Genomic DNA, 72,089 nt, shown 5'->3' with positions numbered 1-72,089 from the left:
AGATAAAAACTGCCTGCTCGCTAACAACAGGATATAGGTTGCCCATTGTCAGGCAAAAGCATGCAACAGGAATGGATGCAGAAAATTCTGCTCAAAAGTTGCCACATCTGGCAGCTCTGTATCCACTGATGTGCATAAGCACAGCAGATCAACTTCCATGCCTGGGTCACACTGGTTGGGATTACTGTCCGAAGTGGTGCATGGAGTGGCAATGGTTTTGTTGCCTTTTGTTTATAATTAACAAGTGTGGGCCACTGTTTTCCTGATCTGACATTTGTTTGAAATTGCTATTTGTCAGCATAGCATGATTTTTTGCTAGGTTATTTTACTTATTGCTCTGAAATACTGGTTGGGAGTTAAACACCACTTTTCTGGTTAACATTTCCTTCTTGGTGGCCCTCTCCCAGATCCTCACTATTCCCAGGGCTTTACATGGGATGTTCTCACCACTTGTAGCAAGAGCATGGCTCTAACCTACCTGGAAAATAGGCAAGAATTTTTTACTTGTGTTCCTTAAACATTAACCAGAGAGTAAATGAGTAACCAGAGACACTCACATGCTGGAGAAACTTCTGGAATCATCTGTACTTATGAAAATTACAGCATCCTTAGGAAATTCCTTCTGGGAATGTGAGATGAAACCCATACTTGTGAAACAGACTGGGGAGAAGAACAATAGGAAAGTAAATGAAAAGTGTGCAGAGTGCAGAGTGCAGAACTTAAGCTACCAGTAAAGGATGATGTGTAAAGGCAGCGTGCCTTTGTTTAAAAGGTTGACACAGGCATACTGTTAAGGACAGGCTAACTCACATGACAAACATCAGTTTGCATGTATATTGCTTGCATATGGATACCTTACATTCAGTATATGCTGCCTCTTTCTTTGGTATGTTTGCTGGCTTCAGAAGTTTTGTACTGATTCAGGGTGTAAAGAGAAGTCTAAAACATCATACATCCCAATGAAGCTGGGGAAAGGCTGCCTGCAAAAAGCAGCTCTTGAACCCCAAAGAGAAAAGCATAAAATGAGTCTAAATTTAACCAAGAATAATAAAATACTGTAATGACTGATAGAGACATTAATATTGCAGGCTTAGTTATGTAGGTTGGGATTTAATATGTACTTATTTTCTTCAACTTTAACAGCTTTAATTATTTTTACAAACAAACAAACAAACAAACAAACAAACAAACTCCATACATCCTTAAACACTACTAATAAAAAAATAAAGTCATCATTGATATTTGAAAACAGAAATTGAAAAGAACATATTGCATTCACACCAACTACATACCAAGCAGAATGTTAATAACATTAACCTTTACTCTATCAGATATTTTCGAGAAATACCACTATATTTTTTGCAACGGCTCATATCTGTCATTTAACTGACATGTGAACTTTTCTAAGTTTGCCAAATCACTGAGGCCTGAATACCATTCAGCAATGTTAATTTTGTTTTCCTATTCCAGCTTTTACACAATTATTCTCATGGCAATCATTCTAGCCTTGAGTATAAATAATACTTCAAGTGGTTTGTTGATATCCAAAAAATGATGTGTATCTACATTAAGAGATTCTGGAATCTAATGGGAAAACCATGCATATTATTAAGCTGAAATGCCTATTTCTTTCCTCCCAGATGGGAAGTAGTACAGGGTAGTGCCATGGCATATGCATTAATTTTATTCCTTCCGCAAATTTTAGCACATATTATTTTTGCAGATTTTGAATCTTTGCCTCCTACCCAGCATACAGGAGAGTTAAAAAGGAATTTGCTGCAGAGAAGATCTCAGTCTTACCAAGGAGCCTGGATAACTCTTAGGTGAGCTGAGGAAGAAGAGCATGGGAACCGTTCAGCTTTGGAGAAGCGTAAGAGAAACAACGAGAATTTTGTAGGAGGAAATCCTGAGGAGGATTAACAGAGGCAGAAAGAGAGACAGAGAGTATACTATTTTCCTGGCTCCCAAATTTCAGTCATATAGACTGGGTGTGATGGATCTGAAGATTCTAGAAATAAATAAAGAGCACATTTAAAATGAGGAGGTCTACCACCAAAGAATAATGAAAAACATAAATCCAATGTCTGTTCATCAGTGTTGCTACCCAATTAAAACTTAGTCTGTAACAGATTTCTTCCTAAGTCTATGGATTTCTTGCACATTATTTTCCACAATTTTCTTTCATATTACTTGCTTTTCCAAATTCCAGGCCTTTTCTTATTTTTTGGTTTTTTTTCAGTCCAATGGGGCTTTTCATTTCCTCAGGACCTGAGAAAGTGGAGGGAGCACACTGTATTGCAAACTGAATGTTTGTGTGGGAGCATTTTATGCAGTACTTTATAGATACTCAAAAGAATAAATTTTAAATTATGATTACTGATGCTTGCAGATGTACAAGCATAGCCTGTCATCATCTCTAAAGGCTGATGGTCTAAGGAGAGGTAGGACAGTACAAAATGGGGGTTGACTTATTTGATCAGTGTTTTTCCCTTTACCACTTTACTGTCTGGGTTCCTGTAAGTTGGTCTTTGTGTGTGTTTGGACTACACAACCTGTGCCTATCACTGACAAGGAGTTTGAAGCTGATATCAGTCAATGGTTGCAGAATCTAGAGTAGGTGTTGAGTCTTGAGGGAAGCCTGGGTAAATAGGCTCACAGGAGTGGTGTGTATTCAAAATGGGACTGTCACCCTGGTTCAACTAAAGGGTTTCTACTGTATTTAGATGAAGGTGAAGTTACTCCTCCAATTCCATAGAGGAAAATGCCTATCTAGAGGTGAGCATGGGGATAGAGAGAAGGGCTGTGTTGTGCTCTGCAGCCTACTACCCAAAGCAGCTCCTGGGGGAAGCCCAGCCTGTCACACATGCACAGTGGAAGCTGGCTGCCTGTGCCTCTGCCCAACTGCACTGAGGGCCGTGGTCCTCCCCACTGTATAAAGGCTTTCTGAATTGATGAACACATCTGTCTCTAGAACAAAAAATGATATTGTGGTATGTGTGACAGACACACACTGCTTGATTTGAGCATCACAGTGCCCAGCCAGGTCAGTGCCAGCTACATAAAATGTTCTAAAAACACAGATCTGGTGACCAAGCACAACAGCGCTTACCTAGCTGCCAATCTACATAAAAATTGATATTTTTAATTTCTGCTTAATCCATCTTAGTTTTAATGTAAAGCATCTACTGTTATGAAATATTTTGGTCCTCTCTCTCCTCTGAGCAACTAAGGCCAAAGCATCCCTAGTTTAGACATCTCATTTAAGTGCTATCACTAGATGGGAAGAAGTCAGCCCTTTTTTTCTGTAGTCATTTTTTGTCTTTTTTTTTTTTTTTTTTTCTTCCTCTTCTGATCAGGATATATTCAGTTTTCATTAGGATAACTTATGTTGTGTTTGAATTCCTCTTTGTGTGGTTCCCAGCATTTCAGACAGTGCAGCACTGCAGTATCACACCCCTCTCTGGAACGCTATTCCCTCAAGACTCCCATGGCAGAGAGAGATGGGTAATGTTTCCTGAGCTTCTTCCTCTATTTTTATTCTTCCTCTATTCCTCATTTTCTATAGAGGATCAAAATGGATTATTTTCATCTTGACATGCAAATGCCTAGGCTGTGCCCTTGGCTGAGATCTCAGCATTGACTACATAAGTGAAAGATATGGGAGCAGTAATGTTTTAATATCGCATATGGAAGCTGCAGTCTTATTTCTTAAGGAAAAAAAAAAATAAAAAGTTACTGTAGTCCTTTGTGCCTTGAAAAATAAAAAAAAGCCCTAATAAAAACATTTCCTCATGCACTACTGAATATTATATTCACATGCAGTCATTGGTCTGCACAGAAGCAAATGAACATTGTGTACAGTTTGATATTTTATTGTTGTACTCTGATCTGTCAATTTGCCATGCCAAAAGTATCAATGGGAGTAAAAGACACATGAATAATTTTACCAAGTCAGATTATGCCTCCAAATGTGAACATTTAATAAGTGATGGAATTATAAAAGAAATAGGAAGGATTTCTAAGGCTGCTTGAGAAATGCTTACAGAGATAAAAAGGTCAAATTCTTCACCAATTTTCACTCTGCACAACAGCAGTTAAGTAAATGAAATAACATGACCTGCAAATCGGTGCAGGATACAACTCTCAGAATACATTGATACACCATAAAAGTCATCATGCAGTTTCATGTTAACATGAAAGAAATGGTATCTGACCTTGAAAGCATGCACACTCGCTCACTGTTTCTAATAATTGTAATATTCTTTTTCTGAAACAACAGCAGCAGCAAAACACTATCAAGAAACTGCCTCCTGGCTAACATTCTTGGCAAACCCTCATGGCTATTTACTCAAATGAGCAGCCCAACAAGTAAGTTGTTAGCCTAAATGAAAATTATAGCAGATAAAAATTGTCATCCTGGGAATGGAACTAATAAGGAAAAGAATTGCATGAAGCTGACGGCACAGTTTTGGACATTGGGAAGAATAAAGGAAAGCACATCTACTGAAATTAACTCATGAGACTGGAGGTAAACAGGAAAAATCCACATCCATCGTCACACATAGATGATGAGTGTGACTCTCAGCAGTGATGGCTAAACCGTGCTTTAACACAATAAAACTCAAGGCTGTGTTTAAGGTAGGCATGAATTAAGCGTGGACTGACAATGTAGCAGCCTGGTGCTACTGTCAACTCTCCTTGCTTTTCACTTGCCTGCAGGAAAAGTGACTAGATGGGGTTAGGCAACCTGGATGCATTCCTCAAAGCATTCCAGAGGAGTAAACAAGGTATTTGTAAGAGGTTGGGGAAGCACTCTGGCACAAGGTCCTGAGCCCACTGAGTGGGGTGAGGAGTTGGAGGCGAAAGGTGATAAGCCACACTGGACTTGTTCTGCAGTGTCCCTGGCTGTTGTTCAGGTCTTGGACAGAGTCCACTGACAGGCTTTCTGCCAGGAGATTTGTTACTACAAGGGTTTTGCTTAGGCAGGATTTTATTATAAAAATTGTCTCAATCCTCCTTTTATAAAACTCTATCCCACCTTTCTCTTCTACCCCAGGAGGAGGAATGTTTTGTATATATATATCTGGGTGAAACACACAAACAAATTCATTTCTCATGGATAATATATTCAGAGTGATTTGCTTTTTCGAGTAAGAAGCTCCAAATCATGAATTTATTATGCAAAGTAATAATTTCAAATTATATTGGCAAATTCCATTCCAGAAAAAAAAAAAGAAAAAAAAGAGTATTAATATAACTAAAAGGATTAAAAAAATACTAGCTCTTAACTTGGGGCTACTACAGATATTTTAGGAGGTTATTTATCTCTGTTCCACCTAAACCACCAGAGGCAGTAGCTTTCATTTTAAATGTCTAGTGAGATACTGCAATTAATGGGCCCACCTAACAGCATATGTCGTGCTTGTATTGAGTAGTAAGACATGGAGAGAAAATGAAAGAAATGCTTAGTACCATAAAAATTTGCATCTCTTTCTAGTTCATTTTTTTTAGTGCAAAGAAATTAAATATATCAGGGTCAGGACATGAAAGGATTTGACTCCAGTTTTTGGGTCAAGCTAGGCTATGCCTTTAGTGGGATAACTGGACAGCATATTTTGACTTTGTGGGTCTTAAAGAATCTGAAATGCCTCATTAACAATCCCTAGGAGATATATAACACTTCCCAAGGATGACTGGAGCAGCCCAGCTGCTCCATGTGAAACCAGGGGCAGGTGGTTATCCCTCCTTCAAGGCACCCACATGTTCCCTGCTTGGCTTGGTCCTTTGTGGTCATCTGCAGAAAGGGGCACTGACAGCTGCCAGAGTAAGGATCTTTAACGCAGTGCTTGTCAGCACATCAGATTTGTCTGTTCTTCTGGATCTGTATGCTATATCAGGGCTACTCACAGGATTAATTTGCAATCATGGTCTTCCTCACAAAAACCACACAGCTCTCTGCTGCTACAGGAGCATTTTCCTCGCTGCCCACATGTTCCATTAGAAAGCATTCTGTAGTAGATCATGTTATCCAGGCTAGTTGAGATTTGTGGGTAATTATGACAAAAATAAAGATAATGTGCTTGTAAACTTTGTAAGTAATAATTGCTGTACTTATGGTGTAATTCACAGACGTGGCAGCATTAGAAAGTAACAAAGCTTGTTGAGTTAAAACTTAGTGGTATTTTTAACATTTCATAAAAACATTATGACTTGAGTGCAAGGATGCTCTATGTTTCTGTCTCTGTCACATGTGCTGACTTTGCTCTTGAGAGAGTATATAGCACTTCCCATAATGGAGATGCTTGGGAATCACTTTCTGCTGTCAACCCAGGAGGAACTTATTCAGATTGTGGTGTGAGAGCCTCTGTGTAGCTAGGCTTCCAGGCCTTACCTGAAACATTTAAAACTTTGCCTGATTGCTGTAAAGCCTGGAGGAATGTGCCTTTGTGAGGTGGGGAGAAGAGTGATGATTGTTTAGCATTTGCAAGGACTTTGAAGACTTAGGAGGTGTGGGAGTTTACAGTCCACTGCAAGCAGAGACCAAACTGTCTAACCTTTATTACCTGACATCTTTTTTCATAGTGTGCCTTATTGATAGTGATTACTGTAAAAGGGGTTCCACCTTGTTGAGTAACTAAGATGTTTAGTGCGTAAACACTGAATTTGTGAAGATTCTCCTTCACTAAACAAAAATCTCTATTTTGCTTTTCAAGCAGAGCAAGAGAGATCATGATTCACAGATTTTTTACACAGATCCCAGAATCAACATGGCTTAGGACTGAAAAAGAGGAGCAATTTGCAGCCTCCAACCTTGTCCAACTGTGTTATCAATAATGCTTACAAAGGTTAACCTGCTCCTCAGGTATCACAACACAGTTCCTCCAAATGGAACGATACTGTAATATGGTCTTGGTCTTCCTCATTAGGTGAGGACACAGACTAATTAACTCTTTTAAACATGTGCTAAATACAACTAAAAGCAAAGTTAAAGTCAGAAAAGGGAATTGGAGTTCAGAAAATCTCAACAAAGCTGAATCACTACACAACTAAATCCAATTCTCTTGGTATTTGTAGAGTTACTCATGTGAGGAAGCTGTTTTGGGAACTACTTTGGGTCATCCAAATCACACTTGATGTGTCAAGTGGCAGTGTTTTGATATGGTTTGGGAAGTTGCTGTCACTTTTTCATGTTCTCAGAGAAATTGCTATCATGACTGATGGCCTCAGCAGCAAAGAATGAGGTGTTCTGTATCTCTCCATCCACTAATCCAAAGAAACTTGGCCATAAGGTTTAGCAATAAGTCTTGAAGTACTACAAATAGTTACAACTGATCTCTATGTGCCAAAAAAATGAACATCATGCTAAAGTGCAATACTATTAGGCAAAGCTAGCAACAGAGGTTCTAGTATGAGCTGAAAATGGTCAGGTTAAAAACCATGTTGGTGGCTCCCAAATTTTATCATAACAATAATATAAAAATGGAAAGTGAGGTCTATATTGCCTTGCTAGGGTGCAAATCTGATTTTGAAACTTCAGTTGGCCCTACTACCCTGAAAACTGCAGAATGGTTGGATTTTACACTATTTTAACCTTCAAAATGTTTGGCAGTCTAGACTCCTTTTTCTGCTGGTGAGGGGATCAGATCAGCGCACCAGTGTGTAAGAGAGGCAGGCTCTGGGTCACTGACTTCTGAAGACACCATGGGAATCCTGGACTGAAGTGTGTCCAAAGCTGATACCATGCAGGTGGGTCCAGCATGTAATGCACAATGCTGAATGAGCAGTTTATGTTTCTTACCCTGCACCTCAAAACAGCAGACAGAAGTATCTATTCACTCAGTAGCCAAACAGCCTCATGTGTGTAGGTCTTATAGGCTTTTATAGGCTTTATTTTTTTTTTTTTTTTTTTTTTCCTTCTCATCAAACTGAGAAGGGAAACACCGTTTTCTGTTAAAATACTTTGGGAAGAGGAAAGAAAAAGTAAGTGCCTGCCCTCTTCTTGTAGTGCAATGGACCTATTGTCAGAGCTGTCACAGAGGAAGAGGGACACGTGGGTCCCATTTCCCCTTCTGCCTTGGGCTGCTCAGACCCTTGTTTCCTGCCCTTTAGAGAAAAGGCTCTAGTCAACGGGAGGATTCAGCATTCACTGACGAACCAGTGAGCAAAGATGAAAGGGAGCTCATGGCTTCAAGGGTCAGGGAATCCTTTCAGTTGCACTCTCTGCTCCCAGGATAATTTCTGTTTATTTAAAAACTACCTTGTGTAAGTGTACATGGTCTTGGGATGACACAGCGACATGGTTTCACCATTTTCTGCTGACCCACAGGACATGGACTGTGCCTTGCAAAAAATGTATGGAACACATATGTTTTTGTTGAATAGAAATTGAAGAGATTGGGACTATTCAATTGACAGAAATTATCAAGAAGGAATATAAAATAACATTATTTGAGATAAGGAATTGTACTGAGAAGGTAAAACAGGTTCTTTGTTTATCCAGTCAAGAAAATAGTGAAGCAGAAAGGAGAAAAAAATGTAATCAAATGAAGCTTTTCCTTTTCTGTCTCCCTTTTTTTTTTTTTTTTTCCCCCAAATAAAAGCTGCAATTAACCTGTTGAACTAATTACTACCAGGTATAACATAGGCCAAGAGATTAGTAGGATCCAGAAAGGATTACACATGTATATGCATAATGAAAATATCCATAAACTACAATAGGTAGAATATTATGTCAAACCCTTTTATAGAATAGCTTACCTCTTAATACCAAGTGAATCCTGTGTATCTCTGTCTAGTCAAGGACCTTGTGAAGCACTTCTCATTTTATCTAGGGTCTGTACTTATCTTCCTTACTGAAAAAACCAGACATTAAAGAAGTCAGCTAAAATATAATACACTCCTCTGCATTATTTCTGTTCCAGGGAAGCAGCTGTTTTATTACTTAGATGAAACAGTGATTTTACAAAGTTAGGTGATTCTTATACTTCTCATATTAGCATTTTTACCCACAATACTAATGCACAATGGGGCACAATGATGCTTGGAAAATCACAGAGCATTTCAGGGTTGGACTCTTCTTCCTCATCTTCCAGGACTTAGTTATTTAGAAATTAATAAATACAGGCAGATCTCAAAATAACTGTCAAGGTTTTATAATTGGTTTTAGTGTCTGGGAGGCCATAGAAGTTAAGGGAAGACTAACTCTCACATTATATTAAGTCAATAGTTATTTACTGTCTGTAGTAAATGTCAAATCAGAATTTCATTTGAATTTATATAGTCTTTTCCTCTCTGATCTCTTTTTTGCTGGTCTCTTGGGCCATCTAAATTTTCCCATTCCTGAGGAAGGCTGCCCTTCTAGCCTCTTAATGTGACCCTAGGGGTGAGAAGACCAACTGGTTTTCTGTTTGCTGCTGAATATATTGTTTTACTGTTTTGAAAACATAGAAAGGTCTCGCCTTGCTACCAGACCCATTATCTTACATTGTCACACTCGAAGAAAAATTCCCACTGTAGCTATATCCAACACAAGGAGCTGAGCATCAAACACTGGATTCCTGAGTGTTCTTGTGTCCTCAGGTACTACTGAAGTTTTTGCAGTCCAAAGGTGTTCACTGCCTTAAGTGTCCAAGACTGAAGAAAGCTCTTTCTGCCAATAAAAAATTTATCAGCTAAATTCAGTTGTGAATGACATTTAATAATTCCAGAGTCCCTTTACTCTTGTAATATAATTTGTCACATTACTTTATTACTCTTTGCAAAAGTAACAAAAGATATTGCAACAAGGACTCATTTGGGCAAATTAAACCTGCAGAGCGATTTCAAACACAGGCATTTGTTCTCTGGGATTAGACATCAGCAGCCTGTGGAATTATTTCTGACATTTCATCCATCATACACTCAGAATAACTAAACAAGCTGGTGATGATCTCTTCCTGCTCAAAGAACAACTTTCACAGAACCTTCCTAACCTATTAGTGTCAGGAAATTGTGCTTGGAAAGTTCAGAGAAAAAAGAAAATTCTTCTACAAACGAAAGGCAGAGATCTTATCATGTGTCAATAACATGCATTGGGAGGTCTGTTCCTAAACAGATCTTTAGCTGGTGTAAATTGGAATGACATAACTGGTGTATGTATACTGATTTAGTTCAGTCCTGGAATTTTCACACAGGGGTGTCTAGATCTACAGCTGTGAGAATCTGGACCTGGTCTTCTAAAAGTAAATCATGAAATTTGTATTAAGTGGAATGTAAGGTGGACTACTTCTTTTACTCCACTTTGTTTGATGAATTCTGAAGCACATAAGTTTTAAGCATAGCCTCTTCCACTCTGCAATTTTCAGTCTTTTCTTGAATTTCTGAGCACATATTTTGGTGGCCTAATATTTTATTTCAATCAGCTGCTTCCAGGCCAAACACGGTCAAACTAGATTAACTGCATTATGTAAATACCATAGCATCAGTGAAAAAAACCTATGGACTACCTCATTATTAGAGGATAATAACCTTTTAAACTATATTAATTTTTTTCCCCTAATACACCTCAAACAGGTTTCCCAGTCTGGACAGAAATTCAAGGGTTTTTTTCAATTCCAGGAGGTTTCCTTCCTCACCCTGACACCTTCCCTCCCCTGCTTTAAAAATGAATATAATGTGCTTTGATGGAACACGGTCTCACACTGAAATCTACCATCACACACCCAAACTAATAGAAAAGGTAAAATCACCAAAAGGGAGATTTTTAGAAACGGAATGCATAATCAGATAAATGAGATCAAAGTTTTGAAATGCATTGCAGAGGAATAATATAAGATATTGCTGGTGTGTTTCTTCCTTTATTATTGTTTTCCTCCAGTAGAAGTTCTATCAACTAGGGAGAGTTAAATTTTTGAAGCTGGGTCTAGTTTCTCTGATATCAGATTCCCTATTCCCAAGAGCCCACTCCACACTGCCAGCACAAACATACATCAGCAGCTGCACAGCACTTTAAAGAGTTAGCAAGGACCTGTCAACCAATTACTCAATTTCAGATCTCTGTCCATTATTTTCACTGGGCAAATTTGAAGTTGGGGAAATCAAAGTCAGAGAAAGCAAATAAGCATTTTGGAAGTCTGAGCATCTCATCGAAGGAGTGAAACTCACCTACTACTTAACCCTGTAGGTAAGAAGTGCTGTTGTGAAGAGTGATCCATTTCCCAAAAAATAAAGATTTAAAAAGGACCTGGATCTTCACTGATGAATACAGTGAGTGCTGGTGCACTGAGCTGGAGTCAGCCTTACTTCTGTCAGGAGAAAGTGCAGTTCTGGCTGATTCTGCATTTGGAAAACTGTGTGTACAAGCTGATTTCACCTCTGGTGGAATCCCCTTAGAGTTAGTAGGGCTGTCCTGTGGATTGATTTGGTAGAAGGAAGTGAATGAAGAAAACTAAGTTTGAAATTCTTGAATTACTTCCAAAACTTACTTCTTTCTGTCGTAGTTGTTACTGAGCCTAGATTTGTGCTGTTTTCTAGTGTGTGAAGTACAAGATATTGTAGACAGACTGACTTTTTGTACAAACAGGTGCACACTTACCCTGTGGCCTTAACTTGACAAATAAAAACACTAAGAAGTTTCTCACAAAATAAGCAATAATGTAACCATGAGTCACCTTTGGTTTTAGAGTGTCAATATGGCTGAGGTTTGTTAACAATACTTTTGGTGCCCCTTGTTTGACACCAGCGAAGCAGAAAGCCACAACAAAAAGGCAGCAAAATCTCAAGCAGATCTCTGCAAGTGTATGAAAAAGATAGGCTTTGGTGCTTATCTACAAGTTTCTTTTGGTTTGTATGGTACTAGTTAATGCCAATGGAAGTGCTACACTCAGTAATCTGAGAAAAAAGGAAAAAAATCCAAAACCCATACAGATACAACTTAGCACAATGAGGAAGTCAGAAAGTTTCAGGACAACATCCTGATGATCCACAGTTTTCTACTATTTTAGATACTTAGGCCCCATCCTTCCTTGCATTTTCATATGTGAATATATAAAAAAAAAAAAGTTTGAAATGAATGAGAGAGAGCTTCTCATATGTACAGTTAGATATGTCTATACTGTGGATGTAGGACTTCATAAGTTTTGACAGAATATTTTTGACAGTTGACTGTAGCTGTAACCTAAAACAAAGCGGTGGGACTTTGGATAAAGAACCTTCACCCTTTTCTTCCTTTCCTTCTAACAAAGCAGTGAGATTTAGCCTAGGTGAGCATCCAGGGTGAATCTCCCTACTTGTATCCCTCTGGCAGAGGTGGCCAATGCTACTGTGAGATAGATCACTCAAACTCTGCCACTGATTTACACCCTGGCTCTTCATCTATCCTCCTTCATTAATGTATATATTAGTGTACACAATTGTTTTCCTCTCTCCAGTAGTAACATTTCAGCAAACTGTGCCTCCGTAGGAACAAGTACTTACCCACCAGAGAAATTTGTTAGTTTTCCTGTGGGTCTAAGACTTGTGAGCAGGTCCATGAGCAGTTCTGGGGCTCAAGCTTATAATAATCTTTATATGTGCATTTTCCATCTTTGTCCTGGACATGTTTAATTTCTCAGAGAGCATATTTTTTTGAGCTGAGACAGAAAGTAAGAGAAAAACAAAACTGGGTGGGATGGCTTGGAAATACCAATGCCAGGCTTTGCATAAAGTGTTTTTTCAGACATTCACCCAAAACATCAGAGGATCAGCCCTAATCCCTGAGTCACTAATAAAACTCCATCAATGCAGGAGACACCACTGAATGTTTTTGGAGAGATGGGGTTGGATGTCAGCTTGAGGGAGACATGTATAGATCTGAACTGCTGCAGAACAGAGACAGGCATCATCTCAGGGCTAAGAATTTCCCAAGATGCTTTAAAAGTAGGTTACTTTATTTATTTTTTTTATCCCTCTAGACTTTTTTTGAAAATCTGGTTCTGCTTCTGAAACATTCACAAGCAAAGAATTATGGAATATATCTGTAACTGAGTACTTTCTAGCAGACAGATTTTTTAATGAATGACTTACTTAAAATTTCTTTTCTGTCTGGAAAAAGTGAAATTATTTTTTCAGTCTTGATATTGGAGCCATAGAGTCTAATGTGTGGCCCCCATGTAGTGGCAACAACTTCTCTGATTTATGCAAGCAGGCACAAATAATCTGGAATAAAGAAATCTCGAATAACGGAGGAAAGTTGGTCACTTTGATATCCAAAGTGGTTCTGAAGATAATGAGAGAATGTGGCAACAAAGTAGTAGTCCACTTCCCATACTGATCACACAGTTAGGATGTGAACCCATATGCCAGACCTAATATCACTTTCTCCTACGGGGATGGAAGCTCAAAAAGGGTCTGTGCTTCATGGTGACCCTTGAAGCCCGATCTCTCAAATGAAGCAAAATGCTGCATAGAAGTTAGGCCATCCCTCACCTCACATTTCTCAAATTGCTCTCTAGCTCTAAACTGTTTACAACTGCAAACTTTGAAAAAGTTGTTAAAAAAACCAAGGTGGGAAGACCTACAACACACTGTAATTGTTCTTCCTAGCATGAGAATTCTCTTTCAAACAAAGAGGAGTTGGTTTGGTACCCAAGCTGAAATGAAGATACCAACTCAGTTGTACTGTTTTTTATTTCCTGACCTTTAATATCCACATAGGTAAATATTTCTAGATAAGAGGAACTACATTTTAGACAATCAAATTTAGGTGAGTTGAATCCCAAACATCTTTTACAGCTAGATATTTCAATGAAAAGTATAAAACTGAAGTCCCTGTCAAATAAATATCAGTTTTATCACATTTTATAAAATGTAGAAGTGTACACAACTGACTTGGTGTCTCCAGTACTAAAACTTCAGCAGTACCTGGTAGTACCCATGCATTTCCCAAAATACATGAAGAAGTTTCAAAAGGTTGTGATATTTCATGTATGACAGTAGCTGAGAGAGACAGCACAAGGCCTAGGCTGCAGATAGCAGCTTCATCCTGTGTTTGTGAATAGCCTGAAAAATTTACTGGCAAAGGACTAGGCTAGGTGAACTAAGGACTCTAAGGAGAGATACCAAGCTGGGCTTGGTATACTAAAATTTGTCTCAAGAGAGATACTATACTCAGATTCTTTCTAGGTTCTTTTGTGTTTCTGGCTTGTGGTCAAAGATTAATAAATGTATGTTCAAATTAACTTTTGCCACATCTACGTGCATTTTGGAGTGAAAAAAATATTGACTATTTTTACACATGAAGTTATACAACGCTGAAGGGTCAATTATGGCAAAACTAGGCAAAATTGCGGTCCTATCAGTGACAAGTGCAAATTTGATTTGATGCAAACTGGGGAAGATTTCCAAACAAAATTTGTAAATTTCCTCGCTGGACATTATGTCTTTTGTCTCAAGCTTCTAAAGTCATAAATGCTTGAAATCAATACCAAAAGGCATATGGAAGGGTAAGTACTCTAGATCTGTTGCTAAAACTATGCTTTTCTTACAGGAAAAGCTAGCTCAGACTTGAAAGTCTATTTTGTGATGCAATCACAAAGACCAATTGATCACTCCAACAACCAGCACTGAGGTTGTCTTTAACCTGCACTGAGGTTCACCTGGTGATTGGCAGTCACTCCACACATCCGTTGACATCAACAAGGCTGAAAAGTACTGTCAGTGAAAAGCTGGGTCAGTGGTCACAACTTCTGCTTTGATTAATTAACTCTATAATTTGTCTCTGTGAAGGGGAGAAAAAAGGGACTAAATCAGCAACATCTTTTGAAAGATCTGTATCTTAATCAAGCATAAATATCTTTCTAGACTAAACCATTACAACCTCTTCCTATACTAGCAAATATTGTCTTAACTAAAATTTGGTATCAGTAAAGGGCTATTAAAGTATTGACCTAAAATAAGTTGTGCTAGGGCTTGTTTGTGTGTTGTGCATTCTGGAAAGTACTGTGCCTTCTTCATCAGAACAGCCTACAACAAAAGCTATGCATCACAAATTACGACTAGTAACTGGCTGAATATTTAGAGAGTTGCAAGCAACTCACAAATATCCAACTGTTTTTTTTTAAATTTAGCTTTTGAAAAAACTGAACAGACAAAAGTTCAACAACAAAACAAAAAGTTCAAAAAGACAACAAAAAATTTTAAGATGATAACTTAAGCTATATGAAGCATCTAATTATTTTTAAATAAATCCTAAGAATTGAGTCGTATTACTTTATTCTTATCTGTGTATCATTTTACCCAATAAGAACATAATGTTCCTTTTTTATTAAGGAATATAAGACTATGCAATTCACGCTGGTTTTCATGGTTACTAGCTCTGTCTGATACCACAGTGACTATTCACTTCCTACTGGTGATCACCTCCTCATCCCATGGATGCAAAGAAAAACACAGAGAAAGATCACAAGACTCTGTAATAATGTGTACGGTTTACATATATTCACATTCTAACATTGAAGCAGAAATATTGTATTCTGCTTCCTTACTTTGCCATTTGCTTGGTGAAAACCTTAAAAATTAATTGGAGATTAGTATTATTTCTTGAGCTAGTCTCTGCTTTTTTTTAATCTTTCTTGCCAAGATAATTTGTGCAGACCCCCCAGTGCCAAATATCAGGTACACAAAATACATAGAGATACGTGCAGACAATATGTTGGCAAAGTATTTAAAGTGATATTCTTCAAAAACTATGAGTACTTTCCTCATCATGCACAATTTTGATTGTACTAACACAATTGCTGTTGTACTTTGTATTCAGGCTCTTATGACATTTTAATTTGTTAGGATACAGCTCTGCTATACATTTCCATCTAATGCTTTTTCACTACTCTTTAAAAGATCTTGTCTCTAGCCTCAGCGGCAAAGCAAGAATTTAATTAGAAATTTGTAGGTGTTTTCCTGAGGCTATATAGAGTGGGATTTATGTTTCATCAATGAATGTACATTGGCTCTTATTTGAATATATACGCATGAGCACCTCAAATACACAGGCAATGAATAGATCCTCAAAAGCAAACCCAAAGCACTCAAGGGCGTATTTTCTGTAGCACGGAGAAACAAGACACTGACACTGGGGCTATCACTTTTGCAATATACACAGAGACAGGGTGCGAATCTATAATATAAACACAGAGAAAATTATTGGTTTTCATTCCAGTTTAATGATTCTTCATCCACACACTGAAAATGGGGTTGTATCTTCTCTCCACCTGAAACTAGCTACCTGAAAGATTGGCAGCTGCCTGCAGAACAGGCACACCTTGCACTTAGTATCAGGTGGGCAAAGTTTTAATCATGGCTGTGGTGATAAAAAGGCTGGGAGAGCTTACATTTCATGCACTGACCTAGATAAACACAACACCACACAACATCTTTGGTGCAACCCAAGCTAGTTCTCTGATTCAATTTTCGCTACACCCGGAATCAGAAACACAATAGGTTGGAAGGGACCACAGTGGAGCACCAGGTCTAACCTCCCTAGTCAAGCAAGGTTCTCCTGGAACAAGTGGCACAGGATTGTGTCCAGATGGTTCTGGAATATCTCCATTTAGGGAGACTCCACATCCTCTGTTCCAATATGTGGTCACTTGCAAAGAAGTTCTTCCTCATGTTTAGGTGGAACTTTGTGTGCATCAGTTTCTGTCTATTGCCCCTTGTTTTGTTGGTTTGCACCACTGAGAAGAGCCTGGATCCATCCTCTTGATACCCTTACTTTAGGTATCTATACACATCTATGACATCCCCTCTCAGTCACCTCAAGTCCCAGCTCCTTCAGTATTTTGTCATATGAGAGATTCTCCTGATCCTTGAACAACTCATTTGCTTTCCACAGGACCTGCTGGGGGACCTCCCTGTCTCTCTTGTGCTGAGGGGTCAAGAACTGCTCCCAGTACTGCAATGGGGCCTCACCAGGGCTAACAGAGGTGCAGGATCCTCTCCCTCAACCTGCTGGAAATGCTGCTCCTGATACACCCCAGCATTCCTTTGGCCTTCTTGGCCACAAGGGCACACTGCAGGCTCAGTCCACCAGGATCCCTGGGCTCTTCTCCTCAGAGCTGCTTCCCAGCAGGTCAGCCTGTGCTGGTGCCTGGGGTTGTCTCTCCTCAGATGCAGGACCCTACATTTACCCTTTCTGAATTTCAGATGGTTTTCTCTGCCCATCTGTCCAGTCTGTGAAGGTCCCTCTGAAGGGCTGCACAACTCTCTGGGATGTTGGTCACTTTCCCAGTTTTGTATCATCTGCAAACTTTCTGAGGAGGCATCTACCCCTCCATCCAAGTCACTGAGGAAGAAGTTAAACAGCACTGAACCCAATTCAGAACCCTGGGGCAAAGCCATAGTGAGAGACCTCAACAAAACTCTGTACCACTGATCACAGCCCTCTGGAATCTGTTACTCAGCCAGTTCTCAATCCAGCCTAGAGTCCATCCATACACCCTACACTTCTTGAGTTTGCCTATGAGAGACAGCCTTATGTCACAGCAGACAATATCCACTACTCTCTCCTACTCCATCTGGGTAGCTGATTCATGGGAGAAGGCAATCAGGTTGGTAAAGCATGACTTTAGTGAATCCTTGCTGACTACTCTTGGTCACTTTTATGTCTTCCATGTTGGTAGACATGGCCTCCAGAATAAAGCACTCTATCTTCTTTTCAGGGATTGAGGTGAGGCTGACTGGATGGTAGTTCTCTTTGTCCTCTTTCTTGCTCCTTTTGAAGACTGGAGTGACATTTGCTTACTTCCAGTCCTCAGGCACCTCTCCTGATCTCCATGACCTCTCAAAGTTGATTGTGAGAGGCCTATTTTTGATGTCTGCCGGCTCTCTCAGCACTCATGGGTGCATCCTGTCACGGCCTGTGGACTTGTGGATATGAAATTTATTTCGGTGTTCTCTGACACAATCCTTCTTCATTGAAGGAAGGTCTTCCTCCTGATATTCAAATACCCTGGTCTTCTGGCTAAGGGATCCCTTGGGGCTGATATTACTGGTGAAGACAGATGCAAAGAAGACATTCAATAACTCTGCCTTCCCTGTGTCTTCTGTTAACAGAGTGCCCTCCATTTACTAATGGGTCCACATTTGTCCTTTGTTTTTCTTTTGTTATATATGTATTCGAAAAAGACCTTTTTGTCATCCTTGACATCCTTGGCTAGATTTAATTCTAGATGGACTTTGGTCTTTCTAGACTAATTTCATTTCTTATCCTGACCACCTCTCTATAATCACTCCAGGTGGCCTGACCTTGCTTCCATCTCCTGGGAGCCTTTTGCTGGCAGCTAGCAATGAGGGCTTTATTCATCCATGGAGTTTTCTTGTGCCCTTGGCCTGCCCTGCTCCTCACTGGATGCATTGTTCTTGAGCCTGAAAGAGGAAAGCCTTGAGGATTGACCGACTCTCCTGTTCCCTGCAGCAGGGAAGGAGGGGTCCCCGCTCATATTCCTCACACTGTACAGTCACAAACTTAATTTTGTTTAGATACTCATGTGTCTTGATACACTGCTGTTTTGGCCTTTTAGAAACCTTGGGTTAATACTTCCCTGTTATCACAGCAAATTTCCATTTTGGATTTACTTAAAAATAGGAAAAGAAATTAAGTTAATTTCAACATCCCTCTTAATTATTGACACAACCTCTTGTCAACAAAAAGTTGTCCTCTTGAGTCCTGAAAACTGGTGTAAAATTTCAAAGCTAGAGCTCCTCTCCAGTAAGTCACTCTCAGTAAATTTGGTCTGTTTGTTGCACACATGAACATATAGATCTGTCTTTATATATGCTTTCTCTTAGTGAAAAGCATTCTGGCTACTTAACAGGCATGTGGGATCCTGCATAAATTATGGTGATTCTATAGGATTCAAACTATAAAATATAAAATAACATCCCATTTTTAACATGTGAATACACAAACTATGTAGAACGTGAAAGATCAAACTGGAAATTTTTCATTTTCATTTGAGTTATTTTTTTTCATCCCACAGTCCCATTGGTTTCAACTGGGCTGAGTAAGGTGTCGCATAAGACCACATTCTGGCCTTGTTTTAAAACCACACCAAGTCTCTAATCTTGCAACCTGATCCATGCAAAGACAGTCACATTATCCTAGTAGGCTGTTTTTCTGGTGTGGGAAGACATTTCATGGATCAAGGCCATAACAGTTAACTACCCAAACAAGAGCATGACAGAGCTGCACTGCAGCATTTAATCTGATGTTTTTGTATATTAACTTTTAACTTCAGAGACACTAGACAGAGGTGCCATTTCTATGACAGTGAAACAGAGGTACCTACCTATTTTAGATAGGTGCTTGCCTGCTTTCACTGCTATCTATTTTAATATTACCAATGATCAGAAATATGAGTCTCTACAGGGGACTTTCCATAAACTTTCACTGGACTCTGTCTAGCAGATTCACATCTCTTAAACATTTCAATGTGTTCTCTTTTAACAGATATATCAGACATTTCACTTCTTTAGTATATGGCATACAGATAGACAGATGCACAAATGTGAACTATGTTGCATCAGTGTGCAGCCAGGTATGCAATGCAAGTAGAAAGACTGGGGCTTGACATGAATAAAAGTGTCCTATCATATTGTACATGAATTGATCTTTAATGTCTTTATCTGACCATTATTTTTTATGACATGAACACCACTGTAAGATTTGTTGGTTTCCATCTGTAAAGCCCATATCTTGAAGTTCCTATGCATCCATAGTTTCAGTTTTTAAATATATCTTCCCTGACTGAAAGGAAGAAATGGTGAAGGACCCAGAAGAAAAACTTTGCCTTTGGGCTTCAGAGTCTCTTAGCTTGTAAAATAGCACTAGTAGGCTACATGTCTATAGCTGCTTGTCTATGTTAGAGCAGGACTGGAATGTCTCAGATCTACGAAGAATTGAATTATTTCTGCATCTCCTTAGGTCATGAGAAGTCATATTTCTGCCGACAAAGGTGCAAAGGTTGAATAAAATTTCATTTCATACAGTATGAATCCAATCCATCACCTGAGTTTCGATTGCCATTTTGATAATTACCAGGAGGGCATCCCAGTAGGATTTCTCCTTGCTGGAGAGGAGAACTGCAGAGGTTAATCAAAACAGGTACAGCCCTCCTTACCTGTTATTACTTCTGCTCATCTCCCATTCAGCATCTGTCTAATCTGTGCGTGTTCAGTACTGTATTCCCTGTCTATGCACTCAGAATGATCTGAATACAGCTGTCAACATCTCGATCAAGGCACAGTTCTAATTAGATTTCTCTATCACAGTGGAAGGAAACATACTTGGAGAGTTGCTCCCTGCCGTATTTCAACTACCAACAGTAGCTGCTTTTGCTGAAATTTCTGTTACGTCGGAAAAAAGGATATGTTTCCAGTTAACTTCATGCTATCACTTAGGAGAGACTTTTGGAGCAAAGGTGAAGACCGAAAGGCTTAGTCCAAAACGTAAAGGCGAGAAAAATTTAAATACTTAAATATAAGAGCTTAAAATGGAAACTGGTACACCTCTTTAGCCATGTCTTTTTTTTGTACTAATCTATCTGTCTCTATGGAACAGACAAAGGCAGACCATTTATCAGTTTTGGCTTGTTTTTGCAGTCAGAGAAGAGGATGTCTTTAACAAAATAATAATAATAATAATAATAATAATAATAATAATAATAATAATAATAATAATAATAATAATAATAATAATAATAATAATAATAATAATAGTATTGCCAGAAAAATGAAAGCCACTGAGTAGGAAAAATATGCAAAACAATACGGGTCAGGATCAGGAACTCTGGAATGTGAATTAACAATAACAGAAATGATGTGGGGCATGGTATGCAAATGATGGGTGCCTCGGGCCAAAAGTTCTCAGTAGCAAAGCAAATAAGATATTAAAAACACTCCACACGACTGTTTTCTCAGCTCATGAGAAAATCCATGTTGAAAATGTTTGCTGTTCTAGCAGCAAAACCAAACATGTTCCATAATGGAAGCATTAAGAGGATGTATAACCCGCACAGTCTTCACAGCTAGGAAAATGATAAGAAGGAGAGATGCTTGAAGAAAAAAAACTTGCTAACCAGAGGTTTTTACATGGACCACAGGACTGTATGCCCCATATGCTGATTTCTCAAGGAAACCTGTTCCCAGCAAAAATTTTTTCTTGAACTGTAAAATTCATAGGATGTGCTTGGCTTGCATCAAGAACACAGCAGTTTATTCCCCACACAAACAGCTCTATCTAGCTAGGCTGAATAGAAACTGAAATGCTGCTTCACTAATTATTTATACAAAGCTAGCTATTCTGGAAGTTTCATAGGAACTGGAAGTTGGTTTAGTTTTGATTCTTACTGTTCTTTTGACTTTTAGGGCTGTCAGACTACTGAAAACCATCTAGACGTTCATCCACTGGCAGGTAATCCACAAGTGATGTTTTTTTCCCCCTGAGAGTACTGATACTGCTTATTTAGTAATAATAACCATAAAGTATTTATATAAAGCAAAATCTTGACTTGGACAAAGAATTTGTCTTCCAACCTGTATGACTGGCTTTTGAGACTAGTTGTATGGGTAAGGAGTATGCCACAGCTATCAGCGTTAACCTTGCTGCAGATGTCTGCCGTATGAGAAGAATATTCTTACATGTCCGGAAATGCATTAGACTTATGTGTCCCAGCAAACAGTGGCTTTTCCAAATCAAAATGACTACTTTTATGAGTCAAGTGGAACTTATTTGTAAGTGTTTGCAGATTCAAGTCAACTGCTTTTTACATTATGCACATCCTTCTTTCCCCTTTTCTACCCTCTTGCATACCAAGCACTTGAAATACTGAAACAAGCTTAACAAGGGGAGTAAGAGGGAAAAAAAAAATCTTGGTGCTTTATATACTGTTATCCACATCCTCTCACTTGTTCATGAAATGCAGCCACAATAGGGAATATACGAAATATGTTCCCAGCAGTATAAAGTAAAGCTTCAGTGAAAGGAGGTGAGAGAAGAAAGAATAGTGCAGCCAGTGGAAAAAGAACTATCATTTTGGACAGGCAGAATATGGTGGATCTGCAGACACCTAGGACTGTAAACTGAACCTTACCCTATTTTAAGAACATTTAAAGGATTTGTGGGATTGGGTCTCAGTTTAGGCTCTGAGATTAGCATTCCACTTGTGCAAAGTACCATGGAATTTTAATGAATACAAGTAGTCAGAGTTTCTGCTCTCTCCCAGAGATCTGTTTATTTGCTAATTTAGAGATGTTTCACATCTGACTTGAGTGGTGCATTTGTACCAGCACCGTACTGAGGCAACGGTTAAAAAATCTGATGCTGAGAAAAGTGGCATCTGTGAATCTTATGTAGCCCTAGATACACACATAAATGTTTCCCCACCTTAGATAATGAGGTATTAAAATGCTATAAGGAACACAAAGATCTAAAAGTCCAATCCACTTTGCTGTTGTGAGGGCTTTCTCTATCAAAAATAATGGCAAAAAAATCAAGATATTATTTAAATTTCTGTTCTAAATGCATGACTACTTTTCCTTAGGAAATGAATTGCTAAGACATGATTATCTTAGATCTTGTTTTTGTCAGAGTTACTGTATTGAAATAACCCTTCAAGCCCTTTATGCCGGGTCCTCAAGGGAAGTTGGGTATTTATCCAAAAACCTTAATCTAGCCAGAGTATCAAGATGCTTGACCCAGATCTAAAATTTTGTGTAAGTGGTTTATATGCCTTTAAGAAGACTGTTGAAGAAATTTGTTTTTAGCCTTGAGATAAGGCATTGTGAGATGTGTTGTAGATGCTTTGGGACAAAGTTTTAAGCCTTTCATTGACATTTGCTTTGGCAAAAAAATTAGGTAGCTGTCTATATAAAATCTGGTCACACAGTCCTGAAAATCTGTCTGTATTTTTTTTTGTTAATCAAAATCAGACAATAGTATGAAATGTGGTCTTCTTTTATTTCAATAGCATGAAATATTTTGGATATTAGCTGCTTCTTAAATTGACTATAAATTTCAAAAAATACCAAGAAATACAACAGTTTCAAATGGAAGTGGAAACACCTCACAACACTCAGAGCATTTCATGCATTTCTGGAGCTTAACTGCACTCTAGTGCAGTTTCTGGAGCTACAAAAATCTGTTCATTGTCACTTAATGTCACAGGTTATAGTAAATGATTATATGCTGAATTTTAATATTTGTGTTTTTGTGGTAATTTAAAAGAGTCACTCAAAAAATTGTTATAAATTACTGGAACAGTCAAGTTTTGGTAAAATCTGGCTAGATGATATATTCTCTTCATTATATATTTAGCAGAGTGAATATTCATATTTTTTGTTTGAAGTTTTGTTTCCCAAAATACCAAATTTATAACACAGACGAGATTGTGTTTTTAGCAGCATATATGAAACAAAATTTTAAAAACAGCTATATGTGAGGTTAATGAATCAAATATGACTCAAGCAAATCAACCTGCCCAGGGTGTGCACACCCATCACTGCTGGGTCTTGAACAGGATAAAGGAAGAGGCTGATAAGAGGCAGATCCTGTGAGGGGTATAGTGACTTTTATTATGCCAGTGCCCTCCCTTACATAACGGCTCTGGTGTGAAAACTCCCCTCCGGGAGAATACAGGAAGTTCAAAGTAGCCTGAAGGCATTCATGCCTTTTGATGGACCATAGTTAACTCAACTGTGCTGGCAGAAGAGGCAGCTGTAATGTCTTAATCGAAGTGTTCTATAATCCACAGCATTGCATCACTCAGTGAGACACTTCCCACCCCTGAGGGGGTACCTGGGCATTCCCAGCTGACAGTAAGTGAGTATAAACCCTGTGGATTCCAATGTTTTGTGGGCTTTTCCGACTTCTGACAGATCAAGCCAATGACCACCACTTCAACTAACAGACATCAAAACTGCAACAATGAAGTCTCCTTTCAGCATCCAATGGGTGGTGACTCTAGACCTTTCTAGTTTCTTTTTTCTATATCTTTCTATTTCTGCCCCACATTTATTGTTAAATAAAAATCCATTCCATTGGCTGTGGTGTACAGTCTTTGCAATAACCAGATCTTAACACTATATAATTACCTTTTAAGTCAATTACTCTGTTGTTTCTCCTCATGACTCTAATCTCTCCAAACTGTGTCAGCTAAGTTTTTCATGATTATTTCCCAAATAAGAAAAAAAAACCAAAAGAACAATTGAAAAATCAAGAGCAAAGTTCACATGCAAAGACTATAATGTTCTGCAGAGTTCTCCATATGTGAGCATATTCAAGATAGCATTCTTATTGATAGAGGGGCTGCTACTTTTAATGGTGCTTCCTTAGTTAGTACAGTCAGTAGCAGTAAAGCCTTGGACTTAGTAGCAAGAAATCAGAAATGCAAATTGTGCATTTGAATACTTAATTTCGTGGCTATAAACAGCCACATCACATTTCCAGAAAAAACAATGGGAGTGTTGTCAGCACTGCTGTCCAAGGAGGCATGTTTTTTATTTTCTTCTTGTATATACAATTAGAACCATTCCAATCACAGAACTCTGCCCCTCATTCACTTCTGAAACAGAGAATGCACTTTTGAACATTTCACTCAAAAATGAAAATCCCTCCTTTGGCCAAAGAATGAGAGAAAAGCCTAGCAGTGCAGCACTACTCAGTGGACTTCTATTAAAATTTTTAATTCATTGACTAATACTTGCCCCAGTGTGCAATAAATAAGGAGATGTCTTGTCATAAGCAGTCATTTTCCCTTCTGTGTGAAAAAGATGGAAGTATTACCTTTGTCCTAGTTTTGGCCAGGACCTGAAGGTTTTCCTGTATCACCTCAGAGAGTTGCTGGGACCAGGGGGAAGTGAATCTCTGGCTTGCAAGAAGGGCATAGCTTCTGATTGAAAAGAAGTTGGTGGCATTGTCTGCCATTTCTCATTTCCTTGGGATCCTTGGTGTGAATTCTTGCATGTGAATCATCCCTTGTTTTACATACTTTTGTTGTTAATATAGTTGCTGTTACTGTCTGTTTTCTTACCTCATTGCTGTTTGCAATAAACTGTTCTTATCTCAACCAGTGATCTTCATATTTTGTGCTTCCAACTCTCAACTCCATCCTGCTGGAGCAGGAGTGAGCTAGTGACATGTGGTTTGGCAGAGTCTTGATGGAGATGCTGAATTAGGGAGGACCACTCCTAAATCATGGCAACCTTTCATCTGTCAAATAAGGGATTACATGCATGGAGTATAGGCAGGTTCTCTTCTTGCTGTAGAAGATTTCCACCAGTGCCTGTGCTCTTGTTGGGCAATAATAAGATACCATAATGAAACACTAGAAGATGTATGTCAGATGGTTCTCCAATAACATTAGAAAAAAAAGCAGCTGATGAATGGGATATTGAAGGCAGATTAAGTTGTTAATGTATATTAGTATATTCTTAATTTCCTTTTAATTGAAAAAGACATATTGACTTTAATTAAAACCATTTCACAGGAACTGTCAATTAGCACATGTCAAACTAGTTAATTCAGAACAGAATTCTTTTAATTAGGGTCTGCTTTCCTTTAACTGTGGGGCCAATGAAATCAGCCTTTCCTTATCAAGAATTTAAATGTCTCAAAGAAATACAATACAAATCTCTAAAAACTCTTATCTATTATTAGAAGCCCATATGGATAACATTAAAATGATGGTGCTGGCATTGTTCATGCCACAGACATAAGAGTTTCCTTTATGACTGTTTGAAAAAAAAAAGAAAAAGATGGCTTTGAAGAAAGACCATTTTAAATACACAGATTTATCCTACATTAAAGAGACTACAAAATTTATGACATGGATACTCACATTTAAATTATTTAATATGTCTGCTTAAATAAATGGGCCTATTCAAACATGTTGTGTGTTCTATCAGGCAAAGACACATAAAACATTTTCAAAGCATGCAGCATGTAGTCCTTCCCTTAAATGAGCTATAATCAAAAGGAGAAAAGAGACTCGATTTTTTTTTTTTTTGGGGACAATAGCAGCATTGTTAACTTTCATTGCATGTGAAGATTTAACAATGATTGTTAATCCAGTGGCTGTGAACATCAGTGGGCTAGTGTCATCTCAGCTATCAAATAGTATATAGTTACTATCTTGACTTTCTCACACTTTCTGAATATATCGAATATATCTCTAGCTTGCTGATGGGTCTCCGCCTCTTGTCTGATGTACTGCTGTAAGGACCTTCTCCATGGTTTCTGGGAATCGTGTGTGACATCTGTAATGCCGGTCACATCCCTTCAGGAGTAAGAACAGCTGAGAAAAACATAACAAATCATAAAAGGAATAATTGCAAAACCTAGTCTAATCATACAGGGTTTAGCCACTGTTTTACTGACCTCTGTCAACATAGGATTACAGAGATTAGTGAAAGGAATACTTAATAACTGAACTGTGGATTCCAAAGAGGATTATCTGGTAAGATATTTCATGTATCCTGATGGTTTGTTGAATATATTAGGAACCTGATAATGGGCCTGACTAACTCAACAATAAAAGAAGAATCATTCCCCCAAATTAAGTATAAATGGTGTGCATTAAACTTTAATGTGTCCTAGAAGTACACATTACCTGGGATCCTACCCATACCAGTTTTTCCCCCAGGGCAACTATCTGGTAGGTGGTGGGTAGCAGAGCTGTAGGAGCGCCATGTGTTAAAATCTGTGTTAAGGTTTCTACAAAACCTTGAAAAGTGGATGAACTTTAACTGATGATCTGCAAGGCTGAAATATTGTCCCCAGGAATTCTTCAGCACAAGCAAGAGGCTGTGTTGAGATGTCACTTCACTGCCTAGTCTCCTGTGTGAAGTGTACCCCGAGTATAACTAATAGCTGTAGTTCTACTTTAAATGTGACTGTAGATTGGTAACATAAAACCCTAATATTTATTCATTAATCCCATTGTGGTCCATATTAAATCTCTGCTCATCAATTTAAATGCTTACCATAATCTAGAACCCATTCAGCTGATCTAAGTCACTTTGGCACCGAATTGCGTATTTCAGCTTCTTTTATAACACAGCAGAAACAATGTTTTGCATTTTGATCATCTTGCTCAATATACTGTTTGTATCAAAATGGCAATTAGCAATAACTTTTCTTTTAAAATCACTTCTACAGTGGCTGTGCATAGGAAGTATGGTTATATTCACCACAAGAGTTGTAAAACTGTAGGTGACTGCCTTTATTGTTCATTATACTGAACTTCAAACTGTAAAAATATTTGAACAGTTTAAATGATAAGAAATTCTCAGATTATGGTGAAATTTTTAATTTTTACAGTATCCCAGCCAAGTGGTTAATTATTGATGTATCTCATACATAATGGCAGGAATAATAGAGAAAGAGTTTTATGAAAGTAATATATCGAACCCTCACACAAAGCCAGTTAGAAAAGGAATTAAAAGCAGAAGATCCTCCCCGCAAATATACCAGCATAATCTACTATGTGGCATGCTCTCAAAGCAGTGTAAAGTATTCTTTTTTTTTTTTTTGCAATTAATAAATTTTGCATTGCTTAGCAGCAGCCCTAATATTTACACACCTATGGATCTCATGACTTAGTAGCAATCTTTGACCTAAATTAAACCTGTCAGTTTCTGATCTCAAGAAATCATTACAGAACTTCAAAAGCACTTGAACTTCAGCAAGATCTTTACAATTATCTATATAATATCTTTTTACCTTTGTTGGCTCCTTGATCTTCTGTGGCAGCCCCAACCTCTCTGTCAACTTTGTTCTGTAAGAAGTTGAACCATGAGGCATGCTATTAATATATATATATATATATGAAAATGCTGCAGTATACAATGGATACACCCGGTCTGACATTCTTTTTTGGCATAAATGCTTAATAAAAGTTGCCTATTTGAATCATGTACTGTTCATGCATTGTTCATGAATCAAATTAAGAGCCATTTAAAAATTACTAGCATTACAGAAATGTAATTTCAGATTATTTAAATGACTGTGGCTCTGATTTCCAACCATTTTATCCAAACAGCTATGGCAGAGCTATCCCAGAAAAGGGAGTAACTTTCTGATTAAACTCTTTTGTTGCTGGATTTAAGAAATATTTCACAACTGAGAATTTCTCAATTATGTATTCGCCTTTCAGAGCACAGACATAGAGGGTATAAGAATACAATCCCACAACTCCAGATGAAAGTACAAAGAATCTGGAGGATTCATTCCATTCTTATAATCACAGTGAAGAAAGCCTTTAAACACATGCAGAGTAGAAAAGAAAATTTTTTCTGACTGACCAGTATGTAGACCACTTCATCAGGAGTCTTTGGTCCCTGCAAATTGCCTTGCCAGGTACTTCCTCCTATTCCAAGGAGGACTTTGAGTCATGACAGCTGTGCTCATGTTAAATCATTGCAGCAACTGGTTAGAAGCAGACAAAAATGGAGCTCCCACCCATTAAACTTGAGAGTTCCTTGCTCAAAGTCTTTTAGACTGATGTATTTTGTATTGCTATTGTTTTGAAGCACAGCCCAGATTTTCTCAAAAACCACTGTGTTTTGGACAACTTTGTCTTCTGCTGGCTGTTTTTGAAACCAATCTTTGTGTTAAGCAATGAAAACTACATAGCTGAAAAAATAATGCTAAGGCACTTAACACATGCCTAATTATTTGCAATGTTGTTTATTAGCTGTAAACAAGGACAGTTAGTTAGTCCCCTCATCTTGAACAAGGGACCTGTGGACCATCACCAGTTCACTGATCATGGATGAGGAGCTGCTGGCTTGGCTCCCTCTGTGTCTGTAAGAATATTCCTTCAGGTCATATTTCCTCACATTACAGCAAGGTTACCTACTACTTTATTAAACAATTCTACAAGCATAAATAAAGCATTTGGGTTGTTCACACATATTTAAGAAGATTTCAAATCAGCATACTGCATTTTGCAGTGAAGTCATAAAAATATGCCAAAATGAGCACATCTAATGAGAAAAGTGTTGCATGCAGATGTCTATTTCCCTATTATCCTATAAAATAACTGTGTAGTTTTATTCATATGAGTAATTTTAGACACATTTTACCAAAAACCTAATACATTTAGGAAATATATAAACACAATAATCTTAATATAAGAAAGTGTTTTGAAACATATTTTGCTGATTATAAAATGAAAATAAATTAAAAAAAAGATAGTCCTAAAGTACTTTTCTTTCTCCCTCATGGTGAGAAAGAAATATAGGTTATCATCTGGCTTATTACTTGTGATGTGGCAATGAAATGAAATTTGTGCATCACACCATGTATTCTTTACAGGATGAAAAGGAGTATAATTTAATTTTTTTATTTGAAGGTTCTGTCTGGGCACATTGGCTACCAATTTTATTTTTATTGCAGTGCATGGATAGCTAAGTCACATATCCTTATGTTAATGCAGAGTACATAGGAAAGGAAAGGGAAAGTATAATTTTTGTTGTTGCTTTTGTCATTTGAAATTTCCATAGTGTCTATGCACATTGGCTACCATTTCATTTTTACTGCACTACACTGATAGCAATGTCACATATAATTAACACCAAGGTAGGAAAAAAAAAATAAAAGCAAGGAAAACCAGACTGGCTCCCCACCTCTGCTTATGACCATTGTTTGAAACTTTTGTGTTGCGTGAATAGCATTTCTGGAGGGTGGTGGATACACCGAAAGATCTTATCTCCACTGTGAAAAAAGTATAATGGTATATGTGTTTGTATTGCTCCATATGAGAGTGGGTAGGAAATATAGTGCTACTCACATTTCTTATCAGTGGGGTACAAGTTTGTTCAACATCTAGGGACAGTTCATGTAGAAACAGCCATTTCCCAGGAGAACTGGAAAAATAACAGAATATAATGTCCCCAAATCAGTATATTTTATTAAAATGCTTATCTCATGCATGACAATATAACTTCTGTGTCTAGCTCACTGTCTTTTAGCTCCTGAGAAGAGAATGTGACACCCTCTTTAATACACGTAGGGCATTCCTCATCAATGACTTATATAAACAACCAGGATGGGCATGGTGCCCACCTAGATGGCGAGGACCAGACAGCTGCATGACTGGTCCTTTTCCATGACGTATCATTTTATGAGTTTTATTTAAGAATTCATTAGAATTTGCACATCATACACAACACTGCCTCTTTATCCTTGAGCTTTGGAGCAACTGTGTGTAGTCCTGTAAACTGACTTTAATTTTTAAGGAGCTACCCTTGGACAGACAGATATAGGGCTGCAAACAAGAGATGTCGAGCTCCAGTATGGTCCCTCATCTACAGCTTGGGTAGTTCTACTAGTCTGAGATAGATTTTATGCATTACAGCTTGCACCTTGCTCTTTAGGCAGAATACTGCAAGCTGGTCCGCAAAGGTACTGAAAATATCGGAAAGCACGTCTTTCTAGAGCAGCTGAGCACTCTGGGTTTATTTATTTTGGAGGAAAGGGGGCTGAGGGGTGAGCTCATTGCTGTCTACACCTTTCTGAGAAAGGGAGCTGGAGAGGGAGGTGCTGATCTCTTCTTCCTGGGATCCAGCAGGAGTGTGGGAATGGTTCAAACCTGTTTCAGGGAAGGTTGAAGCTTGCCATTAGGAAGCATTTTTTAATTGAAAGGTGAGTAAACACTGGGAATACAGGGAAACCTGTCAATGTTTAAGAGACATTTAAGTTATGTGCTGAATAACATGCTTTAACTTGTTATTTAATTAAACAACTTTAACTAGACCTGAAGTGGTGAGGCAGGTGGGCTAGATAAGTGTTGAAGGTCCCTTTCAACTCTAATATTATAGTCCTGTTCAGTCCTGTCCTGTCCTCTTGTCTCCTCTAAGACTGGGCAACAGAGGATGGTCTCAGACAGTTTATCCAGCGTCAGTAATGTCCCTTTCTTTCTTGTTGAACAACATTTTGAATGTGAAACTTTTTGGAATATATGGCTTTGCCCCTGCATGGACAAACACAAAGCTGTCTCCAAGTTTGAAGAGGCTGTTAATAAGGTGGCATAAAACAGTTTCCAGGCTCTTCCACTCTTGCCAAAGAGTAGGACAATAAAGGAACTAGGCTGAGATTTATGGTGTACATGAACCAACCTGAATCTGGAAGAACAAGATTAACCTTGGCCAACATATCTTTAATGAATGCTGCATGGCATTAAATGAGTACAGATGTATGTAATAGATTTTGTGGTGTCACAACAGGCTACGTGGCAATAAGCCACCTGAACACAGAAATATGTGACAGATAGATAGGATGGTGTACATACTCAATGAATTTCCTTGTGAGGGGCTTGGAAAAGCCTCCTCCTCACCCACTGCAACTGGTTACTTGTGTGCAAAAGCAGCAGCATTTCTTCTTCAAAATATCAGAAAATATTTTCACGTATCACAAAAAATCATAAAAGATGCTGGGGAGAGGAATCCCACAAGTCCTTTTATTCACACTGAATTTGAGGTGTCAGCTCCTGTAATGCTCCTGCTGTTCCTTGGATGGTGTCTATGAAACCTGACACCCTCAATCATGTAACACAAGGGCAGTGGGGATGGCTCGCTTTTGGTAAGTCAACTGCAGCATTGGGCACAACTTTTGGTGATGCTGGTGTCCTTGTCCCTCCTGTAGCTCAAGTCAGACAGATCTACTGTGAAATACTATGTAGCAGGTGTTAGAGAAAGAGGGATAATGCAGCAGATTTGGAAGAAGTGCTGGCTAGAAATAAACAGCTAAAGTCTTCATCTGGAGGGTAAACCCAGAGCTCTCCTTTTCTCATGAGCTGCAGGAAAATCAGCGAGTGTGGATTGGGGGTTTGTAGAAGGCAAATTTTTACTTGTTTCTAAAGGTCTCCACATGCTTATATCTGTGTTTTCTATTTTCCTTTTGGCCTTACTGGAATTCCTTTGTTTTATACTAGCACTGCCCAGAACATTTTTAAGTTATGAAAAACATACTTATCTCAGGGCTCCACAAATGAACTATGACTTTTTCCCCCTCTCTAGGTTTTTATTAAGCTCAGTGGGATTAATTCCCTATTGTTCTGCACCTTGTATAGGTCATATGTGTCAAATGGGTGTGAAATGCTGACTAAAACTACTGACATATCTTTGACTGATCAAGCTTGAAGTTTGGGATCACACATCAGAAACTTGTGTCCAAATCTTACATCTCCAGTGTGGGCTGAGCCTCTTCAGATGGCAGCTGATATCGCAGGTATTAATAAGCCACTTTCTCTTCCACTATTATTTTTGTAATGAAATGCTGGTTTAATTTCTAAAGAATATTTCATCACTCTATTCTTTGCTTTTTTTTTTTTTTTGCTTTTTTTTTTTTTTTTTTGACAGCCACCACAAACACTGGCAGGAGGTTGACAATGGAAAGTAATAGCAGGAAAAATGGATTTTTCTCAACATGTTGAATAGACTGCCAAAATCCCTTTGCAATCCACCTGCAGTCTGGAGACTTGCCATTGCAGAGAAACCAAAGTTAAATAACCAACTATGGACTTAATATGCTAAAAATAAAACAGCCCAGAAGAAAAAAACCCCATTTTTTAAATCTTATAATCAAACTTATAATAATAATAGAAATGTTTGATTACTTTCTCTGATAAACTTTCTCCATGAAATATTATTCCTTCTCTGGAATAATTGTAATGGATGGTGATAGATGCTGGTATTGAAATTTAGTTTTTTTTCTGTCAGAAACTTATCCTTAGGGCCTTCTAGCTTGCAACTCTTTTGATGTGTTAACAGCCCACAGCTCTCATCTCAGAGACTCTTCAATGGAGTGTGTACTTCTTGAATAAAAACTTATTGTACAATCTTCAGAATAAAATAATTTTTATTTCTACTAATTTGATGATTTATGCACCTAGTAGCTTAGATACAAAGAGTCTGGTGTCAGAACTTTGGGAAAATTAAAAAAACCCTCAACCCCCCCCCAGAATCACTTTCCCCCAAAACACTGGCTTATAGTAAGAAAGAATTTGGTTTGCCCCTTACTTTACAAATAGGAAAAATTAAATACTATAGCTTATAAATATTATCATGGTCTGGCAAAGTCAATTTTGTATGAAGCACAATATTGAATAGTAACTGTCTTAGTAACAGAAGGAAAAGAGAATTTTGCTGAATGCCATGTTTACCACAGTCTAATACCTACTCATCTGTCACTCAGACAATACTACATTGAAAGGTAATTTCTGTGAATTGGAGAAAAAAGGATTTGACCACATGTAGAAAGACAATTTTTCTACTTTGTGCACTTGTGCATCAATAAAAAAGAAGAAATTATAGTTTTTCAGCAGATTGACTGTGAGTTTATTAAAACCATTACCTGATATTCTATATCATCAAGTTATACTTCGTACTTCTTATGAGATTAAGACACAAAGATATATCTAGTTTAAGGAAATATCTTCAAAATTCAGATGTAAGAGAGCTGCATAAAAGCAAATATTCAGATTAATTTGTGATGGGATCATTTAATGTCTAACAGCAAAGAAGAAATTGCGAAGTCAGGAGAGAGAAACTTTGGTGTCATCACTGTCTCTTTGCAATCACTTCCCCAAATATACGTGTAAACTCTGAGTAAAAATCAGGTAAAAAGTTTAATTTGATGTTATTGTAGTTTTTTCTGATTGTTTATTATGTTTGACCTGCTTATGTAAATACTTCCAACTAGTGCATTGTCTGAAAGTAACTCGCAACAAGTGAGTTTAAAGGCCAGCTGAAAACGTGTGTTGATTATAAAATGAACAGAACAATTCTAAATGATATCAAAATTTATGTAAAAATGAGTCTATCAAAGTACACTAAAGCATCTGACTAATTATACCCAATTTTTAAAATTGTAAATATATAAGAATTTACCAGTAATTTTGAAATAGATATTTTCCCTCTATGTTTTAGTACATTTAATAGCTGAAATCTTCAGGCTAGCATGTTCTACAGAAGATATACAAATATTTAGTGAAAAAAAAAAGAAAGAAAATGTATGTTGGTACTCCTTTGAAAGCAACTTTCAATGTGAAAACATTAATAACACATTTGATATGTCGTGATGGGGAGCAGAATATGATTTTACAAAAATTAAAAGCAACAATTATTGGAATGGACCAGAAATTCAACAAAAAAGTCTTTGGGTTATATTTCTGGATGTCTAGTACAAGCAATTATTGGTAGTAATTATATTTCCTTTCATTGGTGACTATCAGAGGTATTAAAATGGCGTTTGGTAGAACAAGATGCTAAGGAATGATCTTCAGATTTCCATGGGGGCTGTCTCCTGTTTATGGTGTTGCAACTTGCTGTCTATAGATGAAAGTTACTGCCCATTAATAATTGATGCTGCAATATATCCTAGTCTGTTTTGGTGACAGATAGTGTTGCTTAGTTCAAAGAACCACTGCCAGGAGTTTAATAGCCATTGGTTTTGGTGAGCAACAAACAAGCTAACACTGGCCTCTGTTTTGTTCAGAAACACTTGAAAAACAGCTCCTGCCATGGTCACAAAGGAGTAACAATCTCTTTCCATAAATTCAATTTGTTCATAACCTTGTGACACAGATCATAAATATTATATTTCACACACATGAACAAATTATATGAACAGTATATATAATATTTACTTTACAAAAATACAAACTAAAGTGCTGTATGAACAACCTGTCTATTAGCAAAGGGTTGATTTCTTATTCCACATAAAATCCAGATTGTATGCCTAGCAGACTTGCTTGCTAAGACTGTGCTCTTTGCAGGTGTAAAGTAGTAGCAAGGAAAATATTTATCAGTTGGCACTGAAGCTGCTTCTGTAAAAGTTACACCAGGGAAAAAATTAAGAGGAGGCTGAGATCTGGATCATGGAAAAGCTCATATGGTTTTCTGCACCAGATGATGGAGTTTAGAAATGAAAAAAAATATTTAAAAGGAAGCTACTTTTGTTTTTGAAAATTATTCTTGGTGAGTTTAATATGTTTTATTTGCACATGATTAGTATGCTAATAATAGCAAAAAATGCTAAAAGAATATGACAGAATTCCAAAGTACTAAATCAGAAAATACTTATTGGAGAGACAAATTTTTCCTCTGCTTTATATCTAAAACCCAGGTACCCAATAGGAGTCTAAGACAGAATAACAGTTTGGCTACTGTTTTTTTGTTTTTAACAAATTTCTCTTTGTGCTTTGAAAACTGGAAAAGATATCTCATCTGATGAATTGGATGTTTTGGTTTTTAAGTAATATAATTAAAAGTGTTGATGACAGTTAGAGTAGAAAAGCAACTGAAAGTGGTGCATATAAGAAAATACTGAATTTTTTTACATGTTTCTATGTTACCACAATTTCTTGCTGGAGATTTACGGAAAGAAAAAAAGATTAAATTCATAGAGTGTTTAATTCTGCCTTCTAATCAACATAATGGAAGAACATTTTTGCCTTCCAAATGCAGTGATGCTGATTTGCATTTTCACTGGAAAAAACAAAAAAGAATTGTTAAAAAATAAGAATAGGCAAATCATTTCCACTGCTGGAAATGCCCATTTTACTTTTTCAATCTTTATTCAGCACTTAACTTCTTCTATGAGAAACTGTTAGTTTGTCCTGTTATCTGAGATAACACAGGGCCAAACAATGGACAGGCTGAACAGTCAGGAAAAAGATGAGGACCACAGAAACTCTGTTTCTTGCATACTTTTATGTGATCAGGAAAGTGACCCCTGAAAGAGCAAAATGTTCAGGAAGCCTTCTCCTTCCCAGACATGAGGTGAGAAGAGCTGGTGGATTAAAGGATAATGCAATCTCAAACACATCCATCTGAAAGAATGACCAAAGCCATTTATCCATTTTCAGTAAAAGAGACCAGACTTCCTGGTGACATATGTAATACCAATGTAGACACTGCTGCAGGTTTGGAAGGATCTGCAGTAAACCAGCTGCCACCACTGTGTGGTGGAAACCTGAGGATGGATCTGATGGGTGAATTATGTTGTGAGTTGCAGCAAAGCTGAGAAGAAAAACTCTTCCAGATTATAAATTGGAAGTATGACATTTTGAAAATGCCCGTTTTGTTGAAAAGTATGGTTTTTGCTGATGATCCACTCTTTCTCAGCACAAAACAGTTAACATTATGTCATGACAAGTAGAGGAAATGATAATAGCACAGGGTAGTTCCTTAAAAAAAAATAAAATATAGAATCATAGGTGGGTCTGGTTAGGAAGGGACCCTTAAAGTTCATCTAGTCTAATCCCTCTGCCATGGGCAGGGACATCTCCAGCTAGTTCACACTGCTCAGAGCCCCCTCCAACCTGGTCTTGAATGTTTCTAGAAATGGGGTGGGCATCTACCACTTCTGTGGGCAATCTGATCCACAGTGTCACCATCCTAATTGTAAAATATTTCTTCCTTATATCTAGTCTAAATATACCTGTTTTGAGTTTAATATAATTACCCCTTGTCCATTCATTCCATATCTTTGTCAAAAGTCCCTTACCAGATCTCTTTTAGCCCCTTTAGGTGCTCGTAAGTTCTCCCTGGAGCCTTCTCTTTTCCAGGTTGAACAAACCCCACTTCTTTCATCCTGTCTTCATAGGAGAGGTGGTTCAGCCCTTGTGGATCCCCCTGGATTTGTTCCAATAGGTCCAAATTCTTCTTGCACTGGGGGCCCCAGAGCTCGATGCAGCACTCTGGGTGGGGTTTCACCAGAGCAGAGTAGAGGGGCAGAATCAGCTCCCTTGACCTGCTGGCCACGGTGCTCCTGATGCAGCCTGGGACATATGCTGGGGTGTGTGTCCCACCTTTCTTCCATCAGTATACACAAGTCCTTCTCGTAAGGCCTGCTCTCAGCTCTCTCATGCCCCTGACTGTATTGATCCAGGGGGTTGCCCCAGCCCAGTGCAGGACCTTGCACTTGGTCTTGTTGAACCAGATATGCCTTCCAGAGTCCCACTTCTTGAGCTTGTCCAAGTCTCTTTGGATGGCTTTCTGTCCTCCAGACAGATTTGATTTATGTTGTCAAAATTTGACTGCAGACAATGAAATAGGAAATAAATACACAGCCAATAGACTTGAAACTATTACATGGATCTCCACAGATATAGTTAGGACTACTTAATCTCATTTGGCTCTGCCTTTTGAAGAAGTTTGGGTTTCTAGCCAAATGAAGGCCATTCATGTGGGGTAAGCTACCCATAACTCCTTTGCCTTCATGTTTCCCTTAAAGAAGTTGAAAAAATCCTAATTTTTTTCATTTTCATAGGGAAGCAAAATATACTTTTAGAAAAGTATAAAACTAAAGTGTGCCTCATAAACATGAAAAAACTTTGGAGTTGCTACTCTGCCATGTAACAGAAATAGGTGAAAACATACAGACAGATCAGGAGCAGTTAGGAGTGAAAGATCAAATAAGACGTGAGAAATCAAAATATTTCAGAGATCTTTAGAACAGATATCATACTACTAATTCAATTACCAGTGCAAATGGCACATGTGTAGACAATATCATGTGCTAAAGAGAGGGAACAGACAGGTTGAATTATGAATTTCTCTGCTCCTTTATTTCTCCCTTTCTCTACTTCATTAATCCTGATGTCAAAGGAATGCACTTTCTGTCCATACATTTCACTGCAGTTTTATCAGGCTAATGGGGATTCTGCAAATTAATCTGTGATGTTGTATCATAATTCAGTGGACTGTGCTTTAAAAAAAATTTCCAGACCTATCTCTGTATTTTTTTTTTCATATTTTCTGGTGGTTGTCATTAAAGACTTTAAATCAACACTAGTTGCCACTCTACAGTATCTGAAATACTATTGTCATTTTCTCCTATAAGATAGATACATCAGGATAAATATTTCAATGACAAAGTCAGTATTTCTTTTTCTTCCATGACTTCTGTTAAAAAACTTAAAATATTTATAGATTTTTATTAAATCTCATCATCGTCACTTATCAATACTCAGAACTTAAACTTATCCCAGTAAATCAGTTCACCCAGTATTTTAATCTATTTTTGTTTCTAAATTCTATTCTATAATCATGTTTCAGAGGAAATAAAAGTGTGGACTTAACAGACTAATGCATGTCATGAAAATGATTAAGCAATTTAAGAAATACAGCAATAGCAAGTTACCAGGACTGAATGATCTTCCTCCAGAATTCTGAAGATAAAAGTTTACTAATTCTAGCATGTATAGACAGAAATATACTTATCTTTTTAGGATAGTAATAATAATATATAATCACCCCCCAGCATAGACTGAAAGGCACTAATATTGTTAATTTCAGGGTTCTGAGTTTAAGAAATGGTGTGGAAATTCAGATACGTTCTGGTGCTGGGAAAGCTGTTGAATAGTCCTAAAGATGATGACAATGCAGGGCTTGAAGGAGTATAATCTGAAAGGACTAAAATAATGCCTGTTCTGTAAAAAGGAGATGAGTTAGAGCAAAACAGGTAAAAGTGAGAAGGAAATAAAAGCCCCTGAACTTTCTAAAATCTTATTGTAAAGATAATTTAAATAAACTACTTAAGGGAATAAATCTCTGTGTAGGAAAGAATGAATTCCTACTTTGTATTAAAGATATTTATTATTTTTAGTGTTCAAGTTCTCTCCTTGCTTCCTGCCCCCCCAGGATGAAGGTAAATTAAAATTGTACTAACACATAGTTAGGACTGATAATTACTCCTGCTGTGTTTCTCTGGTCATGTCCACACATGTTGCTGGGATGGAGAGAGTAGGAATTAGCTAATGTCAAAAAGCTGATTTGATTGGCTCTAAAACCGATATGGCCATTGGTAGGGTGCTGGGATAACTGAGGTGTCTGCTGAACTCCAGCTCTTCCTGCCAGATCTTGCAAGGTCTGACACTACACAGCAACCTGTCTGTCTGTCCATGCCCAAGCTGTGGCTGTGTTTACTCCTGAAACACAGATTTGAAATCCTACAGATTTGTTCTGTAGGAGCATACTACAGGCACTGCAAGGATGTTGTAGTGCTGGTACAGACTCATGCAAGATCTGCTTGTGAGGAGCAGAGAGCCAGCTTGTGTTCCCATAATTAAAATAATAGCAGTAACCCAACCAGCCAACAAATAAGTCTTTTTCTGCTCTAAACCTGTAAATTGTACAGAAATCAATCCTGTATTGTCATCCTAACCACAACTTGTTGCTTGTAGGAGCACATCGGGGTTTGTTCCTCTGACTCCGGGAAGGACACTTGGAATCACTTGGGTAACACACTTTGGAAATAGGTTTTATTTAGCACGTCAGATTGCAAAGCAAGTAGTTTGACCTCAGATAAGACTGACTCACCTTGGATTCACCTGAAGTCTGTAGACAAGAATTTTAGTTGAGTGGATGTAAGCATACAACAAACTGCATATCTTCTGCCCTATTCAGACCTACAGAACAAAAATAGAAGGGCACATTGATGAACAGAAATAAGATTAATTCCTCTGTCTGGCTTGAAATCAAAATGGAATCCAGCCCTATTCTGTCAAATATTTTGGCTGGACTTCTAAAAAGGGTTGGATCTCATATAAACAGATAACAACTCATATAAACAGATAAATACATGACTTTTTAAGCCAAATGCTCTAATCCAGTTTTGAGATGATACTACTGTGAAAAATTTGGCTATCTAAAAGTAACCACATTTAATGCTTCATGTTGTATGGTAGCTTTTCTGTCTGAAGAGGTTAGGAAGGATATATTTTCTCATGAGGGTAACCTCAGTTTTGTTTTTACACGACCTGATATGTTTTTGAGATACTTATTAATGCTGTAGACACAATGTGCCACTGCCTAATTCTTTGTGCCAGTGGTTACTAGTCCAGTTAGGAGAAAACATTTAACATCCGAGAAAAAATGGAACAGTTGTTCCCTTTGCTTCTCATGGATTCAGCTAAGTCTTCCCTTTGTAGTCACCAAAGTTTTGGTCTACTTCCTTACTCTTTCTGTCAATCAAATGAAATTTTCAATGTGTCCAGTAATCTCTATGCCCTGGCTTTACCTATTAAAACACAAGTAAGCACAAAAGTGATGCAGGGCACTGGTTAATGGTGACTTTCCTTTGTATATATGTAAAAAGCTTGTCAAGTACACCTCTGCCTAATGAGAAAGCACAGGTGTGTTGACAAGTAACAGCAACAAATTAAAAAAATAGTCACTATCCTGTCAAATAATGTTTGTATATCAAGGATCTGTAATACAAAGCAGACTTATCAGAAATCACATTTTGAGTAGAATTCACTTGAATGTAACACCTTCTCCCTCTAAGGTTTTGAGTAGGTATCTTAAAGAAGATCATACAACTTACTTATCCCAGGAACAAAGGTTCTTTTTTGAAAGCTGTCAGCTTGATGACAGATATGATGAACATTTACTTCAGTCTTGTAAAACATATTAATCAAACTTGTTCCTATAGCTTCAGTCCAAGGAGGGTTGCTGTTTTCTTTAGAAAAATGTTGTACATAATTGAGGAATTATGAATACATGTATAACTTGAATTCAAGCCATTATCTATGACATTCATTTATTTGTAATGAACACATACTAGTCCATAACAGGCTTTAGGGGGATGTAAACAGTATATGGAAATCAGTTTAATACAAGGCTATTTGCCAAAGTCCCATTCATTTAACCTTAAAAATCTTTTGAAAATATGGGTTTGCAAACTTCCATGTATGGATAGCTGGCAAGCTGCCTGGTTTCTACTTAAAGGATTGTCATCCTTGCAAAAATAAATTTCTCCTTCTAGATAAAAGTCAGTGTTTTCATGTTTTACTGCAATCAAACTGATATGGCTGACAATTTAATGTCTCAACACTTAAAATACCTCTGGATAATCAGTTACTTCAATCATCATAACTACAATTTCCTCTATTTTCAAAGACTGTATGCATGTGACAGAGATATTTAACAGTTTTACCAGAAACCTCCCCATCCTTAATCTTCTGTGATTTCTCTTAAGCTGTGAAATTATTTTTTCCCCAAATGCATGATTTTATAATTAATGGAAAAAAAAATCAATCCTGCACTGTAATCAGATTTTTAAACCTTTGTGTTAATGTCCTGTTTTATTTAATTTGATGTATGTTTAATAGCCTGCTTGCCTGTTAAAGGGATGTGGAAATGTGCTGGCATTCCAGATAAAGAGACACCTTTATGAGTGAGAAAATGCTCAAGGCTTTTTCGAAGCGGGTGCTGAGCATACGTTTCTCTTCTCTGACTCCAGGAGATGCTAACGTCTGTCCCAACAGACAAGTATCACAAGGTTAAAGGCTAGCAGAGCTGTGCACCTTCAGGATCTGACTGTCAGCAAAGGAGGTGTGTAGTTTCTTAAAACTAATAATGAAAATGGCAGCAATGATGAGAAGCAGGAGATGACAACAAAACAAATGAAAAGGAACCAGCAAAAAATGAATTCTGGGTAGTGCAACTGGCAGTGCTGATTTTAATATCTAGCTGGTTGAGTTCAGTAATCTTTGCTATCCATATTCATGTGAAGCTTCATAGAGTTTTTGAGATTTGTATGTATGTATCATGTATCTAACATATAGGAATGTTACTACAACATGGGAACAAGTTTGCTAGCACCTGTCGTTCTCACTCCATGATAAAAATTGATATGAACTGTTTTACATGCCTAACAGACAATTAATCTCAACACTCAATAAGAAAAGCTACATCTTTAGAGTGTCCTTTATCTTTAAAAAGTAATTAAAAAGAAATAGACTAAAACTCACCAGCAAGGCAAACCACAGTCTTCCCCTCTCTCTTTTGTTTCTTTGATTACTTGGAGCCTTGTAATCAAACTAAGCTTAGTTTCAGGACCCTTGGGGCAGTATCTCTTAGTTCTCTGTCAGGCTGCATTGGAAAACAATCAATCTTGTTCTTGCGCTGGCTTGGTAGAAGTGCCACAACACAAGGAGTGCATTGCTTTGCTCTTTCTGTGAAGCTTCAATGACAAAAGTTTTTATCAGAAGCTGACTGTATTTAGGATTATGAATATGCAATGACTCTCATTAGTATTGAAGCACAGGAACACGGTCTGACATCCCTTGCCACTTTTAGTTGCTGCAGAGTTGTCTAATGAATTGTCTTGCTCTTTCACTCTCACAGTCTTTGCTGTTATGGCCCAATTTGAGAATACTATTGATGGCAAAAAATTAATTGCCAAAAACCACTCTTGATTTTGTTAAACAGTGTTGAGTCAGTGTTTAAATTGTCAAAACAGAAAACCATTAAACTCTACAGGGGACAAATCCATTGCAAGTGGAGAGGATATGCACATCTGTATGCATAGCCACGCACAAGCATAAAGGTGTATGGCACAGGTACGCATATGGCCTTATAACTGTGCTTATGCACACAAAGATATGTGTGTGCATCAGTGATGGGTCTCAGAAAACTAGTGTCCTGATGAATTATCTATTTTATTTTTCCAATAAGAACAAATGGAGATAACGGAAAGTTTTTCAAATGAGCTTGGCTCTGATACATTGCTATTTGAACAACTGTTTATACTCTTCTTCATCTTGGAAATATGCCAAGTACTTTTCAGCTCATCTGCAATCTGTTTGAATAAGTTACTGATAAGGACAATTCCAACAATTGATTAAGATATATGGCTTGATTTGTTGTATTTGAGGAGGTGTGTAGGCTTTCAGAAACAAGTGGAAATGACCCTTTTCCTCACAGATGATTAAATTAATTTTTTGTCCTGAATTTCTTCTGACATAAAAGAGGCTTTAATGGCTTTCTGCAGATTGTGAAGGGTAAAGTGAATTGAAACAGCTAATGTATTCAAAAAAGCTTAAGCAGCATTCTGAAAGGTGTTTGTGTACTACAAATAATAAAGGGTATGAAGTTCTCCCAGTAATATGTCAGTCCTCTGGAGATCTAAACCCGTTTAACCACTAATGGAAATGGTCCCAGTGCAAGGAAAGAGGATCTCTTTAATTTTTGCTGTGATTTTTGACACTGTTGCTCTAACACAAGCTTGGCCTACCTCTTGATCCTACCCCAGGACTGTCTGTTCTTATCAGCTGGATTAGAAAATAACGAACATCTACATCTTGTGAGTATCAAATACAAGAGCAGTTTAAAATAAATGCAGTTCTGACAAAAGTGGCTCAACTATCATACATCAAGCACTTGTTACCTCTCTTTGCCTTAGTGACTGCACATGACTAAGAAAGAGTGAGTGATAAAATCTGAAGAAAGATGAAACTAATCTGGACCTTTTTAAAGATCATCAATCATTCTGCACAGCCACGATATTATTAGTTCCAGTAAGCCTTGTTCTCCCATTTTATGGACATCTTAAACCCCCCACCCCAGGACCAATGCTACCATGGGAAATCATTTTTATGGGAAGCATCTCAGTGTGGGCCAATGAGATCTAATCACATAACAAGCTACTGAATTATTCAATGTTCTCCCTAATTTTGCATTCTTCCTGCACTTTGCTGTCACTACAGGGTTTTAAAAGTATGGATTTTTACAATATTTATTAAGAAGATAACCATTCACAAAATTTTTTCTTTCTCTATGTCTTTCAATAATCATCATTCCCTTAGATTGTTGCAATGTATACATTACTATACACAGAATATTTTTTCTAAAAAGAATAACAATCCACAATGTGGCACTCAGCTTTAAACTATTCCAGTTTTTAATACACCAAATGTAAGGACAACAATAGTGAAACAATTGTGTTCAAACATAAAATATTCATATTTACAGAGCAAACTATAACCAGCATGTCTCTTAGCTGTTGCTATGAATACAGGGCTTACATTGTATGTGAAAAATATTTCAGTTTTAATTGCAAATCTGTGCAGAGATGATTTGGGGTCTGTAATTAGCACATAAATTTCAGACTTTGCAACTGCTGTGAAAACACACATTATTTATGGAACTATTATCTAAATATAATTCAGTGTTTTTTGCTTTCAATAACTACTGTAAAAGTCTGATTTAATAAAATGTGGAAAATTTCCCATCTCTTGCACTTCTGTTCACATTATGGAGCATTCATTCCTCTACACTGCCACTTCCCACTCAATCTGCAGTGGACTTGCTTTTATCCATATTTCACTCATACCTCAGGGAGATTTCTTCACAACCATAAAGTGACTGACACTTAATTCTTTTAAAAAGAAAGCCTGGATTATTCAAATAGGCCTGAACTGCACAAACAGAGTAGTTTATGCGGCCTCCATCCTCATGCTTTCCATCAGGGCTAGAAGCAGGAACAGATAGAAGTCTAGTTACAGCTGGGTTTAAGCCTCTGTGAGGAATTCAAGTTATCCAGAGAGGGTTGATGTAAGGACAAAGTGTTGTCTTGTTATCACCCACTTATTGTAAACTGCAGGCTCAACCACTTCTAGGTCCCATCAATGTAGGGCACAGCCAGCACAAAATTTGCCTTTTGCCAGAAATGTCATTAATTTCCAAAGCAGGTTACTCACAGCAATCTTTTCTGAGACCTTTTATTGTTCTTGGGTTTAAAAGTGTATTTTTAGGTCTCATGGAACTGAGCATTTTTCTTGCCAGCTTTGTGCTTGTCTCTAGGTTCAGGACTGGAATTGCAGATAAAGAGACAGGGCACAAACAGCACAATGTCAGGTTAAACAGTAAAACAGAGCTTGCAGTAACAACAATGGCAAAGTCCATATTATGGATTTAAGTTACGCCAGAATGTGACACGTCTGAAGTTTTTCTCCTCTACATTTTTTCCCCCATATCCTTTTGTGTCCCTGTGTGTGTAGTTTTACTCTCTTTGAAAGAAAATACTTGCCCACATTCTGTATGCTTCCAAACTGCAAGACACCTTGCTGTGTCTGGCTGCTCCAGCACCTCTGTGCAATGGCAAACTCAACAGCCACTGCAGTATTAATTGGAAAAATGATCACTAACAGGGTTGCTTTGCTTCTCCCAGGGCTGCCTGCCCTTACATGAAAAACTGTATCTGCAGGAGCATTGTCCAGCCCACTCACAGGGTGGGTTGAAAGCTGTACCAGAGCCAAGAATGTGCAAATTTTTTTGGCATGGGGCTACCAGGATTTTCTCAAACCTGGGAGCAATACATTTTCATATGTCTGTCCAGTTGCTGGCACTGGAGACAGACGGGAGCCCTGCATGGTGTACACAGGCATAATTTTCTATTTGGACACTGATATCAAGGCCATGGTGCACATGCTCTAGAAAGTTACAAAGAGTAATTGAAAGATCCAGTGCGAACCCACCGAAAGTGTATTTTAAAGTTCTACTATTACTATTACCATTCAAATTTAAAGTGACAGAGGCCCAGTAATGAACCGTTATGTTGTTATATAATATTACTTTTTTTTTGCCTTCGTAAAGCCCTCATTTCTGCCTTGCCATCACTGCCACAGGACCTGTGTTCATGGCTTCTGGTGTCAGCAGGATCCCGAGTCTCCTGATGAGGAATGGATCAAGAGGGCAGAAAGGCTTGAAGCCTCATGGGGAGTGGCAGAGCAGACTCTGCCAAGTGGTCTAACCTGCTCTCACAGTAATATTAGACAAAAATTCAGTACATGGAGGAGGCCCCAAAGCTGCCTTTGTAAACTGAAAGTGGCACCTGGGGACCAAGAAGACACTGAGTACATTTTTAGGAAGATAGAAAAGGATGGGTGAGACAGGAGAACTTTTCTGCCAGACAAGTGAGTTAGTAATTGTTGTAATTGCTTTCTTCATAATTTTGATGCAAAAATTTGGTGGCTGATTGCACAATAAACCTTAGCATTCAGTGCAGCTCATAAGGCTGTCTACTCAACCAATAAAAGAAATCCTCCTGTATATTTATTTGGCTGGTACTACATGGACTACTTCAGATCAGTAGGTTATACCCTCTTTAAAAGCTTAGGAACAAAGTGCTTGCAATAGTCTTATAAGATTGGTCTACTTTTCTTAAAGTCTGGCATGATTAGATGCCATGAAGGCCTGAGCTTTCTCATGAGAAGGAAGGTACTGCTTTCTGGGAGCAGGGAAAATTTTAATACAGAATGTCTTTGAAAAGTGTCAGAGTTGCTCAGCCTTTCATACAAGATTTCCAAAAGTGAGAGCGGCATTTCACCCACAGGTAGCAGAACTGTACTCCAAAAACTCGGGAAAGTAGACCTGTCCTAATATCAGCCAGGCCATTCAATGTGCAACAATTCAGATCAGTTTGATTTTTTCACCTTATCTTCGTAATTGCAGATGTAGAACAATAAACCTGGTTTTCATATGAGATTAGTGACACCTGAATAATGTGGGAAATCCCTAATAAATGCCCAGGTAGAAAGGAAATCAGAGCACTTTTTTCAAATCTGACAGAATCAATTATCTCTCCTTACAAGTGATATTAGATCATTAGGGTATTTTTCCTAGCCTGTCAAGCAGCTGCACATAAGACCTTGACATAACATTCTCACCTTCAGCAATGCTACTGAAGGAATATGAGATACTTTCCAAACACTGATTATCATCAGCCCAAACAGTTTTCATTTTTAAAAACCCATGTTTAATCAGAATGGAATTGATCGGAAGAAAATATCAGAGAAATTGTTCAGACCACAATTGAGAACATTCAACAAGAGGGGTGTAAAGTAGAGGCAAAAGGATGTCCTCTTTGAAGGTACTTCTGGGTCAGGGTAGAAAATGATTTTGAGAGCAGAAGAGATAAATACACCCACCAGCTCACTCTTTTTCATGGTCGTAAATATCTGTGTTACAAAAGAAAGCTACAAAACAGTGCAGGGAGAAAATCTAGTGATGCAGTTGAGCTTTTACCTGCTTATTCCCCAAAGCAGAGGTTAAAGCTCTCAAGGAAAAGGCTTTTAATTTTTGACTCGTAGGCCATTGCCAGCAGCTTCTTTCTGCAGAGCTGGCAAGCTCAGTATTTGGTGTTCATGCACTACTTTACATATTTGAAGTGGGACACTGTGCAGCAGCTAGAGGACAGCATCCCTCTGTGCTCAGCACTGTACAAACACAGGATCAACACATCAAGACATCTCTGTCTAGGAGATTACAAAACAGAGAACTGACTGGAGATATTTTGTCATCCTATTAGGGCCAAATTGGCAGTGATGCTGAACTCTAGAGGAAAAATTCATCACTTATGTCACTCCAACTGTACCAGTATGCTCATATCATCATGTATGTTGTCCTGAGCTTGACCTGGCCTGGGCTGACTGTGCACTTGAAGGAAAGAACCACCATATGTCATCACCAAAGCTGTTGCTCCCAGCACCATCCTTGCAGCTGATTGGATACTGGGGCTAAGGGACCCATGGGATGGGACCTTTGGGATTCAGCCCAAAGTTTTCCTGCAAAAACAGGGGAAGGCTGGGCCCAAAGAAGGTTATGTAGTGTTGATTTAGCAATACTGATGAAATCATTCAAGGAGGGACACATGATCTGTGCAGATGGACAAAGCAATGGGCAAAGCTGTGATCTGTTGCCAGATTGAAAGAAAAAAGAATTATCTATAGACACTCTTCACCTGCTTTAATTTTTAATAGAAATGTTCCTCTTTAAGTGCTGTGAGCAATACAAGTTTAATGTGAACTTAGAGGACCATGCAACACAAGCATAATTGACTCACTCTGATCACTCTTTAGATATTTTTTTCCCTTTTTCTTAAGTCTTAATGTTTTATTCTAAATGGAATCAGAAAATGACAGAGAGCTGGAATGTGACATAGCAGTCAACTAATGGGAATTCAACCTAGTAGTCAATATTGAAATTGGAACTGAATTACTGCATGAGTAATTGCAGATAAGAAAACTGGAATAAAAGAGCCATGGTAAGACATAAACCACCTGCAAGGTGTTTCAGGTAAAGGAAACCAGAAATAGTGTTTACAGAGGTCAAAAGTTTTCATTTTTAAGTATCACTGTATCACGGAACAGAGGTCACTTTTTATGTTTGTGGCATTGCTCTGTAAGATTTGAGTTTGTTTTACACACAGGTTTGGTATATTTCCACTAACTAGTCTTATAACTGAGAAACCAAATGAGCAGTACTTACACTGACAATTTGAACTGTTGATCTAACATTCCTTTTAAGCACAAAGTGGCTCAGTGTTTAACTAACCTTGCTTTCATCTTCTCTCTCTGCTTGTGCTGCTTTACCCCATCAACAGCAAACAATGAGGAAAGCTGCAACGTCCTGTAGTGGCTATAGCATGTCCTCCCCTTAATTACAGGTTTATGTGGTTTGGCAAAACCCATCATTGTTGCAGTCAGCAACCTCAGGATCTCATCCAGAGAAGCAGCAGGATTCTGGGGACCAGCATGGAGCACCAACCAAGACGGGCTCCCACTCATGAAACCATTTATTCAGCATGGGAACAAACTCAGGTCCAGAACAAAAAAGCCCAGAACAGAGTCAGAGCCGGGGTTTTTGAGGGACAGAACTCTTCAGGGTTTCCAGCTTTGAGGGTGGAGTTCAGGGTCAGGGACCAGTAGAAACACACCAAGGGAGAAACCCCCAGGGACTCAAACCCAATCAGAACACCTGGGCCGCCCTTCACAAGGGGTTTGGGGTGGGACAATGTAATTCTTTGTCTCCCCTGAGGCCGCTGCCACACATCATCTGAACAGGTAAGATTGAATTCAGTGACATTCTCTGAGCTGCAATAGAAGTGGTGAGGTGTCTGTGCTTATTAGGGCTCCTAGTAGAAGTCTTGGTGTCTTATGGAAAGGCAGTGTTACTGTCATCTCTGGTGTTTTCTCGAGGTTGGGACTGTGAAAACAGATGAGAAACAATATTTGCTCTATTAACCAGACTAAAGTTCATAAAATTAATGTAGTAGGGAAAAGAGCACCATGATACCCTTTTTTTCCTTTCAATTAACACATCTTAGCTCAAACCCTGACAAAATATTTGCACAGATGCAGAGGTGAACATGGCCCCCAGAACTTTCTTCAAGGGAAAATGTTTCCTTGTGGAGAAAGTTATTAACAGTCAAAGCAATGATGGAATCAGCACTTGGGGCAACTCCAAAATCACCTACTCAAACTTGCAAGGAAGAGAGTTAGACACAGATCCTGGTGGCATAATTAGTATTTCCTCTGGTTTGGCTCTTGTAATTTCTATTCACATCTATTCAAAGAAAAAAAAAAATAAAAAAATTAAAGCTGTGATTTTGCTCCCCAGCAAAGCTGATGGTGATTTCCATTTTGCAGGAGATTTTAATTTCTCTTATATCCACTACCAGGCTGACAAAACCAAACAACAACTTTTAATTCCTATTTCCCTCGGTTGACATCACCAGCGAATACAAATTTGGGAAGGCTGCCTATATCGTTTGGTTCAATTGATATGCTGGTGCTGTCCTTGGGCTGAGGAATGTGCATAACTATGTATGTCCCTTCAGCAAAGAAAATCGGGAGAAGAATGGAAAGAGAGGAAATTTTTAAGGTGTTCATCTGCTTCCTTCTTTTGGTGCACTCTTTTCTGCCTGATGTATAGAAAAATAGGGAGTGTGCCAGTTAACACCTTCATGAACGACGGAATGTCTGTATATATGAGATGAGCAGGTGGACGCTAATCGTGCTTTTGAGTTTATGTTTTGTGTACGCTTCCTCTTGGCCCTACTCCTCCCTTCATTCGTTAATTTGTATAAGCATGTAACACAGAAAGAGCACTCACACAGCCAGCCTCCCAGTGCATATGGTGTAGAAGAGAATGAAGGAATAATCATTAAAACACCTTTCATTTAGTAGTGTCCGCATTAGGAGTACCTAAAGCACATTAGGAGTACCTAAGTAGGCACAGTGACAACAAAATTGTCAGGCACAAAAGAAACTTACACAAATCCACTTCTGTTTGGCCCTAATTTCTGAGAATAAAGTGTGTATTAAAGACTCAGAAAAGCCCCCCCTTAAATTTAATTCAGAAAGGACATGAGACAGCCTTTTATAAATATAAACATATGTTGTTGCTAATAAATCGATTTTGAAGTTTGTATATTTGATTTGCATCAAAAATGATGACGAGATGCATGCTGCTGTGTGACTTTTATTGTAGCATCAGCATCATAACCTCCACTTCTCAGATATAAAAGGTAGTTTAGGCTGGTTTTGTAAATGTATAGGTGAGCAGTATATTTTGTTGAATGCCTGAATTACATGAGGGTTAGTTCTTTGCTGCTGATGGAGCACTGCTGCATATGCCAGCCCTACCCATGCATGACTCTCACTGGAGGAAGGAAGAAGCATCAGTGGGTCTCTGAACAGAGAACTAGGAATGGAAGCACCCTTGCTCAATGTGTTTGAGGGGATTTAGAGTAGTCTGACCTGAGCTTTTAGCACAAACTTAGTCATATTGCGTTGTAGCATCAGGCCCTTGTTTTATAGTAGTAGTGGAAACCTTGAGGTAAGTTAAATTGCCAGATACAGTGAAACTATGACAGATCTGGCCATAGACATCCAACTGAAGGCAGCACTGAGGACTGCAGCCATGTACAGCAAGATGGACACACAATGGGGAAAAGGATTTTCTCTCCTTCATCCCTCACTCTCTCAACCCACCACCCTATGTAACCTCCCATAGCTTGAAGCAAGACAAGAAAGTCAGCATTTCGCACCCTCCAACAGCTTTGACATGACAGGTATGGTATTTTCTTACCCAGAGAATTGCCAAGGAAATCCGCCCTAGCAAAAGTGCAAAAGTTTTCAGTATAAGGAGGTGGGGTGCAAAAACTGGCTTCTAGGCAAAGGTTGAAATGACTCAATCTGAAACAAAATGTAAAGCAATTACTGCCTGGAAAAAAAAAAAAGATCATACTGACATTTAGAGGCTGCAGCGATAGTATCTGTCCCTTCCCAGGCTGACATAAGCAGCCTTGATTTCATCCCAAAATGATTTTATTTTTGTTTGTTTGATATTTAGGATATCCTTTATTTGGAGGTGGGGGACAGCAGGATGGATTGCCTTAACTTCAGCTTTTATGCCGAGAAATAATTGCCACCCCAGAAAGGTAATTACATACGCCATTGTTTATAGGCATAATAGGCCTGGAAAAGCATGTTCTACAGATAGAAAAAAAAAGAAAATCCTGCTTTCACATCAGGGCGGAACACTATGCAAAGTGACAGATTGCCACAAATAGCATTCAAACCCTTGCACAGTAGTGGTTGATTTTTCTTCTGGGGAAGAGGGGGAAGGGATGAAGGCTATGGAATAGGGTGGAAAGGGGAAAAAAAAGGGAGACAATTTTGTTCAACAGCCATAGTAACATACACAGTGGTTTTTACTGTCCTGATTGCTGCTAAGTGAACCTGATCTTTAAGTTGTTTTTAAAGTCACTGCCTCAAAGGGACATTTTCTGTTGCCATCTTGTGCAAATACCACTTCTCCTAAAGTGGCCTTAATTTGAATTGCTTTGAAAGCAGACCAGATAATCTGCTCGAATATGTTGTGGCATGATGCATCTCCTCTTTGTGCCCTTAGTACCACAGAGAAAGTGAATTTAGCTCAGAAAAGGACTAGTCTCTTTTCCCCCCTCCAATAGTAATACAATGAAAGAATAAAACAAACAATGTGCTGTGATGTCAAACCCATTTCAGATTTTTTTTTAAAACACAAAATATGTATTTCTTCAAAATATTGAAAGTTTCAGGGCTGAACAAAGAAAAGAAATGCATATGTATTTCGATATTGAACCAAGCATTGTTAGATGCTGAAGCAATTCATAGCAGGGCTATTCTCTGTGGCAGTGTCCAGCAAATTGCATGAGCTGCTTGTTAGGCTTGACAACAGTGTTTTACCTAACAAAGGCCTCAACAGCTCAGAGCAGCAGAGGAATGTCAAAATGAGCACATTTCACACACAGATGTGTGACCATTATAGTCTGTAAGAAGATGCATGGGGTGGAGGGAAGAGGCTGGATGCTGGGAAGGCTAACAGTTAGCAGTAGGGACATGGCCCTACTGACCACATTTAATCAACCCTTCTGTAAACAATTCAACATTTTCATTGTTCTCTAAAAACTAATAAAGAGAAACAAGCACTTTTCATTCATCTTGAAGTAATTTTCTGTCAGGTTTGAGCCCCTTGTGGCTTACAGCTTGTGCATTGCTAGCTGTGTGATACAACAACTATTTCAATTTATTTTACAAACTCTGGCCATTCACATGTCAGTTAGTATTCACCAAGCCAGCATCTGAAATTGTGCAGTTAACGAGTTTTACAACATTTCTATCAAGAGAAACTGTTTAGCATAACTGACTCTTAAGGAGTTATTATACCTCTAAAAATCCATTTTAAGGGGCATTATTTAAATAAAATAGAAAAACGGTTCACTGCCTTTTAAAGGGGCTACAAAAAAAGTCCATCAGATCCAGTGCAGTAATCCTCAGCTTAAAGCACTCTTGAGAGCACTTCTGGGAATTATCAGCATAATGAAATGTTTTGTGAAATGTCCAGATAGATTCCTCTACTCAACAATTTTACTGCACTATATTTATTTTCCCTCCAGTTTTTAAGGAAGTGAATACTTTTTTGAGGTGATGATTCTACGTTGTGTGGATTAACTGAATGCATTTTTGTCAAGGTTGTAGTATAAGTGAGAGGTTCAGTCTGTGTACAATCTATATACATTTGCACAGCAAAAAAAAAAAGAAAAAGTCAAGCCCTTTATGTTATTCTCAGCTCTAAAAGGGTTAAATCACAATGAGGCTTATGCAGATTTGCATTTCTCTTGTAGCACATTTTTCTGATACTTAACAACTTTCTTATACAATGACACCTATAAAATGCTACATTGAAAATAATTCTTAAATTGCTCATAAGAACTCATAAAAATGAAATTTGTTCGGAACTTCTCTGAAAAGGAGAAATTTATGAATTTTAACTTAATTAATAGATATCTTTTAACTGTGACATCTAATGATCCAAAACAGCTAATACCTGGAGTCCACAGTGTTAGAAACACCACAACATTTACGTGAGTCAGTGTCTTAAACCAGCTAATTGAGTAAACCCCATGTTTACGATGTAAATTAGTCACCATTCCTGCCTAAAATGAACACTGGTAAGAGAAAAAATTATGTTACAGTACAATTACACAGTAGACACAGTATGTAGGTGTATGTATACAGTATGCACACAGGTAGTGGCAACACATATGCAAGGTTGTACCTGGTTACTTGCTCAGTAGGACAACAAAAATGGTAAAGGGTCTTGAGGGGAAAATGTATGAGGGGAACTGAAGTGACTGCGTCTGTTCAGCCTGCAGAAGAGGAGACTGAGGGGAGACCTCATCTCAGTCTACAACTTCATCAGGGGAAGAGGAGGGGCAGGCACTGATATGTTCTCTGGGATGACCTGGGGCAGGACCCAGGGAATGGCCTGAAGTTGTGTCAGAGGAGGTTTAAGTTGGATGTCAGAAAAAGGTTCCTCACCCAGAAGTTGGCTGGGCACTCAAACAGGGTCCCCAGAGAAGTGGTCACAGCACCAAGCCTGACAGAGTTCAAGTGGCCTCACAAAGTTCAAGGACAATCCTCTTGGGCACATGGTGTAGCACTTGGGGATGGTCTCATGAAGGGCCAGAAGCTGGACTTGATGATCCTGATGGTCCGTTCCAACTCAATATAGTCTGTGATTCTGGGATCAGTTGTATCTAGTTCCACTAAAACCTCAGTATTATGTCAGCCAAAAAAAAATAAATACTGGTTTAGTTCTTCAGAGTTTTTGCACTCATTCTAAGACAGAGAGACTATCACCGTCACCCCTTGAGATTTTTTTGGTAGATGCTCAGTAACTTTCATGCACAAGACAAATGTGGTCTTGGTGCCGTCTTGGAGTAAAGGTATAACCTTTCCTAAAGGCATAAGCTTTCCACAATCAGTATAGGCAGTACTGCAGCAGTAGTGCCAAAGAAGCTTTCTCTCAGAATCTACCAAGACAGAGATGCATGTAAGATGACTTCCAGACTGGCAAATCTATGACTGATCAACTGCACTAAGTGAGATAATGGACACTTTCCTAGCAGTTGAGCTACAGCTCAGTTTTGCAAGATGTCAGACATTTGCACACTGTCTGTACATATTAAGTTTTAAGCAGTCACTGGCAGAGCTGGCTAAAGTAGCAGGCTTTTTTATGACTGAAATCTTTATTAGAGTGGTGTCATGCTCTTTTAGCACTCTGCTTAATGCCTTGGCATAGCAAAGCACATAAAGCAGGAGAAAAAGGAGAGTGTTTTAAAACTATGCTCAAATTTATGTTAGAATCAATGGAAAACTTAACTACACTTAAATAATGTATGAGTGGTTGTGCTACTGAAAGGTAGGGAGCGATGAAAACCATCAGATTTCCAGATAATAAAAATTTTGGATGGTGAAACTTGAAAACAGCTGCTGTAACAAAAAAAAAAAGTGTATCCGGGTCTAGAGAGAACACCAAGGAGGAACAGACCAGAAGGGAATTTTGTAAGACTGATCACACAGACAAAGCAACTGAAGGAACAAAGGAGTGAGCTGAACTTAATTCTAGTGACACAATTGTATACATTGATGCTTAGTTGTTAGCTTTCTGCATGGTCAAGCAGTAGATGCTGCAGCAGGAGCACTAAGCATTTGCTGGAGAGAGGTAGAATCAGGCATTAGGATAGTCTACACAAACCTCCCACATTTACAGCTTATGACTTTTCTTTACAAACCCCCCTTCTTTCTGCTTCTTGGCCTGAAGAGAGTTTTGATAGGAAATTCAGATCTGAGTCTTCATTCAAGGGCAGCAGCAGGAGGCCTGAAATGAAAAAAGAATGTGTAAGACCACTTCTGCTGTGTGCTGAGATGCAAAAGAAGAAAACAGTTTAGTGGAAGGTAGGATAGGAGGCAGCTTGACTGCAGTCATGTATTTTAGCACAGTTAATTACTGTCATGTATTTCCATGAGTTTAACTAGTATGGCAGCAGGATTTCTCTTAGCCTGATTTTAACCTGATTATTTATAGTGTTGACCAAAACTGAAGCAAAATATTTTCGACTATGCACAGAGATTTTTTTGTTCTGGAGTGAAGATCTTTCCCTTTAAGAGAAACATCTAGGTAAAACAATAAAAAAAGAAAAAATGTGAATTTTAGGTATGACAGATATATTTGTCAAAATTCCATAACTGATTTTTTGTGTGACCAAAAACTTGATGCTTACTACACTGATTTTTCATTTGTTCATACAGGTTCAACTTTTTGCCTGGGAGTTGTTCATTAGTTCTCTTTTCTAAAAGGACTTGTTTTTCCCTGCAAGTAATGTGCATGCTTAATTTACAGGAGACTGTAATAGGTGTTAGAGATGCACAGGCTTGAAAGGGTCTAAGCTGTGGTGCAGACAAGCTCTGATTTTTCCTTCTTGCAGGCCTGTGTGAGGTAAAGTAGGGACCAATGAGCTGTGGGAGGGAAGCACCTGGTTCGTGAATTATTTTACTGAGAACTAGTTTGGCTATCCTTCAGCCCACGCTGAAGTCTACTGAAGTCTGGACATCTCAAAGCTCTAAAGTATGAGAGAATATTATTTTAATCCTGTACCTATATGAGCAGCCCGCTCATACAGTTACACATGGTCTGTATTCCTCTGCACTGTGGGATGGCTGTTTTCTGTTCTATTCCCAGAAAAACACTTCCATTATAAGGAGGCATGGCTGGTCAGGGAGCATGGTCACTAGAAAACTGTCTAAGTGTGCTCTACCCCTCTAGGGAAATTGTTGTCCTTGTTAAGCATTTTCCCCTTCAGAGAAGGCTTGTGAATGTTTTCCAACACCATGACTGAATTAAATGATTAATGTTAATGGCAAGTAAAATTATCAAGAAACTGTAATTTAGGTTTAGGTAGACAAGTCTTCAAATTATAATTAAAAACATTAAATATCATAGAGAAATAACCCAAAATCTGATCACATGCAAGATCAAAGCTGATACTGTGTAGTGAAGAATACATTTATATTCACAGTTTCTGTCCCTATGTAGGTGACACCCTAAATGCCAAATTCCCTCACATTAAACAGAGCTGTGTATCAGGATAATGAGATGCAAGCCCATATCAGTGTGGTACCATGACAAATAATATCAACAACTTTTGTTTTAAATACTTCTGACCTGTTATAGGAAGAAGTAAAACACGATGAAGAAAAAGTGGAAAAATTGTATTAAAAAAAAAAAAAAGAAATGTTTTCTTTTAGCTAGTCTTTTATGTAATGTCAGGTGACTTAGGCTAGATTCCCTTGACCTTTTGGGATGTGATGACAGTTATTTGCCATGAGTCCAAAATTTAATTCACAGACTTTTAACACAGGCTCTCTAGTCTGTGAAGTTGAGTCTGGTTGATATAATAATCTCTGTAAGAGCTGGACATGCAGCCTACCTCTACTCTCACAGATGCTTATAAAAATGAAGACATTACAGCAAGATTTATCTTTGCTGTTTTTTTTTTACCCTGGGTTCCAAGAAACAGAGCTTTTTTTTTGGTCATGGAAAGGCCATGCACATGTCCAAGTAAGTTTGAACTCATTAGCTTTGCAGCTGATTTTCTAAGGGAATGGAAGAGATTATGAATTTAACAGCACAGCAAGAAACTCTGCAATGTATCTCACAATGGTTAATATCAATGTCAATTTCCAGGTATTCTCCCATTTGTTTCTGAATAATTTCTGGATCACTTGTTTTTCCCAGGGTCCCTTCACTCCCTCTTTCTGCCAAATCAAGCACAACTCAACAAAAAGACTAGTTTCAGCCTCATGATATCAGTTGCTGTAAAATGCAGGATAAAGTTAGGATTAGCAAAAAATCCTGCTACTTCATAGGCATGGTGATCTGTTTATTTTTAAAAGGATGGTATAAAAGGATATGTAACCCCCCATACTTCTGTAACCAATTGCACCAACCACAGACAGCAGAAATAAAATTGGATTACCACTTTAAAAAAAAGGTCATGAACACAACCTACCACAACAGGTTGTTGGAACCTCTTGAAACTCCCCAATAAAAATACCAAGAAAGAGAAAAAAGCACAGGGGATTCCACATTACAGAAGGAAAAAGTGGGTGAGTGGAAGAAAGTAGAAGAAGGAGAAGAAGAAGAAGTGAAAGGAGGAAGATGAGGAGGAGAAGGAGGAAGAGGAGGAGGAGGAGGAGGAGGAGGAGGAGGAGGAGGAGGAGGAGGAGGAGGAGAAGCATTAGAGTCTAACTTGAGAACATTGAAGCTGACTGGGTATGCTGGAATTTAGGAAAAGATCAACACTTCAGCTGACACAAAATGTGCAGAGGTACCCATTGAAAGAAATGTTAAGGAAACTTCTCTGAGGTACAGTGATGCCTAGCACAAGCCCTCCTCTGCCATCAACTGCTTTTGGGTGATTTGCCAGTGGACAGCCCTACAAGAACTACCAGAAACTGAATTGGGTGGAGGAGCAAAACTGAGGCTTACAACTCATGCTTTAATAGATTTCTGTCATCAAAGTGGTCTTGGTGTGTGGGAAGCTTTTGACAGCAAACTGACAAGGAGATTGAGCCACACACCTCTGGGCTAGACCAAAGCCTTTGTCACCTTAGCTGGCATTGGAACTGCTGAAATACATTTCCTCAGGCAAGGGAACACTCTGTTTGTTTGGACGCGGCCATTTTCTTCAACTAAGCTAGTATTTCTGCTTTCACTGAGTGCAGGATTCACATGCTTTCATGTCTCTGTGGGGAGATTTCATCATATGAATTACAATGGCATCATTGATAGGGTGATTTTCTTGGGAAGGTTTGCAGTAGGTTTGCAAGTCAGACGGAAGCCCTAGCTAGTAATCGCTTGAGCAACAAATAATAACTTTCATGTCCTGGAATGCTAGTGCTTGATGTTTCAGGAGTCACTTCTATTTATCATTCTGTATGTCACATACTTACCTCAGATGACAGTGTTAGCTGTTCTATATGGATGAATTGCAAACAGATATTATTGCATTGTGAAATCCACGATATCTTAAAAGCAAAAATCTTGAACAGAAGACAGTGTGGACACTTACTTGACATTGCTCACATCTTACAGTCAGTCAAAGCCTACAATCACAGTCCCATTGTGCTCACTGAACAGTTCTGTTCTCTGGGACCTAACCTAAAGCTGGGAAGGTATCCTATGCTATCCTAAGCTATTTCTGTGCTCCTGGAGACAGTATGATGTGAGCAGTGTCAACAGGAAGTACAAGGGAATCTACCATTCACTGCCCATTCTCAGTCATAGAAGTTCACACTAAATAATCAGATGAACTGAGGCAGATGTCTCGAGTACTCTGATCACACTGAGGCCAGCACATATTGAGTTCAGTGGTTTTGGCCCAAATCCCTTCTTTGTCAGGGGAAATATGAAACTGGATAATTTAGTAGCCTCCTAATGACCTATGGTTGTTAGTGTTCCAAGACAGGGGAGAGAAAAAGAGAGTAGAAAGGTTTCCACTAAATTACTTGTGTGTTTTTCTTCACTCTAACAAATCCTTGTGGTTTGGCACCAATTCAGTTGAGAGTGAAACATGCATTTGCAAGAGTCACCTGTGGCCCACTAGCATGGGAACTGAGTCTATGTGTTACAGCTTGAGCAGCAGGTCAAGTTCAGATTTCAACATTTCATAGATAGGTACTTCACAGAGGTAACCACAACAAAAAATGTCAGGAAAACCCCCAAAACCAGACAAAATGAAATAGCAATTTGTTCTGTCAAAACAAGTGTAGGTAAGAAAAGTGTAACTTTTAGTATGTTTTTAGTGTAATTCCATTTGAAAGGCCAAAAATGAAACCTTTCAAAAATAGGGAAAATTTGCCCCTTCAAATGGTTGTACATAGATCTATGACACAGGACTCTTTTAAAAGTGATTTGCCCGTTGTCTTGGGGGTATATTCCAGCTGTACGTTGAACTACCCACAGCTGCAAGGTATGCTACAATTTATCACATCACATGATTCTGTGATGCTGTGAGTACTTACTAATGCAAGTTCTAAATGACCTCTCAAAAAAATAGGACTTTCTTAAACATCTTGATGTTTTCCACAAATATTAGTGCTGCCCATGTATACAGTATGCATCCATTTGCCTAACTTATTTTCATTTATTTTATTAACATGATGCAAATGTTCCATGTAGACTCTTAAATACAAATATTCTGGGTTTATAATAATGTATACACTTGGTTAATATATTAAATTTTGCTAGATTTTTATAAATGCGCTCTTATTAAGCTTATTAAAGGGATAAATTTATTTTAAAATGGCAGTTGCACCAGTGTATCTATCATTCAAGGAAAGACAGCACAGAAGATAGTATACATCTGAAAAGCCAAGGGGTAGCAACCAATTGCATATCCGTCACCAAAGTATCCCTTTTTTAAAATCACAGTTTGCTTTCTAATTGTCTCTGTATTAGATGCTAGATATTGCTAGACATTGTTTACCATAGAATAGGTCCACTCGGGGAGTAAAAGGTGAATGTGTGGTTTTCTCAAAGTCCTGTGCAATAATTCCTATACAAACTCTGAAAATGGAACTGATAATATGTCAATGATTACAATACAAAGAAGTTAAATATTACAGCTAATTTTCTCACTGAAATCTAATCCAGGGATTAGCAACAATGGGAAATCTGTTTTATTTGCATTTAATTTGTACCTTCACACTATTATCTCCCATGTTTTAGTTTCAGGAAATGTGGTTCAGGCTATTATAACCACATTTCATGCTGCAGTTGCACTGTTATTTGAGCTCTATGCTAGGAAATGACTTACTGAAAAAATAAAACCAGCATACTTTATTTTAATTATACTAGAGCTGTGTCTAAGTACAAAAAAATAGTACAGCATATGTTTAATATGGAGCATGGATTAACAGTTTTATGAGACATAAAATCTATTTATATCATTTTCTATTTACAAATCAGTTATATATCTTTCAACAAAACAAATGCCTATAGTGTAAAAATGAATAAGGAGAACATCAAACTAGCAATCATGTAAGCAGTAAATAACATCTTAATTGGCCTGGAATGCTGGGGCTTGAATTTTTTTGAACTAGGTTTTATTTATTGATCTATATGGCATATTTATCTTTCTAGTGATTTGTACAACTCTATACTCTTTCCCCAATATTAGATCCATGTATGGCTTTATACTGCAAATCCAATTTGGGGAAATAGCCAAGTAAGAGAAGAATCGCTGCTTCTGGAAAGGCCACCCATTTAAAAACTTTCACTGAAGCAGGGATAACTTCACATTTTTTACACTTTGTTTTTTGATAAAAAAGAAGGGGGCAGAGGGAGAGGGAAGAAATGCTGCTATTATGCAGTTGCCACCCAATGAATGCTTCAACAGTCCTTTACTGGCTTGGCAGTGACAAGAAAAAAAGGAAGGATCCCATGTGCACTGGGAAATGTCTTCTAAATGCTCCTGCCTATTTTCCTTTCACCAGTGAGACTAGCAGGCAGAAATGGGTATGGTGGGCTTTATACATGGTCGGAAGTCTCTGGATTTGGTTCTTCTCAGGAGCATTTGTGCAGATTTGTTCTTAACACCCACACCGCATTTCAAGCCACATGGCACTTCACCCCACGCTTCGCACAATAGCATGCAGCTGAGAACTGGCAAATTCAATCTTCCTCCACCAAGGCGTCTGCTGGGGAATTCTCCTCCTTGCTGAAACATAGGTGTCTGCTGCTAAGTCAGTATACTAGAGGAAGAGGGAAATTTATCAATGACTCTCTTCTTTCTTTTAAAAATGTAGCTGAAAATGTCACTGTGGAGATAATGCTCAGTTACTTTGCTTAGGATTGTAAAAGACTGGTCCTTAAAACTGCTTGTGCTGTTGATGGTTGGAAAAAAAAAGTTTACAAACAACAGTGTTGCATTTGCCCGTCTTCTGCTTTTATGAAAGTGATGCTATAAACACAGAAAAGATTGTGTTCTGATAGCTGTCATTGCTCATATTGTCATAGTATAACCTTAGCTGTCTGGAAATGAGCTAATTAAATTTTTTGGTGTGTCTTTTAGAGAATACATTTGCATTTGACATAATTAGTGGTAGGCAGATCCAGCTATATCCAGGGGGAATCTCAAGACAACTGTTTTGCTGACTATTAGTGCCTAATTTCTGAATGTCAAATCCCGCACATCTTAATTTCTAGAGAATAAGCTCAATTGAACTTGCTCCCCAGTTATGCAAAAACTGTTCAGATAAAACCAAGTGGACACGAATGTAATGAATGTGGTTATTAAATTGTTTCAATTGAAAGAACCCTATTCTTATACCATCATAATGGGAACAATTTATCCCCACTGATCAGCCTGTCTCTTTTTTCTGAGCTCTCTTTGATCTTGAAGCATATTGCAGTGGTGTGTCCTATTGAAAAGCAAAACTGGGGCAATTTTAATGCTTTTGTACCTTACCAGTGCTCTATTTTTTCGTTGTTTAAAAATAGCTGTTAATTATAAGTGCAGTTTAAATGTCTCAAGTGACCCAGAAATGCAGGTTGGAATGAGACAGATTGTGTGTCTCATATAAAACAGATGTACTTTCACAGAGCATCCTGAATTCAGCCCTCAATATGTAACCTTCTCTAAGGTTATTTCAGTCAGGTATTGAGCTTGTCTAGCTTTTAGATATAAAATCCCACACCTTTTGAATGCTGAAGACAAAACTTCATCTATATTTACCTCAAGAATAAAAAGCCTTTTTTTCTGTGTGTGTATTTTACTGGTGGTGGTTGATGGGATGAGGGCATTTCCCTTCGGCTCCAGAGGCTCAGGAGACCATATACCTCATTTAATCTCCACCTCTTCTGCCTCTTAATGTAATAAACCTCATGCCCTTAAAGAAGATTTGTGGTAATAAACTTTCAGGAGATTGTCTTATTTTGACTGAATTAAGCAGTGCACAAGTACCAGCCATACCTTGCAGATATAAAATTTCAAGTTTCTGTGTTTTGAGTGCCTACAAGCAATTTTTTATTTTCTCTTCTGCCAACAATTGCTTTTAATTTGTCTGCAATGAGGTTCACCAGGAGAAGTCTGAAAAGTAGGGTGCAAATAAATTAAGGCAAGACAATGATTTACTGGAGGGCCTGAACAAATCAGTTATTTCTATGTCTACTTATTCATATGTTGTTAGGCAGCAATTTACAGACATTTCAATTATTTGACAAGACTTGGTTTCAGCTTTCTGATTAGAATAGGCTGTCAAGTGCATTGAGTTTTCTGAGCTCTCCCATGTCCCTGAAGATCAGTGGTACACTTTTCAAAGCCACCACCGCTTCATGAAACTGAGTGGGTTAATGGTGAAGGAAGCCTAGGATCAACCAAGCCTGGATTGTACACTGAGATCTCAGTTGTTAGAGAGACTAACATCCAGCTAAGGGCTGGAAACTGCAGGAATAATTCGTCTGTGAATGTGGAAGAACCTACCTAGAGGAAGAATCTCATCTGGAGATGAGCAACATCTGATCCACAAGAACATTTTAAACCTTTTCTCTTTTTTTGGCAATGTAGTGTCATATACATTTTTTCCTTCATGTCAGCTAAGAATAAGATGGAAAAAAAACCCCAAACAAACAAATGATAAGGAGATATTAATCCCTAGGGATATCCAATTTCTTTGGCTAATAAACATTTTTCTTAAAGGACTCAGAGTTTTATGGCTCATGTTTGGACACATCCTCACATATAAGATATACACACAATGAATAGAGAAAATTCCTCATATGATAGTGCGAACAAGTATACTATTTTGTTTCCCACTCTCTGGGAAATAACTTTCAATTCAATACTTAGAAAACTTCTGAATCTCATAAGATGTAAAAAAAAATATAATATATTGCAATACTGTGAGTTCAAGAGAAGCCATCTTTCTAACATCAGTCCCTAAAATACCTCGCTGATTATATCTGCCCTTGGGAAGTTTCTGTAACTTTTGTTATGGAAACAAGAGTGCTTCCTTTAACTATTCCCACTTATGGCACTTAATGCTATCACCATGGAAAACAACAGATTTGATAGTAGCTGAAATGACAGCACATCTATATTGGAAATAAGAAAACTGATATTTGGAAAAAGTGTTTATCAGTTATCACTATCTTTCCACCTTTTGAGGACAATGTTTTGGTGCATAAAGGATTCTTAAGGCAGAGATGTCAAGAGACAATATGCTATTAAAACTCCATGGGTTTTGTTTTAGCTTCTAAATTTTCACATTGTTATTTTGTGAAGAACAAGGCACAGACTGTGCCTCAGTTTAAACATCTGCATGAGTTAACTACCCCTTTGACAAAGCAGTGGAAACTCAGACTCAAGTATATACTTGGAACTGAGTACTATCCTGGATGGAAACACACTTCAAGGCTCTCCAGAAGTGAGAACCTTAATTTGAATTTAGGTGAAAGTATTTTAACTGGACTCAATACCTTCTAAAGTGAGTTAAGCAGGGACAACTGTACTGCTAGAATTGTGCTAAGTTAAAAAAAAAATTATTTCAAGGTGATTAGGGCCAGCATTAATTTTTGTGCATTAATTTTCAATTTCCATTCTCCAGTGGGTGACAGTGACCATGTTACTGTCTGAAAAAAAAAAAAAAAATCAATCTAAAATCAATGCAGTTTAATATATGAAGGAACAACTGTTACATGGCACTTCCCAGCCCTACTCAGCCTTCCCCTCCTCCCATGCCCCCACCTCTGCACACACACAAAGGACAGGCAATTAGCTTAGGATAGGAAAGGTTGTCACATTTTGCTTTCCACAGAAATTGGCAAACCACAAAATTTATGTCTCTGAAATGAAAGAATAACCTTACAGAAGTAGAGTGGGTGACAAAATGTGAGGAGAAATCATGGACCAACAACTCTCTAAGGAGGCAGAAGTCACAAAAACTTTTCTGAAATCCACAGAAAAGACTGTACAGGTGATCTAAATAATAAATAGATAACAAAAGAAAGAAGACTGAAAGGTTAAGAGGCAGCAGTGACAGAGGACTCTGCTGCTTTACATCTACTTTCAGTCCCAAACTGGTCTCTATTGAACTGCTGAGCTGGTTTTATGGACTAGTAGTTCTATTCAGATTTGGAAAAGTTAATGCAAATATACTGGTTTTTGTGTTGGTAACACTAGACTTTTTAAAAAAAAGTCTGATAAAAAAAATTCTGTAAATTCTTATTTGTCAAATAAAAAAAATCTCTCTGTGCCATTATGCTTGCTGGGAATAGAAGTGCTATGCTTTCTTCCCTGAGTTCAGATATAAAACAGAGCAGCTGTATGTTGCACATCAGACAGAACATATACATATATATAAATTCTTTCTATATTCAGTCTTTACATTTGCTTACATGAACTACAATGAGTGAACCTAAAATATCCCTCGGTTTCAGAGAGGGATCCAATGATTTAAACATCTATGATCCCTCCAATGAAGCCATATTTCCACTCAGGATTAATAAAGCTTTTGCTGTCATTCTTTGTCTCATTTCAGATACTACGTGACTGGGGGCCTTCAGAGGAGGTCCAGAGGAGTGGAGCAAGAACAAGGTCAGGGAAACATGATCTATGAAGAAACCCCAAAAAAAGGCTGATCAACCTCTAAAAGTGAAGACTGTCAACAGATACGGTCACAATGTTCCCCTGCTGAAAATTCTGGTGCCAAAGAGCAGAGTGATTTTTCCTCCCTAAACAGAAAAAATTGTAGAAAAATTACTTATAGGCTTGAGCTGCAGGAAGGTGCAATCAGGCTGGATGCTGCAGTTTTTTGGGGGGACAGGTATGGGAAGATACAACAACTAAAACATGTTGTTGCTAAAGACAGCTTAGACAGAAATAGCTTGGGAATACATTTGAAGTGTTTACAAACCCTTTGACATTTTTCTACTAACTAGTCTTTACATCTCCTTTCCCTGTAACTCATTGCATTTCTTCTTACTCTAAGACTTCCAAATAAAGGTTTATCGTCTTCCACAAAACAGCATTTATCACTGTGGTGTTCATTTCCTCTCCTTCCCCTTCCCTTGTGCAGCTTTTATCTCTTTGTTACAGCTACCCATGCAGATCTAATCAACAAACCAAAATAAGTTGAAATAAAGTAAGGAGATAAATGTGATTTTTGGTGGACCAAGAGCCTGTATGTGTTTTTATCTCTCATAATTAGCATGTTTTTGTTTTATATTTTGTGCCTAAACCCAAAGTTGATCCTAAAACTGATGCCAATGTTTCAGTTGAAGTTATGCTCATCTGAGTTTTGTAGTTGTAACTGCTTTATGCTGTGTTTTCCTAATGAGACTACTATTTTACTTTCATTTTTTGCCCACAAGTTCCCTGGCATGCAGTGATGAGAAGCTTGGAGCCAATTTCATGCTTATGTTATGGTAATTCCAAAACTGTTTCATGTAAACTGAACAAACTCTCCTTGCGGGAGGTACAGAAATAGGATAATTTCCAGACAGCGTCCTAATGGGCAAGCTTCTTTTGTCTGCCTGTAATTCCTACTCTTTGCTTTCTTTGTCATACTTTGCCTCATAGTCTGTAGTTCAATGAATTTTATTCTTGGTGATAGACATGCTTAAAAAAAAAAAAAAGCGAAGAAAATATTCTGAATAAGGGTTTGCATGGTAGATAAGGCAATTTTTTTCAAGGAGGAGGTCTTTCAATATAAGATGTAGGACATAGATTTCAGATGGGGTAGGCTTCCCATCATCAAGATGGCAATATTGCAGAATTAGGATGGAAAACCGCCTCTCCATTGGCCCTGGAAAGGATGAACACACATTGGGTGGTTGGTTTAGGTTGTTTGTTTGTATGGCTTGGTTTTTTTAAATTTAGATGCACAGCTGAGATACTGGTGATAGCAACTCACATCCATAGAATTTTAGAGAACTGTAGCTGGAGCAAATACCTTTTAGGAGAAATCAAGTTAATGATTACTTGTTATGGTGCTCAAACATTGCCTCAGGTGCTGGGTGGAGACCAAGTCAATGGATCTGTGATGTGCTCTGATGCTGGACCATACTGAGCAGCTGGGCTTTAATTTAAAAAAAAAAAAAAATTAGTTACATGCATATTCTTAAATTCTTATATGAATTAGATTTATCATATACTGCACAGTCCCATTTCCCAGGGCTTGTGCTTTGTGGTGCCACTCGTTGCATCCCATAGCTGCTGCCAGCATTGGTACCCAATTCAGTGCTATCATCCACAGATTTATCAGGTGGTGTTTGTCATCACGAAGAGAGCTATAGGCAGAACTGCCAAGAGGATGCTGCTTATTACATCTTTTGCTGTGTTGGCTCTATTTGAGACCAGAAGTACAGAAAAAAGAACTTCAATAAGCTGAATAATTCTTCTGTAAGTAATATTCCATTCAAAATAGCCAGGAAATTTTTGCTGCCCATATTTTGTGCTACCTTTGAGACAAACTGGTGTAAAGCTCAGGATATTTTCCTAGGTGCTAAATCCACACTAATCACTGAGGAAGTAGGAAAGAAGACATTCTTTCTGAATTTCTGTGATTCCTGGCCCTTTACTTCAAATCCATTAATACACAGGGATTTAGCACGATTGGACCTGCTGGTAGCCAATTAATTGACTGACTCTGTAGCTGGTGATAAGGAAAATGATTCCACTACAATTCAAGCACTTCATTACATCCTGCTCCAAGTCAACATTATATATATTTTCTACATTTCAAGATGGAAAACATGCTTTCAGTCAAAAGATAAAAGCTTTGTGCACAGGAAATTATAATAGAGTCTTTTATATTTTTATGTAAACCGATGATGTTAGAAGACAGTTTTCTTCTGTCACAATTCCTTGCTGCCACAAGGGAAAACTTACTTATTTGGTGTCTGGAAAATGAAACAGTGGTCAGTTTAATTAATACATCATAATAAATAAACTTAGTCGATTCATGTATGTGCATTACTTGGGAATTTTATCCATTAAGTGTATGTGTAAAGATGCAAGAAACAGTCCTGTTTCTAAAACAGTAGAGAAAATGTGACAGAGTGAATTTGTTTCAATTTGATTTGCTGACTTGCAGAGAAACTTTGGATCAATCACGCAACTCTTCTGCACCTGACTTTCTCTTCTTTAAAATTATGATAATTAAAGCCCAGAGTATCTTGTAAAGGGGTTCAGACAGAGATAAAAAAATAAAAGCAAAGTGATGCTAGTTCCAAAGAACCAGTTGAGGTTGGCTTACTGAATTCCCATAAGATATAAATGAGGATTTTTTTTTACTTCTAATCATAGCTAATTGCAACAAGGCTGTGATGAAAGTAATGGGAAGTTTAGGAAGATTTGATGTGATGGTGTGAGAGGAGACTGAAAAGATCAAATAGATTAGAGGGAAAATGGAATTAAAACTTGATCTTGTTCTCCCTGGAGTCAGTGGCAAAATTCTCATTGACTTTATGAAGCACACATATCCAGATTCAGAGGATGACCAAACAATATAAACATATATACATGAATATATGGTTTGGTGGCAGTAAATTCCTTAAGGTAAAGAAATGTCCTATCAGTGAAACTGCAATGGAGGCTTCTTAGAGCAAACAGAGAAATTCTTGTCCGTATGCACAATTTATAATTTGGCACTGTACAATTATCCAAAAAAAAAAAAAAATAAAATTCAAGATAACTACAGAAACTTATAAAAAGAATTCCTAAAATTTAAGAAATTTGGCATATTGCAGGACATAGCTGAAATCTGGAACTGTGTAGAAATTAAGCCTAAAAGTCTTTAGAAATTATGCCCAAGGTAAATTTTCTATTTTGAGATTTTATGCAGCTTTGGCCATCTTGCCACTATCAAGGCCTGAGAAGACAATTTCACCCATCTTCTGTTCTCAGGCATCCATCATCAGGCAGTGATTCTTTTCTGTCCTTTTCAGACAGGTTATGCATAATGGATTTATTCCAATTGTTGAGAGCGGGAACTACGGCAGATATCAGTGTTAAACATGTAATAAAAGGAGTTACTTACTATTTAATTGTTTCCTATGCATCACTGTTTGGCTTTTACATAAACCTTTCATTTTTAGACTAACTTTTGGAAGCTGTTGGTTTGTGTTGGTGTTATGAGAACTTGGATCTTACATGTGGAACAGCTTGAAGTGTGTGGGATTACCACACAGCCAGGTATTTCCATACAATCACTGTTACAATTTCTCTCAACCACAGACAGGGATGATAACAACTGAATCAGACACTTCAATCAGAGCACAGGGAAACAGATGTGTCCTCCAAAACATTATACTATTGTCTTTGGACTTTTCCCTTTTCCAGTTGCTCAAAAAATTTAAAATATTTTTTCCTAAGTATTTAACATAAAGAAATAATTTCTTTTTCTGTGTAATTTGTACATTGAAGGGGTCTTGTTTGGATGACACATAAAAAGGTGGTGACAATGTTTTGGAATTATATTTTTTAAAATGTTACTGTGAAAGTTTTCAAATTATTTGTGTGGGAAGAAAAGGATGAATAGTTAAACTAACAGTTAAAAGGAAACTACTTAAGCATCTGAATTTTATAGTATTTATCTTTACCACAAGACTATGGAACTCATTGTCACAGAGTATAATGTCAAAGGTGTAACAGAAAATAGTTAAGAATTTGATAAAATTTGTTGGGAATCAACTTGATAATTGAAGGTTGAAATATGCAGGTCTCAGAGTTTCCCAGATGATTCTGGAGTCCACATCCTGTGTGCATGTGGTGAAGGATGTCCCTCCTTGCCTTGCGAGACTCTTTTCATGGGAGATTGTCAGCTTTTGGGAAAGAAGTAGCACAGTGCTTGGGTCAGTATGGTACTTCTGAATCACATTGTGCTGCCCTGAAGTCCATTGAAACATGAATAATGTGCAGGGAGATAGGTGCAAGGATGTCTGGGGGGAGAGAGAGTGGTGGGAAGCAATGGCACACTGAGGAATTTGGAGGAGGCAGAAATCAATGTTCACTTAAAGAGTGTGTGGTACTTAAAGAGAGTGTCTTCAACCTCAGTTGAAGACATAAGCTGAAATGATAGAAGGGGCTTTAAATAACTTGTTCACTGATTTTGAGTAAGGTGTCCTTCCCACTTCCCTCTCCTCACCAACAGCTTATAGAATCTGACAAACTTTACAAGATAGGGGATCAAATACACAAGAGAATAAAGGTGAAGTCTCTCCAAATAAAGCATGACATGCAGAATTTTACAGAAGTACAGCTGAAGAGACACAAACACTTTTTAGCTGGAGATAAAGATCAGCATGCTTTAAGGGAGCTCATCCAATCCTAGGAAGTATAAGACAGAAGTAAGGGCAGAAATTTTCAGAGAGCTCTGTACAGCTGCCAGAACATTAGACCTGTGTGCAATCAGAAAGTAGAGGTGGAAAACAACTTCACAGAACTGTCTCATTTGAATTAGTCTTATATGAAATAATGCTTATAGTCTGGCTTAGGCAAGTATAAGCAAATCACTGCCTCTCGATCAGTAGTTTAGGAAGAATGTTATCTTAGATCCTCCTAAATATGCGGACATAAACACCTGAGCATCCAAGAAAAAATGTTTTGAAAGTGAAGGCAGTGCTTAACAGTGATTCTAATATTTGGAATTCTAAATAATTTGTTTTAAGGAACTCTGTTTATGAACAGAAAGAAAAAAGACCAAAAACTATGTAGAAATAATAGGACATGGTGGGCACAAGTGGACTGAATTTGCAGTGTTTGTGAAACCAGCCTCACTGAAGCCAAGTGAATATGCTGAAGATTGCAAGGCTGGGTCTGCAGGAAGAATTTGAAAAATAGTGTCCAGATATAAATGGACTTCAGTACAATTCTCAGGCCAAGAATATTATGGAAAAAAAGTAATAATTTTTTACAATGGTACCAGAGCTATTTTCTAGTTTAAAATTTAAACCCTGACCTGTCATGAATAGATCAGCCGGCCCACACAAACCTTCTCAATGTCTGCTTAGTCCAGTTGCTAACTATTAGACCTGGCAAAGTCTCACATGCTTCATTTGGAAAAATGTATGGGCCGAAACCTGACCACCAAAACAGTAAGAGTTAGGGTTCTGAGAATATTTTCCATGTTTATAAATGGAAATAATGAATATAAATGAACATAGTGAACATAAATGTTCATTTTCATCTTCAAAATTGGGGGAAGAAAAGATAACCTAAAAACGGTAATCCATGTTATTTGTGAATGAACAGGTAATGAAACAAGAAGTCATCCCTCGTCAGAACACTTGTCATTCTGATGTGTCATTTCTCTCAATTAAAATGAAGTTTGACTGAAATACAGGCTCATACCCTGATGCACCCTGCAGCTGCACTGGTTTTACAAGGCTTCAAATCACCCGAGCTAGCCTGGGATCAAAGCTGGCCCCCTGACTTTTGCTTTTCCTTTATCTATGAAAATGAATTGTTTCCAACTTAGACTTAAACATTGTAAGATTTGATAAATGAGTTTTAACCTGAGGTCTCTTGCTAATTGGAATGTCTGAAACTTGTTTCAGATAAAACAGACGTTTTCTGAAGATATTTGGGGACTAAGACTCATTCCAGGAAATATTAATTAATTCAGTGCCGGGCGACTTGGAGGGTAGAGTCCATTGGCTGTATGTTGGAAATACAAAAACTCTTCTCATAAAATACTCTGTCCTTTAGCATAATAGAAGCTGACTCAAACCCCAGTGAAGATTTTTTTTTTAACAGTGTATTTCTTTACAAATTCTTTATTCAGCATTCACATGAACAGCATTCAAATGCTGTTGTTGCTCAGAAACATTTCAGTTTAGGAACACTGTATTCCTCAAGAGCTGCTGTGTACAAGCTGGATCCCACTGCAAGGTGGGATCCTACTGGATCATTTTTACCCAAAAGTAAATGGGAGAGTGAAGAATTCCCTTTCTTTGCTGGGAAAGAAACAACTCAAATTAGCCTGTATTTTATTCTGAACATATACATGGTTGTGATTTAGTGATTGCTGCATTTGAAGTTCACAGGAAAATCTACTTGGTGATAATTTGTTCATACGCTCAGATCTTCAGTTGTTGGCATTCTGAAGATGAAGATCAAAATAGCTTAAAGCCGTAAGAATCTCAGTCAAGTTATAAGTGCATTTTGTAAGACTCTCCCTTTTTTTATTGCTTATTTACCTAGTTACTTTCACTAAGCATTCAGTAAATTAATAGATTTAAATTAATAGACAAGGAGCTAAACGCTTTCAGTGAGATAGTAATTTAAACAAGAGTTGCAACCAGAAATCAGAAAAACACCACTTTCTTTTATTCCATTATAGGAAGTTTTAATTCCTTTTGACCATTCAAATATAAGCCAAAACAGAACTGCTTAAAACAATACAAAGCAGAGCAAACACAACATTTTTAAAATCTATACTCTTTCAAAGACACTATCTGTTAGTTCTCTCTGTGAAGAATCCTCCACTTCAGAGATCTTTCCTGGTTTTTTACAGAATAGTTGAACTTATTTCCAAGTGACCTGTAATTCTGTTAAGGATATGAAGGTAATTGAATAATACATTTACCATTTAATAAATTGAGAAATGTATTTTAGCAGTGTAAGTATAGCTTACTCAGCACTTCCCTCCCCAGTTTAATAGCCTTTTCACTTTCAATAAAAACACAGAAGCCCTGGTTTCATATTATACTACAACAGACTTCTTGCAATTGATTTGAAAACATGAGCAGGAGAGACTGTTGCTGGAAGGGATGAGCACAACCAGCCCTGGACTCACTGCCCAGGAATGGCAATCAATCAATGAATATGATTTACTGAGCCAGATTTGCCCTCAGATTGCTGGCCAGATGAAACACGTATAAAGGCCTGCCCACAGGAGAGACAGGCATGGGCATTATTTAATGCCAGAGGTTTTTTGGGAATGGGACCAAAAACATCTTCTGTGGGAGGAAATGTGAGAGGAAATTGCTTGTTACACAGAAAAAGTGAGAGAGAATTGAGCTGTAAAGGTGAGGATATGGCTGGCGAGGAGAAGAAGGTTTGTGTACAATATATGGAAAGGAAAAGAGATGCTGAGTATCAACAAGCCAGC

The sequence above is a fragment of the Poecile atricapillus genome, chromosome Z, assembly GCF_030490865.1.
Source record: "Poecile atricapillus isolate bPoeAtr1 chromosome Z, bPoeAtr1.hap1, whole genome shotgun sequence".
NCBI classification, from domain to species: Eukaryota; Metazoa; Chordata; class Aves; order Passeriformes; family Paridae; genus Poecile; species Poecile atricapillus.
Note: the sequence above shows the minus strand (reverse complement) of the source record.